Below are 72,089 nucleotides of genomic sequence, written 5' to 3' on the forward strand. Positions count from 1 at the left end.
GTAGGCAATTATAACACAATGTTAAATATTTGTGTTTTTAAACATAGCTGAATATTGAAAAGGTTCAGTAAAAATATGGTATAGACGATTTAAAAATAGTATACCTGTATAGGACACTCAACATGAAAGCAGCTTACAGGACTGGAAGTTGAGTGGAAGGTGAATATGAAGGTCTAGAACAATACTCTACACCACAGTGTTGTTCCATGAACACTGTACACTTAGTATTCATGAAATATATATATTTTTACTATATTTACTAATAAATTTACCTTAGCTTACTCTACCTTTTTAAACTTCTAAACTTTTGAATTCTTTAACTTTTTAAATCTTTTATAATAACACTGAGATTAAAACACACAGACATCGTACAGCTACACATAAATATTTTCTTTATATCCTTATTCTACTATCTTTAATTACTTTATTTTTTTTTTTAACTTTTTAAACGTTTTTGTTAAAAACTAAGAAACATACACATACATTAGCCTAGGCCCACACAAAACTAGAATTAACAATGTCTCTCTTTTCCATCTTTATATCTTGTCCCACCAGAAAGTCTTCAGAGATAATAACACACATGGCTTTGTCATCTTCTACAATAATGTCTTCTCCTGGAATACTTCCTGAAGGACCTACCTGAGGCTATTATACTGCTAACTTATTTTTTTAAGTATGTCAAAGGAATACAGTTTAAAATAACAATAAAAGGTATAGTATGGTAAATACATAAACCAGTAACATAGTCATTTATGGTTATTGCCAAGTATTTTTGTACAACTTGCAGCACAGTAGATTTATTTCCATCAGCATGATCACAAACAAATGAGTAATAATGCCTGGTACTTATAATGTCATGATGGCTACAATGTCACTAGGCAACACGGATTTTTCTTTAGCTCTATGATATTCTTAAGGGACTACTATCATATATGGTCATGAAGAAAGTGGTAAGCAACACAATATTGTATTTTTATTAGTATATGGCATATCTATACGTAGAGAACCCTGAAGCCCTCATAAAATCTTTTAGAACTAATAAATAAATTCAGTAAAGTTATAAGATACAAAATCAACACACAAAAAGCAGTAGCATTTCTATACAAGTAATGACTCAGATGAAAAGGAAATCAACAAAACAAGCTCACTTATGATAGTGTAAAAATAACTAGTAATAAATTTTACCATGGAGGTGAAAGATTTGTACACTGAAAACTATAAAATATCAATGAAAGAAATTAAGACACAATTAATTAAGTTATTTCTTCATTAAAACTTTTTATTGCATGCACATCTATTTTCTATGCATGATAGTAGGCTCTGATAGCATAATATTATCAAAGAAAATCTTCATGTGTATGCAGTATACATGTATTCTCCCTTTAGAAAAAAAAAAAAAATGCTTGTTCTTTACGTCCCTTATATTCTCTAGAGTTCCCTCATTTAAATGTTAAAGTTTTGGAGAATGCCAAAATTTTTTATCTGGTTATAGAGTACCACACAATCCTATTATATTATTTACACAAATATATGCGTGTATATATGTATAAACAGCCTTGATCTTTAGAGAATAAGACATTATTAATAAACTCATTTCTAATTTTCATGATGCTCACCTCTCTAGAATCTAAATATTGTCTTTAATTCATTAGTCCCAGAAATTGCAAGTCAATGTATATAGTGTAGTACAAATCCAGTTTAACTGAATCTTTGTTTGGAAGCATCATTTCTTATTGTGTACTGTTATATGTAATTACTATAATACTTTTAGATTTAGATTGTATATACAAAATTAAATTACACCAGGGAATTTTTGAGGTTTTGTCAAATGTTTTTTTAAATTATTATGTTATTAGTTTTAGAAGGATTTCAGCATGTCTCTTTAACTGTGGTTTCCACCTTTTTTTTTTTTTTTTTTTAGACAGAGTTTCACTTTTGTTGCCCAATCTGGAGTGCAATGGAGCGATCTAGACTCACTGCAACCTCTGCCTCTTGGGTTCAATCAATTCTCTTGACTCAGCCTCCAGAATAGCTGGGATTACAGGTCTTCACCACCACGCTAGACTAATTTTTTGTATTTTTAGTAGAAATTGGGTTTCACCATGTTAGCCTGGCTGGTCTTGAACTCCTGACCTCAGGTGATTTTCCCGCCTCAGTCTCCCAAAGTGCTGGGATTACAAGTGTGGGCCACTGCGCCCGGCCCACCCTTTATTTTTATATGACTTTTAAAAATATTTGTATAAAGAAATCTGATCTTTTATCTATCTTAAAACAAATACCAGTATTTTCCCCTGAATTTTTAGGAAACTATTTTAGTTGCTTAAGGGCTAGCTTTTATTATTTCTAAATTTTTACTTATATTTGGAAATGACAAAATGTGTCTACTTATTCTTCAAAGCTCAAATGTTGTTACAACTTTTCTAATGATGCTGCTTTTTTATTACACAACTCACCCCAACTTTATATATTTATATGTAGATATATATGTACACACACATATATAGTTTCAAATATGTCATAAAAATATCTAGCAAAATATGTATATACATTATATTTTGTTTAACACTAAACATATCACAAATAGCTCTAGTTTGAAGCCATTAGGAATGGTGGTACTATTAACATTTTTGTATGTTCTTGATGCATATGCTTTTTACTTACAGAGTTATTCACATCACTAGATGTAAATATATGAGTAAGTTCAGCTTTAACATCTAATGCCAAACACAGAGAATTGGAAAACACCAAGAGAAAAGTGATTCACCTTGTTTAAGAACTCCTCAGTAAAATTAATAGCTGACTTATCACCAGAAACTATACAGATAAGAGGCAATGGGATAATATATTTAATGTACTAAAATAAAAAGACTCTTCCAAGAGTTTTATATCTGTCAAAATTATTCTTCAAACGTAAAGTAGAAATTAAGATAGTGCTAGATAAACAAAGCTAGTAGAATTGGTACCAAGCCAAATTTCCCTAAAAGAAATATTAAAGGCTATTCTTCATGCTAAAATAAAAAGACACAAGATAGTAACTTGAAACCAGATAAAAAGATAAAGGATACTGGGAAAAGTAACTATGTATTTAACATTAAAATACAGTTTAGATTTTTATTTGTAATATTTTTCTCCTGATAACGCAGCTTAATAGACAATGCATATAGCAATAATTATAAAGCTGTTGATGGGTTTATAATATATAAAGATGTAATCTATATGGTAATAATAGCTAAAAAGATGGGGGATGAAGATATATTGGAGCAAAGTTTTCGTGTAATTTAAAATTGAGTTAATTCAATAGAAAAGAAAACTCCATTTTATGGTGAGAAATTCAAACCTGCTGCAGAAATTTTTATAAGTAACAAATAAGACAAATGTTAATCACCAAGACAATGGGAAAAATGTCTCTAGGGCATGTCTGAGACCTTCATGGCAGCCCTCCCCTCACAGGTCCAGAGGCCTAGCAGGAAAAAGTGGTTTCATGAGTTGTTCCCATGGCCTTTCGGCTGTGTGCAGCCTCAGGCATTAATACCCTGCATCCCAGCCACTCCAGCTGTGTCTAAAAGGGGCCAAGGTATAGCTTGGGCCATGGCTTCAGTAAGTGCAAGCCCCAAGCCTTGGCAGCTTCCATGTGATGTTGAGCCTGCAGGTGCACAAAAGTCAAACATGGAGGTTTAGGAACCTCTGCCTAGATTTCAGAGGATGTATAGAAACACCTGGATGCCCAGGCCAAAGTTTGCTGCAGGGGTGCAGCCCTCATGGAGAAGTTTTGCCAGGGTAGTGCAGAAGGAAAATGTGGGGTCAGAGTCTCCACACAGAGTCCGCATTGGGGCACTACCTAGTGGAGCTGTGATAAGAGGTCCATGATCCTCCAGATCCCAGAATAGTAGATCCACCAATGGCTTGCACAGTGCACCTGGAAAAGTTGCAGACACTCAACAACAGCCTGTGACAACAGCCAGGAGGTGGGACTGTACCCTGCAAAGCCACAGGTATGACACTGCCTGAGGCCTTGGGAGCCCACCTCTTGCATCAACGTTGCCTCAATGTGAGACGTGGAGTCAAAGGAGATTATTTCAGAGCTTTAAGATTTAATTACTGTCTCATTGGATTTCAGACCTGAATAGAGCCTGTAACCCCTTTGTTTTGGCCAATTTATCTTATTTGGAATGGGTGTATTTACCAAATTCCTGTACTTCCATTGTGTCTAGGAAGTAACTAACTTGCTTTTGATTTTACAGACTCATAGGCAGAAGGGACTTGTCTTGTCTCACATGAGACTTTTGACTTTTGAGTTTACGCTGAAATGAGTTGAGACTTTGGGAAACTCTTGGAAAGACATAATTGTGTTTTGAAATGTGAGGATGTGAGTTTTGGGAGGGACTAAGGGCAGAATAATGTGTCAGGCCTTGTGACCCCCCCACCAAATCTCATCTTGTAGTTATTCTAATCCCTACCTGTAATGGGAGAGGTCTGGTGGGAGGTAATTGAATCATGGAGACGGTTTCCACCATGCTTTTCTCATGATAGTGAGTGAGTTCTCATGAAATCTGATGAGGGGCCTTTTCCCTTTTCGCTCTGCACTTTTCTCTCCTGCTGTTATGTGAAAAAGGATGCGTTTTCTTCCCCTTCCACCATAATTGTAAGTGTCCCGAGGCTTTCCCAGTCATACAAAACTGTGAGTCAATAAACCTCTTTCCTTTATAAATTACCCAGTCTTGGGTATGTCCTTATAGCAGCATGAGATCGGACTAATACATATATGTACTCAGTAATGGGATTTCTTTATCATATGGTAGTTCTTTGTTTCATTTTTTGAGGAACCTGCATAATGTTTTCTATAATGGCTATAATAATTTGCATTTCCATAAATAGGGTGTAAAAGAAAATTGATCAATTAATGAATAGAAAAAAGTAGAGATAACATCAATGAAATCTGAAATTGATTCTTTGAAACCATTCAAAAATTTGAAACCCCCACCTAGACTAAACAAGAAAATAAAGACAGAATCTGAAATTACTATAATCAGGAATGCAAGAAGTTTGCTAATGACATAATTAAAAAACATTCAGAAATCAAATGAACTATAAGGACATACTCTGAATAAGTGTATGCTAATAAATTAGATGATCTACATAAAATAAATGCATTTTGTGAAAGACAAAAACTACTGGGACAGACTCAAGAAGAAAAAGAAAACCTAAGTAGGCCTATAATAAATAGAGATTGAATTAGAAACCAAAATACATTCCCTGGATGAGAAGTCTATGCTCATATGGTTTCATTAACAAAATCTACAGAGTGTTTAGAAAAAAGTTAACACTGATCCTTCAAAAACTCTTCCAAAATTATGAGAATTAGATATTATCAGTGTCATCCCATGAGTCCAGTCAATCCTTAATATCAAAATGGCACTTCCTGCAATAACATTACAGGATGAGAAAATTGCAGATGAAAAAATTCTTATGAGTATTAATTCAAAAGTCCTATAAAATACTAGAAAACCAAATATAGAAACATATGAAAGGATAATACACTATGGCAAAGTGGAATTGGTCAAGGAATGCAAGGGTAGTTCATTGTATGAAAATCAATCACTGTATTATGCCATCAAAATAAATTAAAATATATGGCCAGGCACGGTGGCTCATGCATGTAATCCCAGCACTTTGGGAGGCCGAGGCAGCTGGATCACGAAGTCAGGAGATCAAGACCACCCTGGCTAACATGTTGAAGCCCTGTCTCTACTAAAAATACAAAAATTAGCTGGGTGTGGTGGCGGGTGCCTGTAGTCCTGGCTACTCAGGAGACTGAGGCAGGAGAGTGGTGTGAACCCAGGATGCAGAGCTTGCAGTGAGCTGAAATCATGCCACTGCACTCTAGCCTGGGTAACAGAGCAAGACTCAATCTCAAAAAAAAAAAAAAAAAATTGTGTATATATATATATATTGTGTGTGTATGTGTATGTATATATGTATATATATGTATATATGTGTATGTATGTGTATGTATATATGTTGTATATATAGATCACATCATAGCAAATAACACATAATATTTCTAAGATATGCAAAAGGAAAACATATGACAAAATCCAATACTCTTTTGTGATTAAAAAACATTGAAATTACAAATAGAAAGAAATTTTCTTAACCTGAAAAATCATCAAAATCTAAATGTTTTTCTGCTAAGTTCAGGAACAATACAAGGATGTCTACTTTTCACCACTTCTATTTAACACTGTATTGGAGGTTTTATCCAAGCCTACTATGCAAGAAAAATAAATTAAGACATTCCAATTGAAATACAAGAAGTAAAACTCTCTCTAATCACAGATGACATGATCTTGTATGTATAAAATCCTAATGAACCTACAAAAAATATAAGACTACAAGTTATCTACAAGTTCAATAAGACTGTAGAATGCAATGTGAATGTAATAGAGCAAGTGCATTTTTTAAACTAGCAATATACAATCCAAAAATTAAATTTTGGAAATATTATTTTCATATAATCAAAGTTAAAAAGCAATACTTAGAAATAAATTTAACAAAAAAAGGAGCAAGACTGCATACTACAAAAGAAAGAAATTAAAAATGACTTAGAAAAATAAACATATATTCCACAGGCATGGATAAGAAGACATAGCAGAGGATGTTGATAAGATCTAAATTTACCTGCAGTTTCAACACATTTTTTTTTCAAAATTCCAGTTGTTATTTTTGTAGACATTGACAAGTTGATGCTAAATCTATATGAAAATTCAAAAAAGTGAGAATTTTGCCAGCAAAAATCTTGAACTAAACAAAGATTGATGACTTACACTTTTCAATATCAGAAATTTCTAGAAGTCCTCAGTTATCAAATTAGGCTTCATACAGGTATCATAGTGGAAACATTGATAAATGAAATAGAAGAGAGTACAGAAATAATTGGCTATATTTGAAATATATTTACTTTGAAATCTATCTAAATGAATGTAAGAGCAATTCACTTTGTCAAAGCCAGAAATATGACATTTTGGAGCGTTTTCTCTTGCTCACCACCCCCACATCCACTTAATCTCCAAGTTCTGAAATTCTGAAATTCAAAATTCCTCACTAATCTTTTTTTATTCCTCCTGCCCTTCTCATTGTCTTTGTTTACTCTGTAATAGACTGCATGGATTACAGGGAAAGTGCCTTATTTGTTATTTCTTTGTTTACCATACCATACTCCACTCTACATGTACAATGTGATATTAAGTCAAATTTGATCGTGCAGCTATCGTTAAGAATTAACTACAAAGACCTCTTATTGTTTTCAAAATAAAAATCTAAACACACTATTGTGACTTTTGAAGCCCTACATTAATTGAGCCACTACCTCCTCAGTATCATAAATGGAGTCATCAACTTGCAACTATCCCCTTCAGCTTCATTTTCCACACAAATGAATTACTCAGTTTTCTCAGTGTATGTACTGCTCTTTCCCACCTTTAGGCCTTCTAATTTTCTATGCACTCTTCTTAAAATAGTTTTTCTTTGACTTCTTATTTAGTTAAATACTGTTTCCAACTCAGGTATCACTTTATAAATTATTTCTACTTTATAGAATTAACTGAATTCCCAAGTCTCTTTTTTTCCTCTTAAAGAAAGCTAAGCTTCCCTCTTTTAATGAGCAAATCACAATTTATCTATCCATTACACTAGTAATGTGAACCCTACCAGTACAACAATTAAAGATCCTATGAACAGTTGTTATTCATTGTTACAAGTGCCTACTACACAGCAATAATTTTTTAAAAACCTATAAAATAGCTCTATAGCATGAATAAAATGTTACTTTAGGAATTATCTTTTAAAACATTCAATATATGAATTAAATGATGCACAGATTTACATTTTGCCTCTGCCTGGGACATTTACTTTTCAAACATTAAATAATTAACTTTAGTTTTTAAAAGTGAGACATCAGAAAGACTAGAATATTCTAAATTTTCCACAAAGTTTCAACAGGTGGTTTGTTTTATATTTATTTAGTTTGTCTAGTTTGACATGATACCTTGTTGCAAGAAATCCAAGTGAAATAATAGTGGTCATCCATGTTTGGCATGCCTAAAAAAGGCTTAAAATAAATAAACATATAAAAGTACAAATATAGATATGATGATCACATTTTGTTGCTATATACTATAATGTCTTTTTAATAAAGATGTTTTTTAATTTGGATGGTTTTGTTTTTATTTAACTAAATATTAAATACATACAAAGGATATTTAACAATTAATATTGTATAAAATAAAATAATAAAATCAATATAGATGAATACACCTCCCCCCCACCAACACACACCCATAGAGAAAAAACTGAAGATTTCATACCATCTGTGTACATGATCCTATCTCACTCTCTGTGTACTCATGAAGCAATAATTTTTTTTTTTTTTTTTTTTTTTTTGTGGCGGAGTCTCGCTCTGTCGCCCAGGCTGGAGTGCAGTGGCCAGATCTCAGCTCACTGCAAGCTCCGCCTCCTGGGTTTACGCCATTCTCCTGCCTCAGCCTCCCGAGTAACTGGGACTACAGGCGCCCGCCACTTCGCCCGGCTAGTTTTTTGTATTTTTTTAGTAGAGACGGGGTTTCACTGTGTTAGCCAGGATGGTCTTGATCTCCTGACCTCGTGATCCGCCCGTCTCGGCCTCCCAAAGTGCTGGGATTACAGGCTTGAGCCACCGCGCCCGGCCGAAGCAATAATTTTTATTTTACGTAAATTTTTTAATTGCTTTTAGATATATTGCACATAAATATGTAACTTTAAACAAAATGCTATTGTGATTTATATGTCTTTGAATATTATTTAAAGGGAGTTATGTATATATAATTAATAAGTAACACAATTTTTTCATTTCTTGTTGGAAACACTTACTTTGATTCCATTTATTGCTGTAAAAAACATTTCTGTTGTGAACTTTATTACTGAACTACCATTACATTCATGTACTAGGTTGCTTCTTATTCATATGTCTATTAAAAGAAAATTAAATCACTTTTAATGGGTTTATAAAACTTACATTTTTTTCCAGCAATGTGTGAGATTTCCACTACATTAATCTTTACCAACCTGTGAAGTAACCAGAACTAAAACATTTTGTTTGATCGAAGTGTGTAATTTATTGATTTTTGATTTTTTATTTTCCACCTTGTTGATGTTTTTAGTAGAGTTTCCAGACAGTTGTTGGCTATTCAAATTTCCTCTTCCATAACATCACTATTTAAAAATTTTGCCCACCTTTTTTTCTATTTGATTGGTTGATTATTTAAGAGTTCTTTATATTTTTTATTAAAACCTTTAACACTGTAAAATACATATAATTTTTTCTAGTTGGTAGTCCATCATTTTGTTTACTGTATTTGCAGTATAGTAAATACTGATGAATTCTTAGTGAAACATATCAATCTTTTATTTAAAACTTTATGATTTTTGACTCCTAGGATTTCCTTTCTCATACTAATCATAAATATATAACATGCAATGTTTGATAATTTTGTTTTGTTTTTACCAGTTTTTAATACATTTAGAATTGCTTTCTCAATTTGAAATGAAATAGAGATAAAATTATATATATATATATATATTTTTGTTTGTTTGTTTGTTTGTTTGCTTTTTGAGACGGAGTCTCGCTCTGTTGCCCAGGCTGGAGTGCAGTGGCGTGAAAATTATATTTTTATATGAATTAAAAGTTGTCAGGGCCAGGTGCGGTGGCTCAGGCCTGTAATCCCAGCACTTTGGGAGGCTGAAGTGGGCGGATCACGAGGTCAGGAGATAAAGACCAGCCTGACCAACATAGTTAAACCCTGTCTCTACTGAAAATACAAAAAATATCTGGACGTGGTGGTGTGCTCCTGTAATCCCAGCTACTCAGGAGGCTGAGGCAGGAAAATCGCTTGAACACGGGAGGTGGAGGTCGCAGTGAGCCGAGACCGCGCCGCTGTACTCCAGCCTGGGCAACAGAGTGAAACTGTCTCAAAAAAAAAAAAAAAAAAAAAAAAGTTCCCCTAGGATCAATCCGTAAATATTTCTTTCCAAGCCCTGTTACTCCTGTTGTTAAAGACTGGTGGTGCTTTTCAAAGTCTGAGAAAATTATAGCCTTTTGGCTTTGACTGCAGCACAAAAGTAAATGTGAAGCTAAGAAATCACTCAGCAAATTTATTGCTTTGACAATTAATATAATGTATTTTTAAATGAAAAATAAAACCTGTCCATTAAACATTTTTATTTGTGCCTGAAATATATTGAACTTGCCACATTGATCCATTAAATTATGCTATACAGTTAGAATAAATTTTAACAGGCCGGGCGCGGTGGCTCACGCCTGTAATCCCAGCACTTTGGGAGGCCGAGGCGGGCGGATCACGAGGTCAGGAGATCGAGACCATCCTGGCTAACACGGTGAAACCCCGTCTCTACTAAAAATGCAAAAAATTAGCCGGGCGAGGCGGCGGGCGCCTGTAGTCCCAGCTACTCGGGAGGCTGAGGCAGGAGAATGGCGTGAACCCGGGAGGCGGAGCTTGCAGTGAGCCGAGATCGCGCCACTGCACTCCAGCCTGGGCGACTAAGCGAGACTCTGTCTCAAAAAAAAGAATAAATTTTAACAATTTTTAATACTATAGGATACAAGTTTTTTAAGAAAACAAATTAATACAGAAGTATACGAGTGATTATTCAATATGACATTTGTATCTTAGTTGAGCATTTAAGCATAATTTTCTACTCGAATAACTTGTAAGTGGAAGATTAATCACACTCTAACTTACCTGATTTTTAATAATTTTGCTAACTTCATATATTAGAAAAATAATCACAAAATTTAGCTTTGTATTTTACCTAACATATATCCAATATAAAATAATAACACTTTTTGTTTATTTTATACTACTGTTTTTGCCTGTGATAAGCTAGATGATATCTCAACCACTTAGGGAAATTCATGCTAACTTTTACATGTATTTTGTGTCAATATAAATTCTTGTCATGAATCAAAAGTACCTTCAAGAGAAAATGATTTGAACTAAACAACTCATATGATTTGGAAACACTTTTATCCTAAATCTTTAATCTACACTTCTTAACTCAAACAGAAAGGGATTTTTAACAGTCCACTCTTCTATTATTTCTACTGGGTCCCTATCTTAAAATTGAGAATATGTATTCCCCAAAGTAAAATCTACACATGTATGTTTTTTAAAAGCATATATTTATCTTTGGAAATCATTTTTCCTTGATACTTTTCTAGTGCTGCTTTTAGACTAAATGCAGGGAGCGATTTGTTTCTAATTTGGTAACAATATCTATTAAACCAATATCTAAAGTATTTGAAAATACATTTTCTTTGTATTAAAATATCTACCTCTATTTTGAGTGTTCTACTAAAACTATTAAGTCAATTAGAATGGATTATTATTTCACAGTAAAAATTTGCATTTAGGAAAGGAAGGAAAACTAAAAGTATTAACATTTGACTCTGTATTTTTTTCTTGGGGAGGGGAGTTATTTTTGTTGTTTATTGAGCCAGCATCTTGCTCTTGCTCTGCTGCCCAGATTGGAGTGCAGTGGTGAATCATCACTCAACACAGTCTCTACCTCCTGGGCTCAAGCAGTCTTCCCACCTCAGCCTCCTATAGAGCTGTGACTACAGGCAGGTGCTCACCACTCAGCCCAACTAATTATTTTGTATTTTCTGTAGAGACAGGATTTTGCTATGTTGCCCAGGCTGGTCTCCAACTTCTGGGCTCAAGTGATCCACCTGCCTTAGCCTCACAAAGTGCTGGGAATACAGGTGTGTCCGGCAGGCTTTTTTATTGTTTCTTAAATTATTTGTCTTGGAAAGTAGGTGATACCATTTGACCCAGCAATCCCATCACTGGGGTTATACTCAAAGGATTTTAAATCATTCTACTATAAAGACACATGCACATGTATGCACTCTTCACAATAGCAAAGACTTGGAACCAACCCAAATGTCCATCAATGATAGACTGGATAAAGAAAATGTGACACATATACGCCATGGAATACTATGCAGCCATAAAAAAGGATGAGTTCATGACCTTTGCCAGGGACATGGATGAAGCTGGAAACCATCATTCTCACCAAACTAACACAGGAACAGAAAACCAAACACCGCATGTTCTCACTCATAAGTGGGCATTGAACAATGAGAACACATGGACACAGGGAGGGGAACATCACACACTGGGGCCTATGAGCGAGTGAGGGGCTAGGAGAAGGATAGCATTAGGAGAAACACCTAAAGTAGATGATGGGTTGATAGGTGCAGCAAACCACCATGGCACATGTGTACCTATGTAACAAACCTGCAGGTTCTACACATGTATCTCAGAACTTAAAGTATTAAAAAAAAAAAAAAAAAAAGGACCAAAAAAAAAAAAAAAGTGCTACAGTAGGGAAAAAAAATCTGAGTAGAATCTGCCTCTGTTTCCAGGACATTTCACTTTGTATGAGTGGTGACGTTCTACTGATTGAGTCAGGGCCTTGTTTCAACCTTCACACAGCAGGGCCTGCGCGCAGTAGCAGGAAAGAAGGAGCTGTCACCTTATCTGCTCTGCAATATTGTCACATCCCCATGAAAAGAACCTTACATTTGTTTATTAAAATGTGCTTCTCTGTGCATGAAAAAGAAAACATTAAAATCTAACATATATGTGCATATGGGAAGAGGTTTCACATTAGTTACTACTGCTTAGAAACTATTTTTCTTTAAACTTTCATCACTTTTATTCCTTTGAAAATTTGCCTTCAATTAAAAAATTAATTATTTATAAAATTTTTGTTGGTACATAATAGGTGTATATTCTTATGAGATACATGAGATATTTTAATACAATATGAAATAGGCACATAATGGAGAATGAGGTATCCATCCCCTCAATCATTTATTCTTCGAAACACAATCTAATTACATTCTTTAAATTATTTTAAAATATGCAATTAAGTTATTATTGACTATAGTCACCTATTGTGCTTTCAAAACATAGGTCTTATTCGTTCCTTCTGTTTCTTTTCTTTTTTTTTTTTTAATCCATTAACCATCTCAATTTCCCCACAAACCTCCCATTACCATTGCCATCCTCTGGTAACCATGCATCTACTCCCTATGTCCATGGTTTCAACTGATTTGATATTTAGATCACACAAATAAGTGAGAACATGAGATGTTTGTCTTTCTGTATGTAACTTATTTCGGTTAACATAATGATCTCCGGTTTCATCCATGGCCTTCAAGTTTTAGCTTGTGCTTTCACTATCTTCTTAAGTCTGTCATTCTACTCTATTTTGTCAATCATACTTTTCTACTCTTTACTATTGCTCTCACTTTTTTCTACTGTACTTGAAGAAAGCCCACATTTCTTTCACGTTAGATTAGGCTTTCATTAATTTGGCTTCCCCTAAGTTCATACTTTCACTTTACTGCCAACTATATCCAACAGGCTTCTGTCAAACAAAAATACCTACTTTTGTCAAACACAATGTATGTTTTCCTTTAAAAAAAAAAAACAAAAAACTGTCTTCGTTTATGCTGTTTCGTCGACTTCCCTGTTAGGAGATTAAGTCTGTACTACAACAAGGCAGATACAGCTTCATGTCGTCAGATTCTGCACTTAACCTTTCAAAATGTGTCTGCCTTTAATCTGTGTAATGAATGAGGATGTTTAATCACTCAGATGATAACTAAACGGTGTATTTCTCCAAGGAATATCTGTTATAGATGTTAATTATAGATAAAAGAGATATACCATAGTGAGAAATATGTCATTCTTGTTGACTTCATTAGTATCATTGTCATTTCTGAAAATAGCTTACCATTTATTCCTGATTACCTTGAAATGGAGAAACTGTTATAGCTGCATAATTAAATGTTTCAGTTTAATTTGACTAGAAACTGCTCAGCAGTAAATTTTAGTTGCATATCCTTGGTTTTGATTGTTTTAGGCTCGTGCCATTGAACTGTAGGGAGACTGAATCGTAATAGAGAAAGCTCCTGGATATAAAAAGCCAGTAACCTCTACTGTTATTTCCACTCTGAGCAGAAATTTTGAAATTATATAATTTAAAAATTATGACTTCTAGTTTAACCAGTTTTCTATATGGAATCTATACAGACAGAGAGGAAACGGGGGAAAAAAAAAGGAAAACAATTCTGGTAAATCATCTAAGCTGTCTTGGGAGCTGGGTTTAGAGCTCTCTTTGGGAAAACTTAGTGAGGTAAGCATCATTACTTAACTGAGCAGCAAGGAGATAATACAAGTTTATACAAAGGCACAAAAGTCTAGTTTTGAATTGTAGAAAAAATCAATCCAGTAGGTAGAAATTAGTTATGAACAGGAATGATTTCGGTGTGAGACTTCCATTGCACCCCATAGGATTACTGTTTAGAGTGAAGAGTCTTCCTGCACCTGAAGTGAGAGATTCGTGTTACGATGCTAAAAAGACCCCTGGGAGTTGAAGACAGCATTGAAAACATCTTGCCACCTCATCTAGCCACCTTTTGGGAAGGAAGAATTTGTATTAAAACAACATGCTCATCTACTCATAATTTTAAAATATCAGAGCTTGCATCCGATTTTTATAACCTAGGAGATTCTGGGAGAGCAAAGAATGATTTAACATTTTTATAGAGGGAAAGATTACTTTTCATTGGTCTTATATTTTACGTATCTACTTATTCGACATACATGTACTAGAAAACTGCTATGTTTTGTTGTTAAAAGAGTGAATAAAAAGAACATGTGTATGCTCACTCTCATGAAGCTTTGAGTCAAGTAAGTGGTATATGGGATAAAGCATGCTAAGGATACATGAAAGAGTTTCAGTTGCATTTGGGAAGTTATCTTGGCAATATAGAAAGATCCCACGTCAACCAAAAATAAATAAATCCATAAATTAGCTGGGTGTGGTGGTAGGTACCTGTAGTCCCAGCTACTTGGGAGACTGAGGCGAGATGATCGCTTGAGCTCAGGAGCTGGAGGCTGCAGTGAGACATGATCATGCCACTACACACCAGCCTGGGTGATAGCTATGTCAAAAAAGTAAAAAATAAAAATAAAAAAGAAACTACATTTAATATATATAACCTATAGAACATCATAGCTTACACTAGGCTACCTTAAACATGCTCAAAACATATATAATAGCCTAAAATTGGACAAAATAATCTAACACAAAGAGTATTTTATAATAAAGCATTGAATATTTCATGTGATTTACTAAATGCTATAGTGAAAAATGAAAAACAGAATGGTTGTATGCTTGCTTACAGAGCAGTTTCTCTGAATATACCTTCTGCATCATGATAAAGTCAAAAAATCATTAAGCAAACCATGGCAAGTCAGGAACAGTCTGTACTTGAAAATACCTTCTATGCTTAACATCTCCAATCTCTCTCTTTCCAGTCTCTGTTGAATGCCCTCAATCATCCCCTCGGCTTCACCATGCCAATAAACTTATATTTTCTTCTTCTTCTTCTTTTTTTTTTTTTTTTTTTGAGACGGAGTCTCGCTGTGTCGCCCAGGCCGGAGTGCAGTGGCCGGATCTCAGCTCACTGCAAGCTCCGCCTCCCGGGTTTACGCCATTCTCCTGCCTCAGTCTCCCGAGTAGCTGGAACTACAGGGGCCCGCCACCTCGCCCGGCTAGTTTTTTTGTATTTTTTTTTTAGAAGAGACGTGGTTTCACCGTGTTAGCCAGGATGGTTTCCATCTCCTGACCTCGTGATCCGCCTGTCTCGGCCTCCCAAAGTGCTGGGATTACAGGCTTGAGCCACCGCGCCCGCCCAACTTATATTTTCAATGTCACTCGTGGCTAATCCTCAGTCCTCAATTCGCTTGACCTAAGAAAAATGTTTAGTCTTTCTAATTGATATCCAAGCCACTAATTTTTCTTGGGCTTTCCTTTTCAGTCTTCTTTGCTGAATCCCACCCTTCTTCCTGATCATTTAATATTAAGGCCAATCATTGTATGATTTCTGATATTTTTGTATAGTTACTCCTTTGTGGATCTCATTCCTTCAAAGGTGTTTGATGACATTGATACATTGACCACTTGTTCATATTTCCCGACTGATTCTCTTTCCTACTCTCTCATTTTTTCTGTTCAACTGTGTACACAATATCACCACATCACCTCTCAAACTTAATATCTCAAAAACCATACTCCAGATATCCACAACAAGCCTGCTCAATCTATACCCTTTCCCATCTCCTTTGATGGCAACTTCATATTTCCTGTTGTTCAGACCAACAAATCTGGATTCTTCCTCGATTATTTCTCCTAGCACACCACTACTTTACCAGGGAATATTGATTTTCTTATAAAAATATAGAAGGAGCACTACCTATGAAATTTTTCTCACAACAAAAAACAAACTTGAATTTAATCCTACCTATAAGTTAAGTTACAGAGTATATGATGTAAAGAAGAACAGTTAGACAATGCTATAGGAAGGCAATAAGATGAACAAAAATGTGGAACATTCTGTGTGGCAATTGACAGTGCTTCTATAATAAGAAAATGACATGGGATTAAAAAGTGGGGGGATTCTGTATATGTAGAGGCTCAAGGCACACAATGAAGTGAAATGATCATGACTGGAAACTTCATAAAATGACATTTTTGATAAAGTAGGGAAGTTTGATATATACCAGATATTAGATATTATTGTTATGGTTAATGTTGTTAGATGTTTAATATTATATAATATAAGGAGAATATTCTTATATTTTCAATATTCAACTGTCATGGGCTGGGCTGAGGATGTTATGATATATCAGATTTATCTCAAGAAACTTCGACAAGAAAAGGACAACAAAGAAGGTGATAGATGAAACAAGTATGATGAAGCTAGGTAATTGTATCATCAGGGTGAGTCCGATGGGGCCTGGCTGCCATTCTCTCCTCTTGTTGTATGATGAAAAATATTTTAAGCAAAAAAGTTAAAATAGAATCTAGAATCCAACTAAATCTCACCTTATTTATTGTTACTATACTGCTCCATGTTAGTCACTCCAATTTTGATATTTAAATTTCATGAAATTTCATGCTTTATATTTCTCCCAAGTCTTTCTGGCTCTATTTTCACAACACTTACATCATGCACGAACTGCTTCTACCCTAGGCCTACCAACCAAACATTACCTATCTTTTCCTTCCAGTTGCAATGGAATAAATTCACTCCTTTTCCAGTGTGTGGTGGACCATATCTCACCACCTCAGTAAATTTTTCTGATTACATTATTTTTCTTTTTAACACTAATTTCCTTACTTGAGTTACAGTATTTTCAGTGGTTGTAGCACAATAAAGGCATATAAAACGATCAGTGAAGCCTGAGAAGGAATTGGGAAACAATCAAAGATGAAAGGGCCAGAGACAATGTCCATGACCAAACCTTAACCTAAAACTTATTTGAGAAACAGGTCATAGTTAAGAAATGAAACTTACCACAGAAGATACCGTGAAACTGATTTCTGGAGTTTTTCGCTCTGTTTATTCTCTCAGAATTAAACATTTAAGGTAGTGAGGCAATTTTAGTATTTTTGCTCTACCAAATATCTTCTTATTTCTCTGAGTGACTACATTTTTAATGAGCAAATATTATAAGATTATAGAGTGAAGGAAAACTTTATAAAATGATTATTAAAGAAAGTAATTGACTTAAAATTGAGATCAATGTTGTGGTTTTTGTTGTTGTTGTTGTTGTTGTTGTTGTTGTTTGAGACGGAGTCTCGCTCTGTCGCCCAGGCTGGAGTGCAGTGGCCGGATCTCAGCTCACTGCAAGCTCTGCCTCCCGGGTTTACGCCATTCTCCTGCCTCAGCCTCCCGAGTAGCTGGGACCACAGACGCCACCTCGCCCGGCTGGTTTTTCGTATTTTTTTTAGTAGAGACGGGGTTTCACCATGTTAGCCAGGATGGTCTCGATGTCCTGACCTCGTGATTTGCCCGTCTCGGCCTTCCAAAGTGCTGGGATTACAGGCTTGAGCCACCGCGCCCGGCCAATGTTGTGGTTTTTAAAACAGTAAATTGTTCTGTTAACATTAGGAAAAACAATAATACTTTTATTTTTCTAAATAGTATCATTTTTCTTAAAATTTAAATAAATTACATTAAACTTACATCCTTAGATGTTTTATGTTTTATTTTAAAAATATTAATATAGAATATAATTTCAAAAGAATTGGAAGATTTCAGGTAAAGTACTTCTAGCACAGTCTGTAGGCTATATTCTTGGGGAAAAAGTAGACTTTGTTTAAAACCGCTTTCTGTGTGCTACATACAAAAGTGATTATGTTCACTCCATGAAATATCCTTGAGTTAATTAAGTTACAAGAAGACTAACTGAATAGCCCTGTTTGTTTGAATTTTTGGCATTGGTACTGTGAATAAGTGAAATTGATTTTCTACAGAGTTATTTTCATTCAGTATTACCAACTAGGCTCTGGCTCTCTAGGTATGACAAACATGTTTTTAAAATGGATTATTTATAAAGCATAAGGAAGAACATTTTGGAAGACCATAACAATACCTATGAATAATGCTTACATGAATTAGAAGTTTGATTTCAGAGTACACTATCTCTATGTTTTCAATAAGCTGTTGAGCAAGCCAAGGATTCTTAATTCAAAGCACATTCAGCATTTATACAGACCCAGCTTTTTATTCTCTTGCTGTTTTCAAAGATGTATACAAAATTAATATAAGCTCTCTAATCAATTACACAATCCAGGAGCATAGAATATAAAAAATAAATGGTCCAAACCATTTTAACTGTCTTTATTAGAGTTAAATATGCTAAAAAAAATTGTCAAGGTGGCAAGTAATTATTTGTTGTATATGATTACACAGAGAGTTTTAAACAGCTTTTTATAATAAATTGGTGTAAAAAAAATCTCACCATCGTGACCAAAGATGGTATTTTGCTAAATGGCCCTGAAGTGTCTTAGTTACAATTTCTAACATTCCCTGGCAAATTCCTAAAAATGATTTACACAATTAGAGACTATTTATAGAGGGTAGGTTCACTGTTATACTTAATCTGAATCCTGGAAGGGGTGGAGCGTGGAGGGAGTTATTCTTAACAGAAAACAGTAGCCTGTGGAGTAAGGATGGGGGGAAAGTAATCCTTTATTTACCTCCCTACATTTTAGTCAATATATTAGCATTTCTGTTTTGGAGTTCTCATTCTGTAACCACTTGTGGCTCTAAAATGAATTGCTTAACCCACATAAACAAAATGAGGAAAACCCCACAAATCATATAGAACAGGGGTCTTCATTTTATGACGCCTGTACCTATGGCATTACGCAAAAGGTTTCTAAAAACTAATGCACACATTATTTTAAGGGAATGCTTTTCTAGATACTTAACTTTTATATACACTCTTTCCTGGTTGATCTGCTTGACAACTAGTGTTCCTATTTCAATCTTCTCCTTCACTGGTATGCTTCTGTCATTTTTACAAGTACAAGCACATTTTGTATCTCAATAAGGTATATTCCCCTATACTGTAAAATTTTCAGAACAATTAAGAAGAGAGATAGTTCTAAGTGTAATACTTAAAGTCTTCCTTACAAAAACATCATAACCCTGCCATACACCTTAATTAAATACATTTCCAGTAAAATTTATTTTATAATTAAACATTTCCAAAAGTTGTAATATATCATGTTAATGTGGTCAATGGTGAACTACTGAAAAATGAAATGCTGTCTTAAATCAGGAAAACACTTTATTGGCAAAGGAAATATTTTAAAGTGTATGTAAATTATAAATAATGTAAATATAACGCACACAATATGTTTTCTGTTTTTAAATATATATAAACGTATAAAAATATTGAAGAAATATTTTTGAGAAGATAAATTTAAAGCAAAGTTCAATGATAAAAAATACAAAAAAAAAATTACTGTTTAAGAGGAGCTTATTTGCTCTTTATATGGATACTTGAAAATCACTCTATAAGAGTAAATGTAATACATCTGAAAGTAATGTAAATTTTAAACAACTTAAAATTTGGTGGGGAATACACCCTTTATTACTGTTTACTTTAATAATAAAAATTTAAAAGATCAATTAAAATGTGACAAGAATATAAAAAAAATTATAGGTTCAAGAGAAAAAAATAATTGAAAATAACGAATCCAGAAGCCATTCTATTTGTCTATTCTGCCTAGTATCTGCTCTATAACGTATTTATTGCTTTAATTTCCATAAATACTGTGGTTTTGTGTCAGCTTCTGTTTCTTTTTGGGTACACTGATAAGCAAACGGAGTTAGATTCATTTTGCGAGGACTGACATCAATTTTAATTCTCTCAAAATGTATACCACGGAAGGCAACAACTCTGATCCCAAGTCTGTGGTGTTGTTTTTCCAGGTTTATCAATAACTTGTCTCTGACTGTCAGGACAGATAACCCGAACAATGAACACCATTGGGTCATTTATTAATTACTTTATTTATTTGTATTTTTAATTGACATACGACGTTGCATGTTTTTGTAACGTAAAATGTGATGTTTCAAAGTATGTATACATCGTGAAGAAGTCAAATCTAGCTAATTAACAAATACATCAGCTCACATAGTTATTTTTCTGGTGAATACACATAACATTAACTTTTATTTCTCAAGAATTCAATATATCATCATCAACTACAATCATCTTGCTTTACATCTCCTGAAATTTATTCCTTCTATCTAATTGTAAGCATGTATCCTCTGATTAACATCACTGCAACTCCCCTTGACCCCTAGCTCTGATACCAACTATTGCACTTTCTACTTCTATGAGATCAATTTTTTTACATACCAGTAGGAGTCATATCATGATATATTTGTCTTTCTGTGCCTGGCTTATTTCACTTAACACAATGTCCTCCAGGTTCTTCCATGTTGCTCACAAATGACAGGGTTTTCTTTTTCTTTTTTTTTTTTTTTTTTAACTGCCAAATAGTATACCACATTTTCTTTCTTTATTCATCTATTGGTGAACATTTAGGTTCATTTTCTATTTTGATTATTGTGAATAGTACTGCAGTGAACAACGATATGCAGATGTCTATTCAAGATAATGATTTTATTTACTTTGGATGTATACCCATATGGGATTGATTAATCACATGTTAGTTTTACTGTTAATTTTGTGAAGAACCACCTTACTGTTTTCCATTATGACTGTATTAATTTGCATTCCCAGTAATAGTGTTTTGATAATAGCCATCCTAACCAGGTAAAGTGATATCTCATTGTGTCTTTGACTTGCATTTCCCTGATGTTTAGTGATGTCGAGTATTTTTCATGTACCTATTAGTCAACTATATGTCTTATTTTGAGAAATGTCTGTTAAGGTCTTTTGTGCATTTTTTAATTAGGCTATCATTGTTATGCTTTTGAGTTATTTGAGTTTCATATATATTTTGGGTATTAATCCCTTTTCAGATATATAGTTTGCAAAAATTTTCTACCGTTTTGTAGATTACCTATTTCCTCTGCTGATTGTTTCCTTTGCTGTGAAAAAGCTTTTTATGGCTGGGCTTGGTGGCTCATGCCTGTAATCCCAGCATTTTGGGAGGTCGAGGTGGCTGGATCACCTGAGGTCAGGAGTTCGAGACCAGCCTGACCAACATAGAGAAATCCCATCTCTATTAAAAATACAAAATTAGTCGGGCCTGGTGCTGCGTGCCTGTAATACCAGCTACTCAGAAGGCTGAGGCAGGAGAATTGCTTGAACCTGGGAGGCAAAGGTTGTGGTGAGCTGAGACCAGAAACTCCGTCTCCCAAAAAAAAAAAAAAAAAAAAAAAAAAGCTTTTTATTCACATGTAATCCCAATTACCTAATTTTGTTTTTGTTGCTTTTTTTTTTTTTTTCTGATGTCGTTACAAAACACTACTTGCTTACACCAACATCATGAAGCATTTTCCCTGTTATCTTCTAATAGTTCCTAGTTCCAGGTCTTAAATTTAAGTCTTTAATTCATTTTGAGTTGATTTTTGTGTCTGGTGAGAGATAAGGGTCTACTTCAATTCTTTTGCATTTGTATATCCTGTCTTCTCAACACAATTTTTTGAGAAGATGATCCTTTCTCCAATGTGTGTTCTTTGCACATTTGTTGAGAATCAGTTGGCTGCAAGTGCATGGATTTATTTCTGGCTCTCTATTCTCTTCCATTGGTTTACATAACCATTTTTTTTTTTTTAATTATACTTTAAGTTGTAGGGTACATGTGCACAACATGCAGGTTTGATACATTGGTATTCATGTGCCATGTTGGTTTGCTGCATCCATCAACTTGTCATTTACATTAGGTATTTCTCCTAATGCTATCCTTCCCCTAGCTCCTCACCCCCCGACAGTCCCTGGGGTGTGATGTTCGCCACCGTGTGTCCAAGTGTTGTCATTGTTCAATTCCCACCTATGAGTGAGAACATGTGGTGTTTGGTTTTCTATCCTTGTGATAGCTTGCTGAGAATGATGGTTTCCAGCTTCATCCATGTCCCTGCAAAGGACATGAACTCATTCCTTTTTTATGACTGCATAGTATTCCATGGTGTATATGTGCCACATGTTCTTAATCCAGTCTATCATTGCCGGATATTTGGGTTGGTTCCAAGTCTTTGCTATTGTGAATAGTGCTGCAATAAACATACAGGTTCATGTGTCTTTATAGTAGCATGATTTATAAACCTTTGGTTATACACCCAGTAATGGGATTGCTGGGTCAAATGGTATTTCTGGTTCTAGATCCTTGAAGCCACACTGTCTTCCACAATGGTTGAACTAGTTTACACTGCCACCAACATTGTAAAAGCATTCCTATTTCTCCATATGCTCTCCAGCATCTGTTGTTTCCTGACATTTTAATGACTGCCATTCTAACTGGCGTGAGATGGTATCTCATTGTGGTTTTGAATTGCATTCTTCTGTGGAAACCAGTGATGATGAGCATTTTTCATGTGTCCGTTGGCAGCACAGATGGTTACATAACAGTTTTTATGCCAGGACCATGCTGTTTTTGTTACTGTAGATTTATAGTATATTTCAGTCATGTAGTGTGATGCCTCTTGCTTTATTACTTTTGCTTGAGTTTGCTTGTGGTTTTTGCTTATGTTTTTGTAATGTAAAATGTGATGTTTCAAAGTATGAATACATTGTGGGAAGGTCAAATCTAGCTAATTAACAAATACATCACCTCACATAGTCATCATTTTTCTGGTGAATCCACATAACATTTATGATTTTCATTCAAATTTTAGAGGCTGGCATGAGTTTGTGTTACTAAGGTGAATATGGTTCCATAGTCATTTACATCAAAGAGAAAGAGAGGCTACAAAAAATATATATATATATGTTTTATGAGGATGTGAAACACAGGACATTTTGTTGTCTTTTTTCCCACTGTATTAAGTATTTTTTAAAAAAATCTCTTCTTTTTCTTTGTATTAGTTTTTAAGGGTCCAAAGTTTTGTGTAATTAAAATGTGAAATTCAGTGAATGAGATGTATTACTTGCCAACAGTACCTATTAAAAACCTAAATATTGGCAGAAGTTTGATCACTGGAAAGATTTAGATGAAGCTTGTGATTATATAAGTTTTAAACTAATATAATGTCATTTTTAAAACATATTAGTTGATGAGCTATTTTGGAAGTAAAATTATGTAAGGGGAAAGTACCAAAAATATATGTCTAACATACAAGCTGTTGAACTACGAGCAGATTCTGACCTTAGAAATATGGTAATCTTCTATTATCTATCTCAGGATTTTATCCTTTGCAACCAGGAATTTAGGAAGCCACAATATCAAATTACTCAGTACTGATACCTCACCATCTCCTGTTGTAAGATTATTCTCCTACCCAGTTTATCAAGATTTTCAAAAAAATTCTTCATCATAAATCTACAGTGAAATGTCTCAATTAAGGATTTCAGTATAAATACAAACACATACTTAACAGAAAGCATAAATAAGAATTATTCAAATTATGTAAAATGTGATACCAGATGGAAAGTGACTTTACTCCTAATTGTTGATTTCCTCTACAATGAGCAATTTAACATGCTGTGAAATTCCTGGACTCAATTCCACATCAGACCTAAAATTCAGACCGTGGTAGCTTAGTGAGTCTCACCGTATCCAGGATACACTTTGGTTTCAACAAAAGAGGCATGAGGCAGGGTTACTCTTAGCTTGAGAGTGAGAAGAAAGTCTTTCACAGAACTCTAAGGGAGTCAGCTTCTTGATGCAGATACATACACTGTTACTTACTTAATTCAAATATGCAGAAACAGTTACTGATCATGTAAAAGTTGTACCGTCCATTGAAAGTCATATGCAACAAGTTGAGGGTGTGTAAGCAAGTACTGAGTCATATAGGGTACAGGTTACTTCTTGGTTATTGAGGGGAATCTTTTTCACTATTGTTACCGAAAAAGAATGAGAAATTTCATAAAATGCAAGCTCACTGGAGAGAAAGGAAGACAAGCATTGACACAGGATTGCACTGCTCTTATATCTGAATATTCTTTGTGAGATTTTTTGAAACTACACTTTTGTATTTCCTTATTTTAGACACCTCTGTGTGTGTATTTGAACTTATCTGCTACTTCTTCACCTATGTATATCTGCTCGGGCTTTCTGTGAACATGATCAGTGGTGCACAGGGTCAAATCCTATATGGTTTCTAATGCACTAAACCCACCAAAGGGTGCCAAAGACGTGAGGAATGTCTCAGAGGGACCCAGTCAATAATAAGCTAGAGAGTTTTTTCCAGGAGGGAGGAAAGAGGTGACTCACAAAAGACGTCTTATTGATGTGAGATAGTAAATCAAAAATAGCTATTAGCATTGATTGCCAATAGTATAACTAGAGAATTTTGAAGCAGGACACAAAAGTCTCAGAGAAGATAAATTACTTTCAAAATGGCAACAGAATGGTAATTGATAGAGTGAATTTATTTATTATTTTTCATTCAAACCTGATATGTTTGATAGTAAAAAGGGAAATGCTAAAATAATTACAGGGTCAACTTATCTATGGCATGCCTAACACAGGTCTATTCTGGAAAAATTAGGGTTTTGTTTTTTGTTTTTTGTTTTTTCCCAGGTTGAAATGTGTGACTTTCTAGACCAAAAGTTCCTCTCAAGTTCGGAAAGTTTCTTTCAAGACTCCCAGGCTAGAAAAGTTCTCAAGGATAGTCATGAAAACTAATATATCACTCATTTCTGAGCAAACTTAAAAAACTTTAAGACTCCCAAATACAGACAGGATCATATACATCCCATGGAATTGAAGGCACATCTGTCATCTCAAGAGTATCCCAGGTTAGGATACAGGTGATAAACTTAACTATCCTCCAACATTTTATAGGAGCTTAAATATGCACTGTGACCAAAGCTTAGCTCGAGACTTTTAAAATACATTTACACCTAAAAATTAACCTTTAGATTTTTATCAAATCTAATATTTACTGGCTCATATCTTAAAGATAAATTTATATCAGTAAACATATTGCTCTTTCCCTTCACTAGGAAATCATTCAATATAGAACTTGGTGGAATTACCATTTAAATCATTTTATAAATCCTCACACAAACTGATATTGCCATTAGTGTGAGGATTTAGCAATGAAATGAAAAGTTACGTGCAAAATTGGTATATACAGCCTGTGCTTAAATTTGTCATGTTTGTGAAAGTCCAAAGAGATTACTTATTACCCTTGATATTATTATTTGTTTCTCAAATTTTTAATGATAAATACCAATCATGCAATACTCTTACAGCACTGATATAAATGCTGTTTAACTCAATCTTTGCATCCTTATTCTTCTTAGACAATATTTTGAGGAGGGCCTTTATTGGTTTAAAGGATACAACTATTTCAAGAATTGTGGTACTCTTAGCCAATGAAGTAGACACACATTAATGTAAGATTTAGTATTAAATTATGTACAACTTTTTATACATTGTGATTTTGATATATTTACAGAGTCTATCCACATCTCAACAGTATGATTTTATAATATTTTCTTCACTCCCCAAATAAATTCTGCACCCGATGGCAATTACTTCCCCTTTATTTCTCTCCCCAGGCCCTGGAAATATAAACTTCATTCTGACTCTATGGATTTGTCTATTCTGAACATTTTCTATAAATGGCCTTTCTATTATTCTTAAACTTTATTTTCTTAACATTGGTTATTGTTGAAAGATTATTTCAGTAGAATTCACAGAAAAATACGGCACTCAATCAAATTAGCACCATTTTACCATTCTGCAATTACATATATAGATGAAAAAGTGTGCTATTTTCTCTACTTTACAAAGAAAAGTAGGTAAATGTAATTACTATAAAAATAAAATAACAAGCAGTAAAATATAATGTTACAAAAGGAGAAAGAACAATTTGAGTGTGCTTACTTAATCTTATTTAAATCTCCCTAAAAGAACAGCTATTGTTTCTTTCCTAGGATAATCCTTCTTTGCTCACTCACATAGCTCCTTATGTAAACTCCTAGCACTTTAATTCTGAACTACGCATTTCATGTCAATCCTTTTACTTAACACAGCAGGAAAGATTTAATTTACACATTTCAATAGTATGCAGTACTTTATTCCACTTTTCCCCAACTTAAGCTGCCTTCCCTAAATATTGCATAAGTCTGTGGTAATTTGGTTTCATGTTTTTTATTTAAATTATATACAGTAATACTACTGAAATTAATCTCAATGCAGCCTTTAAAAATAATCAAAAGAGAAGCAGACTGAAAGTAATTTAAATTAAAACACATAACAAAATGATATGGCTTCCTAAGGAAGAACAGTATTATAATTATAATTTAGGAAATAATTACAATTTAGGAAGGAAAAGAAACCTAATGTGTATTCCATTTCAGTATTGGACTATAGGTCACCATGCTACATACAAAAAGAAAATACAAGAGGAAAGATAAAATGATTACTCAGACAGTGTATTTTTTATATATATATGTGTGTGTGTGTGTGTATATATATGTATATACAAAACTGATTTATTTAAACTGTGAATTTAGTAATAATAAATTCTTTTTTATGTCTTATACAAAACTGATTTATTTAAACTGTGAATGTCATGATAATAATTTTTGTGTGTGTCTTATGGAGGCATTTTATAGATTTGATATTTCTGGAATAATGTACACAACTGTGGCCCAGTTACTCCTTAATGATTAAACTCCCAATGCTGTAGTAAAACTAAATTGATCAGGTCAATGTAATTGACTTTCAGTCCTGACTCTGGTACAACCGGCTTAATGATGTAGCTTGATCTTTCCCAAACTCAGTTTCATTTCTGAAATATTAGGACTGTAAAGCACTTCAGCATTTCTCAAACATTTATACATATTACTTCTTATGTAAACGAGAAGACACATTTGAAAATACTAGGTAGATAACTTCTAAGTTCCTTTTGACTTCATTTTTTTTATTTATTTACCAGACATAACATGTGTTAGAAAATATAGTCTTAGAACAATTTCTGATTACATACACCACTAATGAAAAATTTACTTTTTCAGTGAAATTTCAGGGATTTTTTTATTGCTTCCAGCATTTTCACATGCAAAATACACTATTATACATTTTCCTTTGAGATCTGTGTCAAATATGACCAAAGGTGAAAAGTGTTTTAATTATATTTGTGATTTATAAAGTAACCACATAAGTTATTGTCCAAATCAGGGCTCTTTTGAGAGTAAAATGAGGTGTTAATAAAAAATACACCAAGAAGACAATGGTTAAAATGAAAATGTCCTGAGTAGTGAGACACATTTTCATCATATTTGTAAATAGATAGGTAATCAAATTGCAAAATAACCTTACAGGAGAAATTATAGCTTTAAATGTTGTCTACTAGATACATCAATATACACACCAATTTTACTTGTTGTTAGCTTATCAAGAAAGAATGCTCTCTTTTGGACACTGTTTTCTGTTGTTATTTGGCATTTTGTCTATTTCCACAAATCACTTGCAAATGGTCTTCAATGTAAATATCAAATCAATCTGGATAATGTCAGAGCAGCAATTTGGTGGTCCCTTCTCTGATATAAAGACACTAGACATTATCCATAATACTTCACACTCTCTACTCACACATATACATTGCCATGACTGAAGATTTGTATCCCCCCAAATTCCTATGTTGAAATCCTGACCCCCAAAGTGATGTGGAGGTGGGGTCTTTTGGAGATTATTCGGTCATGAGGATGGAGCCCTAATGCATGAGATTAGTGCCCTTATAAAAGAGAATCCAGAGGGATCTTTTACACCTTTCAGTCATGTGAGGACACAGAAGAAGAACTAGAAAGCACAGCCTCACAAGACACCAGATTTGCTGGTGCCTTGATCTGGGACTCCCTAGTCTCCAGAACTGTGATATGTAAACATTTGCTGTATAAACCACCCAGTTTATGGTGTTTCTGTTGTAGCAGCCCAAGTGAACTAGAACAACATTTATAACTTCATTTACTCAAGTAAATAAGATTAATTAAAAAATAAAACTAGGTAAAACTTTAATTAAACATATATCACAAATGTTAGAGCAATGGAATTTGAATCAAGTTTTCAATATGACATGAGGGTTCTGGTATCTACTTTGTTCCTTGGTATCAAGTTTATTTCTCGAAATAGTTTATGTTTTTAAGTTTGGTTACCTGTCCAAAGGGGAAAGGAAAATCCTACTTGTAAGTATTGTTATAAAGCAGAAATCCTGTAATTATGTATGTAACGATCTTATAAAACATAATCAGACTGTTGTGATTGTTTTATATATCAGTGGATATATATTTATAGTAATACATTTTTACATGTAAACTTTAAATTGTAACTATTTGTAGTTCTATATACAGGTATTTCACTGACCCTGTGGGCATAATAATAACAATGCAGTTACTAAGTTATTCTTCCAGTTCTTTTCCATATGGGTTAGTTGCATTTTCTATGTGATATATATGTATATATTCAATAGAGAATATCTGAGTCACCAACAGTCTAAATACAATAAAATTGTGCCCACATTTAATGCACCACTTTCTTCAAGCCCGGTGCCATTTTGTACCTATTCGATTTTGACTAAACATTTTATTAAAAACGTGGTAAATTAGTATGGTGTGATGTCTACAATAGAAACTTAGCTATGGCTCCTTCATATAATTTAAGGCAAGTTTTTACCCTGTTAAATTTTATGTTTATAAATATACTTTGCTAATATTATGTTCCTGTTGGAAATTGAGCAGGAAAACTACATGCTACATTTTCAGCAATTGCTTGGACTATTTTACATAAACATATCTACATATCACTATGTATATTACTATAGAGATATATCACTAGTTATCTGTTACTAAGTCTCTTATAACACTGTAGGAGGAATTATTGCTTATTTTCTGCCTTTTGTTTGCTGGCATAGTCACAGAAAGGTAGCGATGGAGAAGGAGGTATGTTACACATCAAGAACTATATGTCCTAGTTTTTTTTAATCCATGATATTACCCAGTGTTCTCTAAACATGCTATTGTCTCTGCATTATAATAATTCATATTAAAATAGAAATAAGTACAGCAAAATCTATGATGAAAATGATAAACAATTAAAAATACATTAGTCTAATTGATGCATGCATTTGGGAATAATCCTGCCTCTTAATAAAGATGTACTGATTTATGTAGTTCATGCATCCCACATTTATAAAACTTTTATGTGTTTTTAACAGCATTTAATTGTATTATTTTAAAAAATAATAATTTCAATATATTTAGTTGTGCAAATACATTGTTTTTAATTTTTATGTTATAAATGCCATTTATGATGGTTATTCTCTCACATAGGAACTTTGAAAGAAAAGTAAAAAATGTTACTTGCTTGCAGATAATGGATCAAGTCAGATCATTACTTTCCTGGAAATTAATCCTTGCATTCTCAATCATGATGCCATGTTGTCAGCATATTGCCAAGGAGATGACACACACATAATGTAAATGACAAGAACTATGAATGCATCTCAAAATGTACAGCTAAGTGGTAAGGCATAAACCAGTATTTCTCATTGCTACATACGCTATTCATTGGAAGACAAGTAGAGTGTAATTAAGAAGGACTAGGGTTAATAATATTTCCAGTGATCTCATTGGAATTATGTAACCTAAATCTCCAAATAAATACAAAATAACTTTGTTACTTCAAATATTAATTTGGACTGAAAGAACAAACTTGTTATTCTTGGGATTTTTTAAATAAAAACTCAAAAATAATTTTCATTTATTATCATATCTAAGTTCATTATATGTCTATTTGATACATAAGAAACCTTAGAGACCTACAGAGAGACTCAGACTCCCACACAATAATAATGGGAGACTTTAACACTGCAATGTCAATATTAGACAGATCAACAAGACAGAAGGTTAACAAAAATATCCATGACTTGAACTCAGCTCTGGACCAAGCGGACCTAATAGACACCCATAGAACTCTCCACCCCAAATCAACAGAATATGCATTCTTCTCAGAACCACTTCACACTTATTCTAAAATTGAACACATAATTGGTAGTAAAACACTCCTCAGCAAATGTAAAAGAACAGAAATCACAGCAAACTGTCTCTCAGACCACAGTGCAATCAAATTAGAACTCAGGACTAATAAACTCATTCAAAACTGCAAAACTACGTAGAAACTGAACAATTTGCTCCCAAATGACTACTGGGTAAATAACGAAATGAAGGCAGAAATAAAGATGTTCTTTGAAACCAATGAGAACAAAGACACAATGTACCAGAATCTCTGGGACACATTTAAAGCAGTGTGTAGAGGGAAATTTATAGCACTAAATTGTCTCAAGAGAAAGCAGGAAAGATCTAAAATTGACACTCTAACATCACAATTAAAAGAACTAAGAAGCAAGAGCAAACAAATTCAAAAGCTAACACAAGGCAAGAAACAACTAAGATCAGAGCAGAACGGAAGGAGATAGAGACACAAAAAAACTTTCAGAAAATCAATGAATCCAGAAGCTGGTTTTTTGAAAAGATCGACAAAACAGATAGACTACTAGCAAGACTAATAAAGAAGAAAAGAGAGAAAAATCATATAGATGCAATAATAAAGTGATGAAGGGAATATCACCACCGATCCCACAGAAATACAAACTATCATCAGAAAAATACTATAAACACCTCTACACAAATAAACTAGAAAATCTAGAAGAAATGGATAAATTCCTGCCCACAAACACTCTCCCAAGACTAAACCAGAAAGAAGTTGAATTTCTGAACAGACCAATAACAGGCTCTGAAATTGAGGCAATAATTAATAGCCTACCAACCAAAAAAAAGTCCAGGACGAGACAGATTCACAGTCAAATTCTACCAGAAGTAAAGAGAAGAGCTGGTACCATTCCTTCTGAAACTATTTCAATCAATAGAAAAAGAGGAAATCCTCCCTAACTCATTTTATGAGGCTCGCATCATTCTGATACCAAAGCCTGGTAGAGACACAGCAAAAAAAAAAAAAATAATAATAATAATAAAAAAAGGAATTTTAGGCCAATATCCCTGATGAACATCTATATGAAAATCCTCGATAAAATACTGGCAAACTGAATACAGCAGCACATCAAAAAGCTTATCTACCACGATCAAGTCAGCTTCATCCCTGACAAGCAAGGCTGTTTCAACATACGCAAATCAGTAAATGTAATCCATCACATAAACAGAACCAACGACAAAAAAACACATGATTATCTCAATAGATGCAAAAAAGACCTGTGACAAAATTCAACAGCACTTCATGCTAAAAACTCTCAATAAACTAGGTATTGACGGAACACATCTCAAAATAGTAAGAGTTATTTATGACAAATCCACAGCCAATATCATACTGAATGGGCAAAAACAGGAAGCATTCCCTTTGAAAACCAGCACAAGACAAGGATGCCCTCTCTCACCACTCCTATTCAACATAGTGTTGGAAATTCTGGCTAGGGCAATTAGGCAAGAGAAAGAAATAAAGGGTATTCAGTTAGGGAAAGAGGAAGTCAAACTGTCTCTGTTTGCATATGACATGATTGTATATTTAGAAAACTCCATTGTCTCAGTCCAAAATCTCCTTAAGCTGATAAGCAACTTTACCAAAATCTCAGGATACAAAATCAATGTGAAAAAATCACAAGCATTCCTATACACCAATACTAGACAAATAGAGAGCCAAATCATGAGTGAACTTCCATTCACAATTGCTTCGAAGAGAATAAAATACCTAGGAATCCAACTTAAGAGATGTGAAGGGACCTCTTCAAGGAGAACTACAAATCACTGCTCAACAAAATAAAAGAGGACACAAACAAATGGAAGAACATCCCATGCTCATGGATAGGAAGAATCAATATCATGAAAATGGTCATACTGCCCAAAGTAATTTATAGATTCAATGCTATCCCCATCAAGCTACCACGGATTTTCTTCACAGAACTGGAAAAAAAAAAAAAAAAAAAACTACTTTAAAATTCATATGGAACCAAAAAAGAACCTACATTACCAAGACAATCTTATGCAAAAAGAACAAATCTGGAGGCATCATGCTACCTGACTTCAAATTATATGACAAAGCTACAGTAACCAAAACAGCTTGGTACTGGTACAAAAACAGATATATAGACCAATGGAACAGAACAGAGGCCTCAGAAACAACATCACACATCTAAAATCACCTGATCTTTGACAAATCTGACAAAAGCAAACAATGGGGAAAGGATTCCCTATTTAATAAATGGTGCTAGGAAAACTGGCTAGCCATATATAGAAAGCTGAAACTGGATCCCTTTCTTACACTGTATACAAAAATTGACTCAAGGTGGATTAAAAACTTAAATGTAAGACCTAACACCATAAAAACCCTAGAAGAAAACCTAGGACATACCATTCAGAACATAGACATGGGCAAAGACTTCATGACTGAAACACCAAAAACTATGGCAACAAAAGCCCAAATATACAAATGGGATCTAATTAAACTAAAGAGCTTCTGCAGAGCAAAATAAACTATCATCAGAGTGAACAGGCAACCTACAGAGTGGGAGAAAATCTTTGCAATCTACCCATCTGACACAGGGTTAATATCCAGAATCTAAAAAGAACTTAAACAAATTTATAAGAAAAAAATAAACCACCCCATCAAAAAGTGAGCGAAGGATATGAACAGACACTTCTCAAAAGAAGACATTTATGCAGCCAACAGACATATGCAAAAATGCTCATCATCACTGGTCATCAGAGAAATGCAAATCAAAACCACAATGAGATACCATCTCATGCTAATTAGAATGGTAATCATTACAAAGTCAGGAAACAACAGATACTGGAGAGGATGTGGAGAAATAGGAAGGTTTTTACAATTTTGGTGGGAGTGCAAATTAGTTCAACCATTGTGGAAGACAATGTGGTGATCCCTCAATGATCTAGAACTAGAAATACCATTTGACCCAACAATCCCATTACTGGGCATATACCCAAAGGATTACATATCATTCTGCAACAAAGACACATGCACATGTATGTTTATATAGGTACTATTCACAATATCAAAGACTTGGAACCAACCCAAATGTCCATCAATGATAGACTAGATCAAGAAAATGTGACCCATATACACCATGGAATACTATGCAGCCATAAAATATAATGAGTTCATGTTCTTTACAGGGACATGGATGAAGCTAGAAGCCATCATTCTAAGCAAACTATCACAAGGACAGAAAACCTAACACTGCATGTTCTCACTCAAAAGTGGGAGTTGAACAATGAGAACACATGGACACAGGATGGGGAACATCATACACCAGGCCAGTTGGAGGGTGGGGAGCTAGGGGAGGGATAGCATTAGGAGAAATACCTAATGTAAATGACGAGTTGATGGGTGCAGCAAACCAACATGGCACATGTATACCTATTTAACAAACTTGCTTGTTGTGCACATGTACCCTAGAACTTAAAGTATAATAATTAACAAATATATATATATGTATATTTATATAATAATGTGTACACATCTAGAAAACAAAACAAAAACGAAGAAGAAAGTAAACTGAACTGTAATTTTGAAGATTATGAAAATGCCTTTTTGATCAGAATACACGTGCAAAGTTTTTCTGAAATCAGAATACCACAGGCTTTTGGTGAGTTCATATTCCTATATTTGTTGCCTCAATATTTTTTCTTCATTTTGCAACATATTTGGACACAGACTGGACAATCTAAGAAAGAAAATACATCCTGGCTGCATGTATTGGTCCATTTTCTTGCAGCTGATAAAGACATGCCAGAGACTGAGCAATTTACAAATGAAAGAGGATTAATGGACTCACAGTTCCACAGGTCTGGGAAGGCCTCACAATCATGGTGGAAGGTGAAAGGCACATCCCACATAGCGGCAGACAAGAGAAGAGAACTTGTGCAGGGAAACTCCCCTTTATAAAACCATCGGTTCTCATGAGACTTATTTACAGTCATGAGAACAGCACAGGAGAGACCCACCATGATTCAATTACTTCCCACAGAGTCCTTCCCACAACACATGAGAATTGTGGGAGCTACAATTCAAGATGAGATTTTGCAGAGGACATAGGCAAACCATATCATTTCACCCCTCACCCCTTTCAAATCTCATGTCCTTACATTTCAAAAGCAATCATGCCTTTCCAGTAGTCCCTCAAAGTCTTAACTCATTTCAGCCTTAACTCAAAAGTCCACATTCCAAAGTTGCATCTGAGACAATGCAAGTTCCATCTACCTATGAGCCTGTAAAATAAAAGCAAGTCAGTTACTTCCTAGATGCAGTGGGAACACAGGCATTGGATGAATACACCTATTTCAAAGGGGAGAAATTAGTCAAAATAAAGGGGCTACAGGCGTCATGCAAGTTCATAATTCAGCAAGGCAGTTATCTTAAAGCATCAAAATAATCTCCTTTGATTCCACGTCTAACATCCACATCATGCTGATGTAAAAAGGAGGCTCCCAGGTCCTTGAGCAGCTTTGACCCTGTGGTTTTGCAGAGTACAGTCTCCCTCCTGGCTGCTTTCATGGGCTGACACTGAGTGTCTGTGGCTTTTCCAAGTGCACAGTGCAAGCCGTCAGTGGATCTACCATTCTGGGGTCTGAAGGACGATGGCCCTCTTCTAGCTCTAGGTGGTGACCCAATAGGGACTTTGTGTGGGGGCTCCAACCCACATTGCCCTATGCAGTGTCCTAGCAGAGGTTCTCCATGAGGACCCTGCCCCTGCAGCAAACTTCTTTGTGGGCGTCTAGGCATTTCCATACATCTTCTGAAATCTAGGCAGAGGCTTCTAAACCTCCATTCTTGATTTCTATGCACTCGCAGGCTCAACATCATGTGAAAGCTTACAAGATTTGGCAACTTGCACCCTCTGAAACAATGGTCCAAGCTGTACCTTGGTCCCCTTTAACCATGGCTGGAGCACCTAGGACTCAGGGCACCAAGTCCGTAGGCTGCATAGAGAAGGAAGGCCATGGGCCTAGGCCAGGAAACCATTTTCCTCCACTAGGCCACTGGGCCTATGATGGGAGGGGCTACCACAAAGCCTTCTGACATATCCTGGAGACATTTTCCCTATTGTCTACATGATTAATGTTTGGCTCCTCGTTACTTATGCAAATTTCTGCAGCTGACTTGAATTTCTCCTCAAAAAATGAGTTTTTCTCTTTTATTACATGATCAGGCTGCACATTTTTTGAACTTTTATGTTCTATTTCCCTTTTAGAACTGAATGCTTTTCACAGCACTCAAGTCACTTCTTGAATGCTTTGGTGCTTAGAAATTTCTTCTGCCAGATACCCTAAATCATCTCCCTCAAGTTCAAAGTTTCACAAATCTCTAGGGCAGGGGCAAAATGCTGCCACCGTCTTTGCTAAAACATAGCAAGAGTTACCTTTACTCCAGTTCCCAATAAGGTCCTCATCTCCATCTGAGGCCACCTCAGCCTGGATTTCTTTGTCCATATCACTATCAGCATTTTGTTCAAAGCCATTCAATACATCTCTAGGAAGTTCTGAACTTTTCCACATTTTTCTGTATTCTTCTGAGCCCTTCAAACTATTCCAACCTCTGCCTGTTACCCAATTTCAAAGTAGCTTCCACATTTCTGGGAATTTTTACAGCAGTGCCCCACTCTACTGGTACCAATTTACTGTACTAGTCCCTTTTCACACTGCTGATAAAGACATAGCTGAGATTGGACAATTTACAAAAGGAAGAGGATTAATGGACTCACAGTTCCACGTGGGTGGGGACGCCTCATAATCATGGCATAAGGTGAAAGACACATTTCACATGGAGGCAGACAAGAGAAGAGAACCTGTGCAAAACTCCTGTTTATGAAATCATCAGATATCATGAGACTTATTCACTGTCAGAACAGCTCATGAAAGACCCACCCCCATGATTCATTTACCTCCCACCAGGTCCCTCCCACAACACATGGTAATTGTGGGAGCCACAATTCAAGATGAGATTTTGCGGGGGTACCCAGCCAAACCATATTACTGCATTTTTGTGTCAAATGTTGAGGGACATAAAGGACTGAGAAATCTAGTCTGCCAGTTCTTAACTATAATACTTTTACCACAAATAAAAGGCTTATTTTGTGCACAATATTCTCTAACTTTTACCAGAAATGATTATCCAGTACTCCCTGGTAATGTGTTTAATAGCCCCTTAAGACTAAAATCATTTTTCAAATCACTTCATGTCTGTTGTTATATGGTCTTATGTGTGTGTCTTCGGCTAGAGAGGGGAAGAATATCACTGGCCCTGTTCTCAGAGAACTCACAATTTCACAGGAAATCAAGGAAGCAATCAAGTAACAAACATTGTGATATTTACAACAGTAAAGGTAGCACAGAGAAGAGAAAGAATAATTTTGCCTGTAGTAAATATTTATTGAGTTGCATATGAGCCTCAATCTAGATAAATATATTTATATTATGTAAGACCAACAAAGAATTGTGATCCAAAATTTTAAAACCTTATTATATATTGTTGTGGGAAATATGAATAAATCAACATAAAGCCACAATAAGCTATGACTGAGTTATCCATAGTAAAGAATATCTGACTTCCCCAATGAACATATGATTTTATAAACTTCACTAGTAATCAGAGAACTGCCAATTAAAATAAGGAGAAAAAATAACCCTACACTAAGTTCAACAGCAAAACCACCAATCATTCAAAAAAAAATTGACAACAGTAATGTTGTTCTAGTAGCACTAACCTTAGCAGTAACATGGTGCCAAGGGGCTTCTTATACATTCTTGATAGAGTTAAATATTAGTATAGAAAATTTGGGGAGCCAGTTAGCAATACTACATACATTTGAAAATCTGCATTACCTACTCATTTATATGCATATATGTATAAAAAGACAAATATAAGCTGTATCTGTATTAGTCATCAATTGTTAACAATTTAAGAATCCATTAATAAGTAACAAATACACATATTGTAGTTTATACACTTATATATTTATTTATAAATGGAATAGTATTCCACAGTTAAACCAAAACAGGGAACGATAGCAAAAAGATAGTGAGAATATAAGTCCATTTATTTAAAGTATTAACATATAAAAATGATAGACTATATATTCTATGTCATCAGTATATACATGCTTTAAGCTATACAGATATTTGTGGGCATAACCATTGTGCTAGTTTCTCAGTATTGCCATAACAAAGTATCACAAAATGGATTGTCTAAAACAATAGAAATGTATTCTCTCACAACACTGGTAGCTAGAAGCCAAAAAATCAAGGAATCATCAGAGCCATGCTCACTCTGAAAGCTCTAGAGAAAAATATTTCTTCGTCTTTTCTTAGTTCCTGGTTATTGCTGGAAATACTTGACATTCCTTGGCTTGCAGTGCTATGGCTCTAATTTCTGCCTTTATTATTGCTTAGTCATCTTTGCTTTGAGTGTCTGCATGTCTCTGTCTTTCTCTATTTTTAAAAGAACACCGGCCATTGTATACTTAATCCAGTATCATCTAGTCTTGACTTGTTTATATCTCAAATACCTTATTTCCAGATAAGGTCATATTCATAGGTTAACAGAGTTTCAACATACATTTCTGGAGGAGAAAATTCAATTCAAAACAGTCATGTATGTCTAGAGCTTTAGAATTCAATAATGTAGAAAAGAGAAAAAGGTGAGATTGCTAATGGCCATTGCTAATGCATGTTGTTAAGCTGAATGGATCCACGTATACTTTTTCTTATTTAAAGTGATCAAATAATTATCATCCAAAGCAGCCCACTTAAAGGAGTTAAATAGGAGGCAATTAACAATCACTTCATAATAATTGACTCTGCACTTTAGACTCGAAAGACTCGTGTGAGGATCCAGCAATATGTTGTGAAGGGTTATAAGAATTGGAGAGAAAGCTGGGTTCACTTCAGAAGACGCAAACTTTGATTCAAGACTGCTTTTTTGTCTCACCAGAGGCAAACAAATAACCATGTTGTCTTTGGGAGGAGACTGCTAACAACCATGGAGCAGACATAATCTGGAGATTTATTTTGCAATGTGTTGTATAACAATGTTGACTTAACTGCCTACATTTACATATCAGGCGATTTCACATGAAAATCCAGGTAGAAAGTGGAAAATATAGCAACAGTGGGATAGGAGGTGAATAGCTGCCTCTACCTGTGGATGAGGCATGTCCTCTCTGTTATCAAACTCTCATCACCTCTCTTATGATATCCTGTCTGCTTCATTCATTTATATCATCTGCTTGCCTCTGTTGGTATGGCAGTTAGCAACACCCATTTTCTGGTTTGGGGAGGATGGTGCTGCACTTACTTTCACCTACAAAGGACTAGGGGACCTTTTACACTCATTGTTTGATAGCAGGAATACTTGCAGGATGATGAACATCAGACTGGAATGGCAGGTTCCTCAATGCTACTCAAAACTTCTCTGCTGCAATTCCAACTTTACCTTTTGGGACCCTCTTTGGAATCCTTTGATTATCCTTCTCCAGGGATTGAGATCACATGATAAACAGTCTTGGATTGGGTCAGGTTAAGCTATATACAGGTATGATAAATTCATAATTTTTAAACTGAGGTATGTGTACCTAAAGGTATGTGATGGCTTTTCATGGATTGCATGCTCAGGACAGTTTTCAGGAAATTAATTTCCAGATCCTCTATATATACTATAGTCTTTCCTTAAATTGATCTGCTGAGAATGAGTCTTTGTTCATACTGTTTCTTTTCCCACATAAAAAAAAAAAAAAAAAAAAAAAAAAAAAGATATCGGGCTACCCATCCCAAATCTTAATATAATCCATTGCTCTTAATATGACACCAAAAACCTCAGCAAACACAGGAAAGGTTTCTTTGATGATTAATCATAGATCCATACAGCCTTGGGTTTTCACGTCTTATACACATGTTAAAGCTGATTATGATGTTAGATAACATAGAAATTGGGTGTTTGGACTCACAAATAGATTTCAGAATTCAGAATTCAGATATACGATAAAGTGGAGTGATGGTAATAATGACAATTTTTTTAATGACTTTTTCTTTTTCTCTTCTTGACTCTTGTCAAAGAATTTCTTGCTCTTGAGGGAGAGCCATGGGAGACTAAAACAAAGAAAATTAGTAGAAAGCACTGAATGCCAAAAATGTCTACTTCATATAATTGTAATCAATTATTTTCCACTATTGTCAATATCCTTCTCTAGGACGTACCTTGACTGAGAAAAAAGTGACTTGGAAGAGCTAAAGCAGTACAGATTTGCCATGCTGATTATTTTAAATGTAACCAGAATGCCTTCTGGGAATGCCAAATTTTTATAAGATGCAGTAAATAGACCCCAAGGATAAAAACTTTCACATGGGTTCTTTCAGATTCAATGTGTGTTCATTAATAAAGTTGTCAGAACCCATTGTATCAAACCATAACATGAAACATTTATTCAATTACATTCAATTCTTGTCTTAGTCTGTTTTCTGTTGCTATAACAAAATACCAGACTGGATAATTTATTAAAAAAAAGAAATTCAGCTCATGGTTCTGGAGACTGGGAAGTCCAAGGGCCTGGCACTGGAATTTGCTCAACATCTGGTGAGGGCCTTCTTGCTGACTCAAATTTTGATAGAAGTGTGGAAGGGCAAAAAGTACATTTCCACTTAGGTCTCTCCTCTTCTTTTAAAGCCATGAGTCATATAATGGGGTCTACCCCATCAACATATGAATTTGAGGACTAATTTTTAAACATATGAAACTCAGGGGACACATTCAAACCATAGTTGTTTCTACCATTTTATCTTATAACATATTTCTTGTTTAATCATTCTCCAAAGCCAGTCAGCAGTATTCAATACCTGTACATAATTTTACTAGAGATATACCATGCCTTTTATCATTTTCCTGCTTTATATGAGAAATAGTGTATTAGTCATCTGTTTTTATAATTTAAAAATGGAAAAATTAATTATATTAGAACTTTATCTTGTTTTTAGTGATCAGTTTCACGAGATATACTTTTAGTTCTCATTGATTTTTATAATATTCCTCAAAATAGCTATTTGAATTGAAAAATGAAAAAACTTTTTCTGACAGAAAGTGTATCTGATTTAGCTGAGTGGTTTGACAGTAAAGATTGGCCCTGCAAATGAGGTTTTATGATAGATATTTTTCATAAATGAGCTAAATCTGTAACTCCAAATTAGTGGCAATACATTTAAAACAAGAAATAAGATCAAAGCATTTTATCAAAAAGCATTGTTTTGGTAAACATGTAATAAAAGTAAAAATCTGAAAAAAACAATTACTTCAAAACTAGAGGCTTAAATTTGGATTGTGCCAGCAACTCAGGATATATGGATATACTAGTTTTTATATATTCATGTTCATAAAGTCTCAAAACAGGAAGATGATTTTACTTCAGATTAATTCACAGTAGTGTTCATGGCCTTTTTAAAAATGAGAAAAAAATTCAGATAATGCTATTTGACATATAGTCATACTTTTTTGTTGAACCATAAGCTGTTGAATTTCATAGGAAATCAAGAAAGAAGAAATATCTCAAAAATTGTATTGCCTTATAAAATCCCAGCATTTGGGTTTATTAAGATACATTAACCTTCAACACTAAGCAGGTAATATAATATAGGGAAGATCCTTTGATACACGTGTCACTAGCTCTTTAAGTAAAATAAAAAAAAGTAAAGTAAAAGATTTATTTGCACTCAGAGCAAAAGTCTCCATAACAGTTGACTGTCAACCTTTAAACCAGTGCCTTGAAATGAAGTAGCTCATCTTTAAACCTACTTATGTAGGATAAATGCGTAAAGATAGGCTATACCTTTTCTTTCTTACTTATAGACTTAAGTTGATATTTCATTATGTATCTAAAATTAACCTTCCTCTAACATTAAACATGACCATCCAGGATAAAAGCAAATTCAGTTTTTCCAAAGTCTTCCCTGACAATTACAGACCAAAGGTTTGCTCCCTCCTTTGTGCTCTCAAAGGGTATTTGCTTCACACTTAATGCATTCTCTTCAATAAAATAGTTGTATAATAATCTAATTCCATATTAATTTTTGAGTTTATTTAGTTTAGAATAGTAATTTATTCATTTTTCTATTCCCTGGAAAAACAGACAAAATATTCTGCATAGAGAAGAAGGTCATTAAATATTTTTTAAACACCGATTGTTGAATGAATACAGTTGAAAGACCACAGTTAACACAAATGGGAACCTTGGGCATCATCTTTCTCCTCTTTAGTAAAATACTATCTTCATTCTTTAGACACAGGGAATAAGGACTTGTATGTTATTTTAAAATGTACTGATGTCTTGTTTTAAAAAATGTCGTCATGTTGACTGTTCCACTAAGTATATCCCTATTTTAATTATTACTCTGTCTTCTCAAATGTTCCTTCCATTGGTTATTATATTAAATAAAATCCCCCATTGAAGGCAAAAAAAAAAAAAATCCCCAAAACTTTTCTACCATTTGACAATGGATACATAAAGGTGTTGAAAATTCAAACCTTATATTCTTACAGATGTTTTAATTCAGCATAATTTTTATTCAACCCATCGTAGTGGCATCATCTACATCTTTTGATGTCATTCATGTCTTAGAAATACCTTGTTGAGTGAGTAGGCAAGACAATTCTAGATATTGTTCTACATATTTGCAATTAACCAGAGCAGAGATATGATCAGGGCTAGGGCATAGGTCCACGAGGGAAAGAGTTGACAGGATATACATTTACAGGGTATACACACTCTCGAAACGTATTTTTAATACATTTTTAAAAGGTCATACACTGACATGACTTTTAAGGCTCATGAAAACATATTAGATTAATAAAACTGTAAACAAGACCATAAAAACTATACAGAAGGTAATGAAAAACATGGCACATTTATTTTCACTTGTTTCCTCCATGACCTATGGAGGAAGACCCATATCCTTAACCTCGTTGGGTCATATTCAGAGTTTTCTATAATATTAAAGCCTGGCTATACTCTGGCAAATAGGTATGAGGAATCTTATCATCTACAGAGGAAACCAGATTTCTTCACACGTAATCTGATTCTATTAAGAAAGCTGTTCTCTTTCATCTGAATAACACTGTGAAGGTAATTTACAAACAGTCCTATTTGAAATTGGAGAAATGTTTTCTTAATGATTTCTATCTGAAAGCATTGTGATTTTCCTAGTATATAGAAGGAAGCAATGACAGTCATTTATTTATTCTACCCATTTACCTTCAAGCACATGCCCAAATGCCTTTTCAGATTTGCAGAGCAGGCATTTGACTATTGCTGTCTGTCAGGAGCAAATAGCAAAGAAAAATGTCTCATTTTCTTCTCCTCTGCTCTGAGACTGCTCATTAGCAGTTTAACACTTTATGTATTCACACTTGTATCTGTAAAGAGGTAAGCATCCCTGTTTTCAACTGAAAGCAATTACATAGATTTTTGTTTGATTTTGCTAAGTGCACTTTACTGCTAAAACCTTCTCCTATATTTAGAACTTCAAAAGCTAGTCGACCTAAACTTCTAAGGAACACTGTTTATATGTCTAACCGAGCAGTAAATGTAGAGGTGCATTACACTAATTACGTTGACAAGTGCATTTGCAATCAATAAATTAATTCAATTCCGGTAACTAGCATAATAAGTATGGATTTGCATAAAATAAAAGCTCAAGGGGAAATATATGAAATATTAAGAGTAGCTGGAATAACTAATTGGCTATTACAATTTTTACTTTATTTTCAATAGTAATGCATATTTATCAGCATTATCTCAGTTATGCTATTTTTACATAACCATAGCTCCAACTTTATGGCAAATCACAAAATCAAGTTTGAAGAGATTTTTCTATAAAATGTAAAATTAGTGTGACTTAAATATTCTCTATATGTACAGTAAAGTTATTTTTATCTTCTCTTTTTTTCAGGTTTGCAGACAACTTAAAATAGGCCAAATTACATAAAAGAGTATTCAGTCAGACTTTTTTTAGTGCTGGGGAAGTACCAGTATTTAAAGTCTTTTAAACATTTCTCTGACCACAACAGTATTGAACGTAAGTTCAATAGAATTTTAAGACTAACCTAATAACAAGATGTTCATAATTTTCTGAGCAGAACTATTTTCTGCATTATTTATATAATGGTCTGTGTATGTCTATAAATCTACCTAGACTAAGGGTGCTTCAGTGATGAGCATTTTTAAGAAAGATATCCCTCTTGATTCTCATCTTCTTCTGACCATAGAAACACACAAGAAGTTATAGCAAGTTTAATTTAACAGAAAACAGCTCATATTCTGGAATTCTTTGACTCATAATCTGTAGTTTCTGTAGTTCTTTTCACTGACAAGACAATATTAAAAACATATGCGACTCTAGCCAACCAAGTGACTATAACAATTCTTACATATCATTGTGAAAAGACCCTTAGGTGATCTTTAATTTCTCACCTCCTGTTATCTACCCCTCTGTGTAATTTCATCTTGGACGCAGGCAAGACCTGTCCCTTGCTTCTAATGAATCACTTGATTTGGTTATACTATATGGTAAAGAAAATGAGATGTCACTTCTATGATTTTATTATCCTATATAAGATTTTATCCCAGTAGACTGTAGTGAAAGAGTCTTCTGGCTGACTAAATAAAGTAAACAGCCATGTTAAGGAAGCCTCTGGGGCAAGGAAGTGGGGGCGGGCCCTGGGAACTCTGACCAGGGCCTAAAATGGGAAGTTTGCCTCCAGCCAAAAGGCCAGAAAAGCAGAGGCTCTCAGTCATGCAGCCTCCAATAACTGAATTCTGACAAAATTTGAATAAGCTTAAAATCAGATTCTTTCCTAGTCAAGCCTCCAGACGACATAGTCTAGCTGACACCTTGACTGTAGCCTTGTGAAACCCCAAACAGGGCACCCAACAAAGCTGTGCCCCGATTACTGAACTCCTGAATGGCCATGAGATAATAAATGTGTGTTATTTCAAGATATTAAGTTTGTGTTGTGATAATTATCTATGCAGCAATAGAAAACCAACATGCCTACGGCATTATTATTATTATACTGCTGTGGCCTGAATCTTTGTGCCTCCCTAAAATTCACATGTAGAAATCTAATCACGAATGTGCCGGTATCTGAGTCTGTTCAGACTCTGCTATAACAGAATATCATAAACTGGGTGGATTATAAAGAGAATTTTTTTTCCTTACAGTTCTGCAGGCCAGAAAGTCCAAAATCAGGGTGCAAGAATGGCTGGGTTCTGGTGAGAGCCTACTTCCTAGTTCATAGATGGTTGACTTCTTGCTGTGTCCTCACATGGTGAAAGACAGCAAGAAAGTTCTCTGGGATCTCTTTTATAAGGGCACCAATTCCATTTATGAAGACCCTAGCCTCATGACCTAATCACCTCCCCAAAGCTCAAACTCTTAATACTATCACATTGGGAATTAGGTTTTAACTTATAAACGTGGGGTGGAGACAGACATTCAGACCCTAAGAGTTGGGTTATTGCCATGATATTAGGAAATTGGTCTTTTGGAAGTTAATTAAATCATGAGGCAGAACCAGCATTAATGGAATTATTATCCTTTTAAAAGGAATGCCAGAGACTTTCCTTGTTTCCTCCACCATCTGAGGACACAGGGAGAAAACTCTATGAACCAGAAAGCAGTCCCTCACCAGACACAGAATGTGCCAGTGACTTGATCTTGGACTTACCAGCCTCTAGAACTATATGAAATAAATTTCTATTATTTAAAAGCCACCAAGGGATTGCATAAAGAAAATGTGGCACATATATACCATGGAATATTATGCAGCCATAAAAAAGAACAAAATCTTGTCCTCTGCAGCAACATGGATGCTGCTGGAGGCCATTATCCTAAGAGAACTAATTCAGAACAGAAAACCAAATACCACATGTTCTCTTTTATAAGTAGTAGCTAAACATTGGGTACATGTGGACATAAAAGTAAGAACAATATACACCAGGAAGTACAAGAGCAGGAAAAGCAGGAGGGGGACAAGCATTAAAAATCTACCTATTGGGAACTATGCTCACCATCTGGCGGACAGATTAATCTATACTCCAAACCTCAACATCATGCAACTTATCTTTCTAATAAACCTCCATGTGTAGCCTTGGAATCTAAAAATAAGCATTAACAAATTAAAATTTTAAAAAACATCAAATTTATGGTATTTTGTTATAACATTCCAGAAATAATAAGATATATTTTTATATCTCTCTAAATTAAAGTATAATGCCTGAAACATATCAAATAGAAAGATCCAACTGTATAATATGTAATAGTTTTCTTATGTTTCTTAATAGTGAGTGTCACAAAAATGAGTTTGATAAAAATGCTGATTTGTTTTAGCCATCTTAGATACACACTTGACCAAACCACAAAAACATCAGATCATGAAGTCATCTTTCTGCAATATCCTGAGTTCAAATAAATCTTATAAGTCTGTCTGGTGGGAAAATAAAATGGTGGAGTAGAGAAGGTAACATATGTGGAGCAAATTTACAAAGAAGTACCAGGAATACAAGTGGAAGATTCAGCAGCTGCTTCTTCTAACTGCAACTCCCATCTCCATCCAATGCAACACAGACTTGCTAAATTGGAAATTTTTTCTATTTGGAAAATGCTCTGGAACTTCAAATTTCAAAGGAAAGTGTTCATTCTCTAATAATAACTAGATCCATATTAGTAAGAATTAACTATTTTTTTTAAACACCAAAAGTATTTTGGACTCCCAATAATTTGAAAAACCTACATAAAAAGATTTACATTTTTGAAACAGAAGACTATATTGATTTTGTTATGACATGTTGAGATACTCAGAGATATATTTTATAAAAACTAGTCTAGTGAAGACCAATACATTTTGAATGTATTCATCTCAGAAAAAGATTGTGAAATAAACATGGATTGCCTATCAAAACAACATATGTTTTATGTTAAACTAGGTTATTTGATGAGGAGGTGTATACTAAATCTTTCAGCTTCTATACACACCACATATATGTTAAAATAATATATGATTTAAAAATGCTCTAAATAACAATTAAATGACCTTTGACAAATAATGCACTTAAAGGTTTATAACGTAGCTGACATCTGTTAATCAGGCAATGGAATGTACTCAGCAGTTTCCTTGTAAAGTTTGCACTGTAATTATTTTATGGAGGACAAAACAAACGAAAAATGTAAAACTGATGCTACTTATTTTTCCCCATTGAGGGAATTTCTGCCATATGTTCCGTGTTCAGTACATGCAAACAAATTGGTTATTTCTATGTCTGTCTCACTGCTCTGCTCACAGAGCCATAGCAAAGCAAATCCATACATGGGGCCTCTTATTCAGGCATTAGATTTTAATACATTCATCTAATATTTTCTAAAAGGCCTCCACTCTTGGCCAACTTCTTTTTAATATACGTATTTTTTAAATTTTCGAGTTGAATGAATACATTTTGATAAGCAAATTAATACTTACTTAAATAAGTAAAACACATGGGAGGCTGGACACAGTGGCTCATGCCTGTAATCCCAGTACTTTGGGAGGCCAAAGAGGGTGGATCATTTGAGGTCAGCAGTTTGAGACCAGCCTGGCCAATATGGCAAAAACCCATTTGTAATAAAAATACAAAAATTAGCCAGGTGTGGTGGCACACGGCTGTGATCACAGCTACTCAGGAAGCTGAGGCAGGAGAATTGCTTGAACCTGGGAGGCAGAGGTTGCAGTGAGCTGAGATCGCACTATTGTACTCCAGCCTGGGTAAGAGAGTGAGAGTCTATCTCAAAAAATAAACAAACAAATAAATAAAATAAAAATAAAATGTATGGGAAATATTCACTTGAAATACTCAGAATACTAAAAAATCTTAATGATAGGTTGAATACATAAAACATATTAATGAAAGTCCTCCATTTTGTTATTTAACCGTAAAATAAAGAAAAATTTTGACAAATCTCAATGCAAGAAAACAATTTAGGCCAGATGTGGTGGCTCATGTCTGTAATCCCAACAATTTGGGAAGCCAAGTCAGAGGATTGCTTGAGGTCAGGAGTTCAAGGCCAGCTTGGGCAGCATAGTGAGGCCTCTTCTGTACTAAAAATTTGAAATGTACAAAATATTAGCTAACCAAATCAAACAACATTACAAAAAGAAAATTCACCATGATCAAGTGGGTTTCATACCAGGGATGCAGGGATGGTTTAACAAATGCAAGCCAATAAATATAATAAACGATGTAAACAGAATTAAGAACAAAAATCACATGATCGTCTCAATAAATGCAGAAAAAGCATTGGACAAAATCCAGCATCACTTTATGATTAAAACTTTCAGCAAAATCGGCATGCAAAGGACATGGCTTGATGTAATAAAAGCCTTCTATGACAAACCCATAGGCAACATAATACTAAATGGGGAAAAGTTGAAAGCATTCCCTCTGAGAAGTGGAAGAAGACAAGGATGCCGACTCTCACCACTCCTCTTCAACATAGCACTGGAAGTCCTAGCCAGAGCAATGAGACCAAGAGAAAGAAATAAAGGGCATCCAAATCAGTAAAGAGGAAGTCAAACTGTCCCTGTTTGCTGACCATACGATCATTTACCTTGAAAACACTAGAACCGGTAAAAGAATTCAGCACAGTTTCTGGATACAAGATTAATGTACACAAATCCATAGCTCTTGTATACACCAACAGCAACCAACTGAAGAATCAAATCAAGAACTCAACCCCCTTTTACAATAGCTGAAAAAGAAATACTTAGAAATATACCCAACAAAGGAGTCAAATGAATTCTACCAGGAAAAGTACAAAACACTGCTGAAAGAAACCATAGATGACACAAACAAATGGAAACACATTCTGTGATCATGGATGGGTAGAATCAATATTGTGAAAATGACCATACTGCCAAAAACAATCTACAAATTCAGTGCAATCCCCATCAAAATACCACCATCATTCTTCATAGAACTAGAAAAAAATAAATAAAACAAAACCAAAACAAAACAACAACAAAAAAAACACTTCTAAAATTCATATGTAACCAAAAAAGAGCCTGCCTTGCTTAGCAAGACTAAGCAAGAAGAACAAATCTGGAGACATCACACTAACTGATATCAAACTACCCTATAAGGCCATAGTCACCAAAACAGCAAGGTATTTGTATAAAAATAGGCACATAGACCAGTAGAACAGAATAGAGAACCCAGAAATAAACCCAAATACTTATAGCCAACTGGTCTTCAACAAAGCAAAAAAAAACATGAAGTCGGAAAGGACACCCTTTTCAACAAATGGTGCTGGGATAATTGGCTAGCCACATGTAGGAGAATAAAACTGGTTCCTCATCTCTCACCTTATAAAAAATTCAACCAAGATAAATTAAGGGCTTAAATCTAATACCTCAAACCATACAAATTCTAGAAGATTCCATTGGAAAAATTCTTCTGGACATTGACTTAGGCAAGGATTTCATGACCAATAACCCAAAAGCAAATGCAATGAGATCAAAGATAAATAGCTGGGACCTAATTAAACTAAACAACTTTTGCAAAGCCAAAAGAACAGTAAGCAGAGTACACAGACAACCCACAGAGTGGGAGAAAAGCTTCACAATCTATACATCTCATGAATGACTAATAACCAGAATCTAGAACAAACTCAAACAAATCAATAAGGAAAAAAAACAACAACAACAACAAAAAAACGTCTCATCAAAAAGTGGGCTAAGGACATGAAATTGTCTTTTAAGAACAGACAATTCTCAAAAGAAGATATTGGCCAATAAACATATGAAAAAATGCTCAACATCATTAATGATCAGGATAATGCAAATCAAAACCACAATGTGATGCCACCTTACTCCTGCTAGAATGGCCATAATCAAAATATTTTTTAAAAAAGTAGATATTGGCATGGATGTGGTGATCACATTCTACACTGCTGGTGGGAATGTAAACTAGTACAGCCACTATGGAAAACAGTGTGGAGATTCCTTAAAGAACTAAAAGTAGAACTACCATTGGATTCAGCAATTTCACTACTGGGTATCTACCGAGAGGAAAAGAAGTCATTATTTGAAAATGATACTTGCACACACATTTATAGCAGCACAACTCATAATTGCAAAATCGTGGAACCAACCCAAATGCCCATCAATCAATGAGGGGATAGATAAATTGTGGTGGGTGTGTATACATATATATATGTATGTGTATATATTTATATATACATATATGTGTGTATACATATATATGTAAATATATATATTTATATTTTTATATTTTTATATATATATATAATGAAATACTACTTAGCCATACAAAGGAATGAGTTAACAGCATTTGCAATGACCTAAATGAGAATGGAGACTATTATTCTAAGTGAAGTAACTCAGGAATGGGAAACCAAATATTTATGTTCTCATTGGTATGTGGGAGCTAAGCTATGAGGACACAAAGGCATAAGAATGATACAATGGACTTTGGGGACTTGAGAGGAAGAATGGAAGGGGGTGAGGGATAAAAGGCAACGTATATTGTGCAGGGTATACTGCTTGGGTGATGGGTGCACCCGGATCTCACAAATCACCACTAAATAACTTACTCATGTAACCTAATACCACCTGTACCCCAATAACTATGGAAAAATTATATAGATTATATATATATATACACACACACACACATATATACACAAAATAAAATAAATAATAAAATAAAATAAATAGCAAGGCAAGGTGGCGTTTAACTGTGGTCCCGGCTTTTCAAGATGCTGAGGCAAGAGGACAGTTTGAGTCTAGTAGGCCGAGACTGAAATGAGCTATGATTATACCACTGCATTTCAGCCTGGGTGACAGAGTGTGACCCTGTCTCTAGAAGAGAGGGAGAAAAAGGAGGGAGGGATAAGAGAGAAAGGGGTTGGGGATGAAAACAGCAATTTAAACCAGCAATTTTAGGTGGCTGTAAATTTATTATGGATTATCACTGTAAAGCAAATAATATTTATTTACATTTTTTTGCTAAGGAATTTAGGCAAGCAAATAACATTTATTTGCTTTACAGTTATTCTAATCTGCATTAAGGTTTGCTCTTCTTTTAATATGTCCATTTCAAAACTCAGGTGTTAAAACTTAGTGGCCAAGGAGGTGGGGCCTTTAAGATGTGATTAGGTCATGAGGGGTCGTCCCTCATGAGTGGGATTTGGAAGCTTCAGGCAGCAGCAGTGTTGGGCTTGCTTGCCTTGTGCCTCTGCAATGTGAGAACACATCGCTCCTCCCCTCCAGGGGATGCAGCAACAAGGCGCCATCTTGTAATCATAGAGCAGTCTTCAGCAGACAACTGAAGGTGCTGTCCTCTTGACCTTGCACTTCTCAGTTTCGAAAACTGTGAGAAATAAATGTATTTTCTTTAAAAATTACCCAGTCTACAGTATTTTGTTATAGCAGCACAAGTACAGTAAGACAAAGACAGAGTCTCACATTAATTTGTGGTAAATTAGAGTAAAATTCCACAAGAATTCAAATTGCAATAACATGTCATTAGCACACTAGTCCGGTTCTCAAGAGATCAGGCTAATGCTCTTTTCTTGGAGAAATATTGAGAGAAACACAGGATGAGAAAACAATACCAGGACATTTGTTTATGAGAACCTCATCTTGCCTGATCATAAGGCAGTCGGTTGCCCCCAGATTCCTGAGAGGTACATTTTGAAGTGAGAAGACTATTGATTTTGTTGTTTCAATGCAATCTCTCTGGAAACTTACAATTGGCTCCAAATAACTGTAAATTTCCTGAGTCATTCCCTGTTGGTGTCCTGGAAGCTTCACCTAGCCACAGTAATCAGAATCATTTGGATCTCCCAGTGGGACTTCTGGAACACTTTGGACTGCCTGAGTTGTCTCTAGTTATGTTTTTATTCTCAATAAGTCACAAAGAATAATTCTAAGGAAATTTCTTTTTTTTGGATCTCACTTATTTAAATAGGGCCCAATACATTAAGAAGAAAGCTGAGAGGAAAGACACTATTTAGAACAGTTACCTAAGTTATCTTTGTTTCTAAGAAATGCAGCATGAAAATTATATACACATAGAGTTTGATTTAAAATAACCATTCCAATATTGAGGCTATGTTGAAGTATACCTAGATGTAATTACTGCTGTACACTGTTATTAAAATTCTCTGCTGAGAGACTGACAACTTCTGCAAATATTGTATACAAAAGTCAAATACTTTATAGAAATGGATTACTTCCACAAGGTATCTCAGTCCTGATTTTCTATGTTTTTTTATGATCCAAAAATCTTTAAAATGATAACATAGGTGGAAATTGTGAGATTATTTTTGAAAATTTATTTTTCTTGTATATATTGAAAGTGTACAGCTTGATGTTACTTATACATACAAGCAAATTAACACATAATGATCTCTCTTTGTAATATGAACACCTAAAATATACTCTTATTAGCAAGTTTTCAATACATAATAAATGTTATTAACCGTAGTCTTTCTGCTGAACAGTTAGATCTCCAGACTCTTTCATCCTACTTAACTGTAAGTATGTGCTCTTTGACTACATTTCCCTTTTTTTCTCTCTCTCCCTAAGCCTGATAACCAACATTCTAAATTCTCTTTTCACGTATTTGAGTTTTTTTTAAATTCCCCATATGAATGAGATAATAAATTATTTGTATTTCTGTGTCTGGCTTGTTTTATCTAACATATATGAAGTCCTCCAGGTTCATCTATGTTGTAGCAAATGAAACCGAATAGTATTCATATGCAATCACAATTTCTTTATCCATTCATCTCTTGATGAGGGCTTAGGTTAATTCCATATTTGGTGATTATGGGTAATACTGAAATGAGCATACAAGTGCAGACATCTCTGTGAGGTGCTGATTTTATCACCATTGGATATATACCCAGCAGAAAGATTACTAGATTATATGGTAGTCTTATTTTTAGTTTTTTTTAAAGAGTTTCTATACTCTTTTCCATAATGGCTGTGCCAATTTACACTCCCACCAACAGTGTACAACATTTGCGTTTTTGCCACACTCTAGCCAACACGTGTTCTTTTCGGTCTTTTAGATAACCATTCCAACAGGTGTAAAGTAATATTATATCCCATTGTGATTTTGATTTTTCTGATGGTTAGTGATGTCATCACTAATCATTAGTGAGCACTTTTTGTGTATCTGTTGGCCACTTTTCTGTTTTCTTTGCTAATGTGTATATACAGGTCCTTTCCTCATTTTTTAAAAGAGCTACTAGGTTTTTTTCTTTGGGTGTTTTTGTTTTTTCTATTGAGTTGTGTCAGTGTTTTATATACTTTAGATATTAATCTCTTATCAACTACATGGTTAAAAAATATTTTTTCTTAATCTGTATGCTCCTTTTTAATTGAAAAGTAGAATTCTCACTTCTTGGACATAGTAGAAAGAAAAGTGCTTGAAGATTTGAGTCAAACATATTTGATTTAAAACCCAAATTTAGTCATGTTCAAGTTAAGGAATTTAGGCAAGCTACTTAAACTCTTGAGAATTCATCTATAAAACAGGGATAAAATAAAATTACAGAGTTTTTGCTAGGAATTGCAGAGAACATAATTACAGAGTGACAATTGCAAGGCTGTGAACCTTAACAATAGAGAAATGTGGCAAATAACAAAAAATACACAATGCTAAAAACTGAACATCATGTGACTGTCTTGTGTAATGTACCAATAAGACCCAATACAACCATTTTGAATACATAAGATTATAGACTCTGAAAATTCTATTTATAAAGCTGTCTTACATTTATTTACTCTTTAGAGTTTTACATTACAGTGTGTACATATATTATAGCCCTTTATATTTCAGATTTATCTCCATGCCTCTAACCACATGTGAATTCTTGCGTTGAAAATATTTCCTAGGCATCTTACTACCTGTCTCATAATGCTTGCTGTACTTCACTTAAGGTTACAGGCCATTAAAAACTACTATTTGTGTTGATTTGCAGTAGGGATAACTTTTGATTTTATCCTTAATGATATACATGTGTCATAGAATAAACAAAAAGTATCTTTGAATTTTATTGATTAATGTGATATTTTAATGTTTGTGCTCCATCAATTTTATTATTTGTATTAATAAAATATTACTTCTCGAAAATCTAGCAAGCACACATTTTTTGTCCATCTGTTATTAAGAAGAAAAATAGAGTAAATAGGAATCATATTAGCAGGAAAAATTAGTTTCCATATAAATTAGTATTTTAATCTCAGCAGAGAGTAGATGAAAAAGGAATGTTCAATATTGATCAGTTACATTTCTACTAATATTATTTTCTGATGCCACTATAACCCAATTTGTGGCCATTGTAGACCAAAGATAAGATGCTAAAGTGGGCTATTTTAAACAAACACCTTATATAATTTAACGTAACAGTATTTTTCAACTATTTTGTCCAAGGCATGATGTTAGATAATGGTGATAAAAATATAAATAAGCAATAGTCGCTGACCTCAAGGACAGATTGCAAAAGACATTAATTTAAACAGATAGTGGTGATCTAATCAGATAAAGGTTGTTATGAAGGCACATATAAAATTATAAAACTGCATAAGAACACAGCCATTGGAATAATTAACCTGCTTTATCAAAGAGATTCAATAGTAAGAAAGATAAATAATCCTTTAGGATAAAGAATTAACGTAGAATAGAAAAGTACATTAAGATACAGTTATAATAAGAATTTAATTATATTCTATCCAGAAATGTTCCAAAAGAAATTTGAGAAAAACTGTACATTTCCACGTATCAGCTTTGAACTGAAGTTCTGGGCCTAAGTACATTATCAGTACCTAACCAAAGCAGATAATTTTGCCAAATTCCTAAGGGCAATAAATCCTAAGAATCAGATAGTTAAAAACAGATTTTGTGAACTAACCTCAGCAGATCATAAAAATGACAGTAATGTTGAAAAATAACAACTTATAGATAACCCTTTCTGAGTCAGTAAACTTGTTTTAATATATTTCTATCCTTGATCCATGCTCAATTAATAAAATTAAAAAATTTTTAAAATTTTGCATAGTCATTCTTTCTTGAGTGTTTTCTATTATATTAATTTGAATAATTTGCTTATCTTCACCTTTTTCTTTTTTGAGAGTGTTTATATTGAAAGAGTTCAAGAGATCTAGGAGTACTTTAAGAAATAAATAATTCAAAAAAGAACAGATTTATTAAAAAACAGAGTTTATGATAATACTTGGAGAATGTTGCAAAAAATAAAAAAAATTAAATTGTAATTCAAATTATTGAGGAATTTATCTTTTTACATGCAATTTTACTGCTTAATATTTTTTCCTTCAGTGGTTAAAATATGCAAACAGAAATAAATGCCTAAGACAGAAAATTAGTAAACTACCAACAACTAATACCTCTTGCTATATTATGATGGTCAGGCACAAGTGAAATTAAAATATCACAATTTCCTCGTAATTAGATCTCCTGGACCTCACCTGTTTCTCCTCTTCATGCTATTTGTGTTAACCAAATTTCATATATTCTTAGGTCTCCTATACATAGTTAATTGAGGGTGTAGATTCATCATTTTGGGTTTATGTCAATAAGTAATACCTCCGTTATTTTCCCAATTATGTGTTGAAATCATTGAGAATTTACTCAAAAGAGCAGTTGGATGATCAAAATATATTTATTGCGGTGTAAATAATTTAAGAGAATGTGCCTTACATCTTTTTCAGGTAGACTTCCTGAGAATAAGGACTGGAATTAAAAGGAATCACTTCTCTCATCCTACACACCATCCTGAGACCCAGACAGCCTGCTAAGGAAACATCAGGTCCTCTGCTTGATGTGAGCCATTGAAAAATGAAAAGATGGAACTGGAGAATACCTGCAGTTTGATTCCCAAACAGAAAAATGGGGAGGATGGGGTTGTATTTCATGTGCAATTTCTCCTTCCACATCCATGAATGAGAATAGATCATCCCTCCTCTGATGAGATGACTAAACAGGAGGACTGAGGTCAAAGAACATTGTAATACTAAAATTCTTTCTATATGAAAACAAAAAATAGGATTAGAAAGAAGTGGTCCCCTGCTCAATAAGAATTGATAGTGGACTATAGACCTTGAGTTTGAGTCTATGAGTAGGAAAACCCCATTTCTCCAGTAAAAATTGTCTTTGTGAGTTGATTAGCCTCATCAACTGGTGTGATTTGCTGTCTAGTTAATGAGGAAGGAATATGACTATTTCCTCCTAAGACACTCAAATGGGTGTTTCCTTCCTCCTCCTTTCATTGTGGAAACTCAGAGAATAAATCCCTGTTGTGACTGGGGAGAGGTGATCTCATTGCTGAATTCAAATGTTTTAGTCAATTTAGCTAATTTATTTTTTTAAGAGGTGAGGCTTGCTTGTTGCCCAGGCTGAACTTGAACTCTTGGATGGAAGTAATCCTCTCACCTCAGTCCCCAGAGAAACTAGGACTACACTGCCACCATGCTGGGCTAGATCAGAAGTAATTTTTTGTTTGTTTGTTTATTTGTTTGTTTGTTTTTTCTGTACTGCCACATTATGGATTATCATAGACTTAATAACCTGACACCCATTTATTATAGCTCCATTCTTAGCTTAGAAATCTGAGCAAGCTCAATGGGTTCTCTGCTTAGGTCTGGCAGGCTAGATCAAGGTGTCAGCTAGACTGAACTCTTATCTAGAGACGGAGGAATCTGCTTGTAGTTTATTCTGGTTATTGGCCAAATTCAGTTCCTAGAACTTGTGAAAGTGAGGGTGAAAGTGAGGTCTCTTGTTACTTGCTGGCTGGCAGCGGAGGCTGCTCAGCTGTAAAGCCGACGTGCATCACTTGCACATAACCCCTTCCAGCATCAGATACAGATAATGCTTCAAAGCTTTGCTTTCCTTTTCTACTGCCAGCAAGTGAAAACCCTCTGCTTTTAAGAATCTAGTACGATTAGATTAGGTCTACCTGGGTAATGCAGGTTACACTCCCTAGTTTAAGAGGAACTGATTAGTAATCCTAATTACATTGTCAAGATTCATTTGCTGTGAAACACTGCACATTAGGGGGCATGATATCTCACTGTTGTTTTCAAAGTCCCCTGAATTAGGGTGGAAAATCTTGGGGACCTGTACATTTTTAGAATCTTGCCTACCAGAAAAAAATGTTAATCACTTCTCCTGTGTTCAGTCCTATCCATTTCCCCTGCCTACATGTTGATTTCTGCCTTCAGTGGAACTTGCGTACCTCTGGTTTCTGAAATACCAACTTGTTCTTCATTAGCAGCTTCATCTGCAGAGAAGTGTTCTCTTTCTCAGCTCTGCTACATCAGTTACCATGCTCTCACTTGCTTTTCACTCCAGAACATTAAGGACATCGCTGTGTTTGTTGCCTGATTGTCTATTCTCTGTTCTTTTATCTATTCCTGTAATATACTTTACTTGTTTTCTAAATGTATCAGAGATAAATGTGTCATTCAATCCACCGTATTTAAACAGATGTCCAGATTATTTCCTGCAGGTTGTACTGTGTGGTGATTAGGCAGAACTAATAAACAGTTAACACAATTGACGATGTAGTACACATAAAGTCAGATAAATCTGGTATTTTTGGAGTTAGCTTCTGCAAGTGTCGCTTTCAAAGAAATGCAAGTCTGCTGAGAATCTTGAGAAATTTTATAGAGAGAGCGAGAGAAATGCGGGAGGGAGGAAGGAAGGGTAAAAAAAGAAAAAAAGAGTGGAAAGAAACAAGGAACACTAGATGTCTCATTGTCATCCCACATTTCACATTCCTGTGCACAACTTACTCCTACATTTCATCTTATATGTGAGATTTTCTGAAATCAGAAAATCCTGGACATTGAATCAACCCCAACTTTATGTTCTATTTACAATATGGGTTGAGACATTCTCAGGATGAGCTAAATTTTACAGTTTTCTTTCTTTTTCAAAATTCTAGAACAAATTATAGACTATAACTCTTATCTTACCTTTCTGTAAAATTAATTAATTTATTTGTATAAACCACATTTACAGAGCTCTTGAAGTGCCTGAATACTATTTTATTATAGGTGCTGGAGATTTTAGAGTAATTATGGTAATGATAACACTAATAACAGACAAACAATAATTAAGGGAACCATTGCTAGGTATCAAGCGTGGTGCTAAGCATTTCATATGCATCATGAAAGGGCTTGAAGTTTCATATGTTGTTCCTAATTGATGAAACAGAGGTTTAATAAATTCATCAATTTGCTAAAGGCCAGAAATCTAGGGTTAGATTTGAGCCCCTGGCTTAGGTCTATCACAAAAGTCTATGTTCCTGGTTAAAATAGTAGGCTGAATCATGTTAAACCAAGAGAATGCATTATGAGTTTGAGGCAAAAGACTTAGACTTCAACATAAGTATGTAACAGGGGAATACCCAGAAGCTTAGAGGTCAAGAAAAAATTGATATAACTTCTCAATTATTTTCATAATAATATGATTTATCTGAATTGCATTACTTTCTAAGGTAAGTCCTAACATTTTTGAAAAATTAGTATGTTTTCATAATGAATAATAAAAATAAGTAAGGTAGATTTGAGAAATATGAAGCATTTTAGCCAAGAAAAGGCCTGTGTGGTTACATTAGGAAGCACTCGGAAATAAAAAAGCACCATGAAGGCACTGCGGTGCCAGAGGCATAAAAGGTTGGGACAAGGGCAAATAAATAATGTTGGGTTCCAACAAAGACAAATCTCTTGTAGTATATACTGTCTGTATTCTCTCAATCATCCATTCCCTCATTCTTACTTGCTAACAGAACCATATATTTGAAAAGATCAGTTTCAGGGAAAACTATGAATTATTTAAACCAAACAACCTCTTCGCCTCACTAGTGACTGATTTTGCCATATTAGCCAAATCTTGATCTCACAAGAAACCAGGTTTAGTGGTGGAGGAGCTACTGGGAGAGCTCTCCTTCCTCTAAAAGAGACATTCAAAATGGATCCGTCTGTACCTAGGATTATATTGAATGCTTAAGGATGTCAGCTAACCTAAAAATGAAGATCCATACAATAACAAAACAGAGGGAAGGTAATAATTCCCATCCTTAAGACTATCAACTGATATAACCATCTCTAATAGTTATCTTTCTTACTTATTGTATTGTGAAATACAATTTCTTAGTGCAAGCTAGTTTGTAATAGCATTAGCTGAACTTGTAGCCAACTATCCTACATGTTACATATCTCATATTGATATTTGTGGTTTTTCTAACTAGGCTCTGTGTAACTCACAACCTTAAAATACCAAGATGAACTGTATTTCAAACTCTAGTGCAATAACTGATCTGATTTCTCTATATTTGCTACAAAATAAACCAAGAAACAAAGATGGAATGAGTGAGGGGATGAGCTAGCTTGAGTAAGTTAACTCGGCCATAACAACTTGGAATTTATGCTTAGAATTTAGATATATCAAAAAAAAAAAAAAAAAAAAAAGAATTTAGATATATCTGGAATTAGCTGTTTACAGCGCATGGATATGCATAAGGGATTTATGATCTATACTTTACTGATTAATATAACTTGTCTTTAAGGTTTCAGGGATTTTTTTCCTTTTCAAATTGGTTTAAAGCAAATCAAAGAACTGAGGACTAACCCCCATAATTACTTATCAATAGAAAGTAAAGGAGAAAATGAAAAAAACGTTTAAATTCTTCTCCCTTAGTCCCCATGCCCTTTGGTGTCTGTTTTATTGATGTGTTCCATGTTTTCTTTGACTGATAAGGAACTTATTAGATGTTCTACTTTCATGTAATCAAAATAAAATATGAGAGGAATCAAAACTCTTCAGTTCAAAACTGATGTTTTATTCCCTTGATTCCAGTTAAGCAAAGTATAATCTAATGCTCTGTCAACAGATAGACACCCATAAATTTTCAATCAGATTATGCATTCATTCATGCAACAGGTATTTATTAAATATATCTTTCTAGTTCAGGCATTCTCATAAGTGGTATTAAAGTAAAAAGAGAGTGAGAGAGAGAGAAAGAGAACTGTCCCTAACCTCCTCACATTTACATTTTAGAGGTGAACTTTTTTTAGAGTAAATATTTCAAGGAAGTATCTATGCAGAAAAGTAAAGCAGAGAAATGTTATAGCCAAAGCCAGTTATATGAGTGGATATCTGGTATTGGAGAATGACATTTTATACATGATAATGGGAGAAGACCTCACTGTAAAGAAAATATTGAGCAGACACCTACATGAAGGGAGCATGCCAGTCATGTAATTACCTGTTTAAAGTATATTGCAAGCAGAGAGGAAAGAAAATGCAAAAATATGGAAACTGATATGGGAACTTGTTTGAAACTTTTCAAAGAGACCGCTATGGCTGGCGAAGAGTGACACATCAAAAGAGAGGATGAAATCAGAGATGTATTAGAGGACCAGGTATTGTGGGGCATTGTAGGCAATTCACTTCAAAGATGTTTTTATTCAGAGTGAGATGAGAAGTCTATGGAAGGTCTTGCAAAGGGTGTGACATATTTTCAAATCAAATTTCTGTATGTAATTTTTTCAAGATCATTATTTTTTGCAAGGAGCTGCCGTATGCATAATAGGATGTTTAACAGCATCTCTGGCCTGTACCCACTAGCTTTTCCCTAATTTTGACAACAAAAGATACTTCCAGACATTACCAAGTATCCCCCATTAAGGGGTAAAATATCCCCTAGTTAATAACCGATGTTTTAACAGGATTATATTTTTAGAAACTCTCTAATGATCTGAGAAACATGAAGGCAATTTGGTAAAGGCTCTTGCTAATAATCAAAAAACACTCTATGGGAGAGTGGAATCATCATAGTAATAAATATAGTGAGATGTGGCTCGATTCTGGGTAGATTTTAAAGTTACAGCCTACAGTAGTTGCTGATGTGCAATAAAAGAGAAAGAAAGGAACAACAATTATTACACATTTTTGTCTTAGTACCTATAAAATTGGAGTTGCTGTTTATTAAGCTGGGGAAGGCACAACCAAAGCAGTTTGGGGTTTGACACGATATCAATCAGGACATGTGTTCTGGACCTAACAAGCTTAGTATATCTGTTGAACCTCCAAGTAGTGATGCCCAGTAGGGATTTGGGAAAATTAATGTAGAGTTGAGGAGAGATATCTTGATTGGAGTTATACACTTGGGCGCCATCACTGTAGACACTAAACCTTGTAACTGGGTGAGATGAATTATGCAATCAGTATGACTAATACTGAACCTAGTCAAATGGTAGGCAGTTAGGGAGGTATTGAGAAAGCGAAGAAGACTGAAAAAAACAAATTGGGAAAGTAAGAGTGAATCCATTGCAAGTAATGTTAGGAAACATGTAATGAAGCCATGAAAATATAGTTTATAGAAGAAAGAAGAGGCAGAAAATTTCTTAAGAAACATGTGAACTTGGTTGCTTTGTTGGTGGGTTAGTGTGATGTTCATATATTACAGTGTGCTCCAAACAGACTAAAAAGCGAGGAAATAACACATAATTTATGGACAATTCATTTAAAAAGGTCTGCCATAAAAGAGAAGAGGTGGGTGACTGTGGAGAGAAGTAGAATTAAGAAAATCATCTGTGTGTTGGTGTGTGATTTTTGTTTGTTTATTTGTTTTTTCAAAACTAGGAGGCATTGGAATAGGCTTGCATGCTGAAGGGAATGATTCATTTGAAGGGAGAAACCAGTGCAGACTGAAGGAGAGCAATTGCTGAAGCAATATACATGAGTAAGCTGGAAAGGATGCAGTCTAATGCAGTGGAGAAGGGTTAGCTTCCACTGAAGAGTTCATCTGTGATAACAGGAGAGAGAACTAAGCATGTGCTTAGCAATAAAGGTAAGTTGGTGTGGAGATTGGAGCACATGAAAGCTCTCTTCTGATTACTTGCATTTTCTTGAGGTTGAGAGTAAGGTCTTCAGCTGAGAGACATGTTAGGAAAAAAGCTGGTTGCAGTTTAAGGTGAAAAATGAACTGAAATAGTCATTTAAAGAGTAGGGGATTGTTCTAAAAATAGAGAATAGGCTTCTTGAGACCAATCAGGACTAAGTTTCTGGTTTTGATATGACTATATGAATGTGTGTAAATATATTCTTTAATATAAAATATGTTTAGCAAGTATTTTTATATTTAATCTATGTTATTTGGATTTTTAATTAATCTCCCTGCACATTCATCTATACCTGTTTATAAATGTTTAGATGATCCTCAAATATAGCTCAGTTAGAACCTTTACTATATTAATCCTAGGCCTAAATATACTTTAATCTGAAATAATATGAATATCACTTGAAGTAATTAATGAGATCACAAAATCTACATGCAAAATACATCTTGAAAGTAAGATGGCTTATAGAAGAAAGGATTATAAAATATGGTAAAATTTAGTCATACATTATATGAGCCTCTATCAATCTTCTACAACGCTGTGTCCTAAAGGCATAAGCAAGTCATTCAATAACATAAAATAGGTTATTTGTCTCATTAAAAGAGCTCTAACTAGATTTTTTAAAAGTATGAATAACTTTTTTGGGATTAGTTAAATTAATTAATGGAGGGTTTTTATAAGAGCTTCATTTGGTAGGTGATATTTGTTCTGGACCTTAAAGAATGAATACAGTAAGAGTCACAGACATAAGACACTGGAAAGACATTTTGGGGAGGGTGTGAGGGAAGAACAATTGATTCTAGTTAAAATCACTTCCAAGGCAGGGCAAATAAACAGAACTATAACTACTATAGAGTTTATATTTAAGACATTGCTGAGGTATGTGGAAGTTGCCTTTAGACTATGAGCGGTTGACCTTGTTCAAGGTAACCTGGCCAGGAAGAATTCCATAAGCTTTCTACCTTAGAAAGTTAATTGCATGGAGGATGGACTGAAACATGGATGACTGGGTACGAGAAGGTCAGTTGGCTGATTCATGCAGTCTGATAGTTCCTGAGGAGTGACTGACTCAGTGAGGTTGGTAAAAAAGCAACCAGTTTAAAGGAAACATTTAAAGACTTTGGTCACCCGCTGAATGGGGAGGAGGGAGTGATAAGTGAGAGAAAGGATCAGTTATAGCTCAATAGTTGTCCTTTGAAACTGCTGTCTTATGACTCTCAGTGAACTAGAATTAGAAGATTTAATTAACATATTCAAATGACTCATATTCACATGTGAATGTGATTAATAAAATAAATATTTTGATAAAAATGAAGATACTTTCTCTCTACTTATCTCAAAGCAGATAAAACCTAGATAAAAATTTTTGACTTCCTTAATTAATATGTTTAATCAGATTTTTAAGGATTTTCTCATAGTTGCTTGTGAAATGGAGTTGGTTTTGGTTGATCATTGGAGAAAAAAAAAAGGTCTGCATTTCTTTCGTTCCGTATGATTCTATGATTTATACTTGTACGTGAATACCCTGATGCTTCTTTATTTCTAGTTCCTACAGTGCCATAGACTTCAGAAAGCGGCAGTTAATAACATAAAAGCCTAGAGCATACAAATTTTTTTTTCATTAGCTCTGCAGTTGAGATAGCCAAACTTTCAAAGTAGTAAATCCCTTATCTTTAAAGGGTAAGAGGCTGATCAGGCAGTTCATATACTAAATCCAAGGGCAGCAAATTAAACAGTCTCTGAAAATTAAAAATCACTTTACAATGAACATTCTTATCACAAAGCAAACCATAATAAATAACAGGTCATCTCTTTTCTATTGTAAAGAACTACACATAGTAATTGGGTAAAATTAATTTTGATGAGACTCATGATTTTCTTTTCCCTGATGAAATTAGTATAAACTAACAAGATCTGTGAACTGTTAAATTTTTTAAACTACTGGACTAAAATCATCAGATTATTAATTCTATTTACATCCTCAGTTGTAGCTATTTTTTTTTTAAACACTAAAAATAGTAATGCTGCCAGAAATAAGTATGCTATATGCTGCTGAGGATTTATCTCCTTATAGATTTGCATTTAAACAGTCAGACATCCACATTTTTCACGTTCCTGAATATAAAACTAAGCTAAACAATTGACTTAATTATAATCAAGATATTCTGACACATTTACCACAAAGAATCCTTTTACATTAATAATAAAATAAAAGAAATACTTTTGTATGGAACATTCATTCGTGATTTGCAATTTCTTCATATTTTACAGTCATTGTTTAAAATGTGCTAGTGCATGAAATATAATACTTTTGAAAACCAATATAAAATAGAATGGACTTAGAAGAAAACAGGAATTTCCCAAAGAGCAAAATTGTTCTTTGAAAAATAGATTAATTCATAAGAAACTTGTCTTTCTGAACACCAAAAATGAACAAACAAAGACCAAGAGAATGGTCAAAACTCCACAGAAAATAAATGATGCTGATTTTGATTAATTTATTTTATGGCCTTTGCAGGTTTACTATTACAAACTGGAAATTATGCATGCATAACTATACTTATACACTGATAATTATGTGAGTATACCTGTAAACCTTCTATAATTTTTATTTTGAACAAATATTTTTTCATCTATTTTTCATGAATGGTCACAATTGGATTTTTGATGCCAAAACACAGCCATTGAGTTTAGAAAGGAGCCTATATTCTCTTGGACCTTGAATTATTTTTTCCTACTTGAGAAGTAATTTTCAACATTAATGTATGTTGCTATGAACTGATCAGAAGTGTTTAGTCACAGAAATCAGCACAAAAAATGCTTTAAACAGCACCAAAAATGCCTCAAAAGGCTTTTGCTACTAAATGAAATGTTAATCATGGAGTAGTGTATTGAGATGGCTTTGTAATATACAGGCATGTATCATCTGATTGTGCTTTGCTTTTGTGTGCTCCACTTTTTTAGCACTTTGCATATACTGTGCTTTTTTACAAATTGAAGGTTTGTGGCAACCCTAGGTTCAGCAAGTCTTTTGGCAATGGTTTTCCAATAGCATGTGCTTATGTCATATTTGCGTGTTAAATTTTAATCAGTCTGGCAACATTTGAACCTTTTCCATTATTATTATATCTGTTATGATAATCTGTAATCAGTGATCTTTGATGTTACTACAGTTATTGTTTTGGCATTCCATGAACCATGACCATGTAAGACAGCAAACTTAATTGATAAATTGTTGGTGTTCTGACTGCTCCACCAACTAACAGCTCCCACATCTCTCTCCTTACCCTCAGGCCTCTCTATTTCTTAAGACACAATAATATTAACATTAGACTAATTGATAAGTCCACAATAATCCCTAAGTGTTCAAGCAAAAGGAAGAGTGGCACATTTCTCATAATCTCATTTGAAGTAGTTTGAACTTTCACGTCTCTTTATTTAAAAAATACATTTTGTAAGGTGATAGTTCCCATAGTGATTCCTCTAATGGATGAGGGCAAAGTTAATTGAAATCCTTCCGTTCTATGATTTATACTTCAATAAGAAAGGATTCACCATTGTAGAGGCTATTAAAAACATTTGTGATTCATGGGAGGAAATCGAATATCAACATTTGCAACAATTTGGAAGAAGTTGATTGCTACCCTTATAGATAACTTTGAGAATTTCAGGACTTCAGTAGAGGAAGTATCTGCAGATGTGGTGGAAACAATGAGAGAACTAGAATTAAAAACGGAGTCTAAACATGTGACTGAATTGCTACATTTATCTCATGATAAAACTTGAACAGATGAGGAGTTGATTCTTATGAATAAGCAAAGAAAATGGTTTCACAACATGGATTCTACTCCTGATGATGATTCTATGATCATTGTTGAAAGGACTACAAAGAATTTAGAATATTACATAAACTTAGTTGATAAGGCATTGACAGAATTTGAACAGACTGACTCAAATTTTGAAAGAGTGTCTAATGCAAGTAAAATGTTATCAAAGAGCTCTGCATTCTTTAGAGAAATCTTTGATGAAAGGAGGAGTCTGTTGACATGGCAAACTTCATTGTTGTCTTATTTTTAGAAATTGCCATAGCCACTCCAACCTTCAGCAATCACCACCCCAACTAGATAGCAGCCATTATCATCAAGGCAAGGCCCTCCACCAGCAAAGATTACAACTCACTGAAGGCTCGGGTGATTGTTAGTATTCTTGAGCAATAAAGTCCTTTTTGATTAAAGTGTGTACATTTTTTAGACATAATGCTATTGTATACTTAATAGACTACAGTATAGTGTAAAGATAACTTTTATATACGCTAGGAAACCAAATATTTGTGTGACTCACATTATTATGATATTTATTGTATTGGTCTAAAACTGGTATCACAATATCTATGGAAAATGCCTGTAATATACAGTAGCTATGCATTGTGACCTTGAGTGCATATGTGGGCATAAATGTGATTTTTTAAAGCAGTGAAGTATGAAAGCAATGCACATGAGTTAGAAACCTCACTCTAACCTATGTTCTACTGCTTTTATTTTTTAATGGCTGAATTCCTTGTCCTTATGAAATTTCTAAAGTAAAGATAATATAGTGAAGTAAATTGGGTAGAACTTAGGCACTCTCAGGTTTTCTTAGCGCTTAACAATCCCATGAAACTCCAAATATGAAATCTGGCAACTTGGGACTCTGGAACGAAAGCGTATTTCCAAGTTATATTTGTGGCAGGACCACTTAATAAAATATTAAATTATTATTTGCCTTTCCTGGTTTTTTTCTTCCTGAGGTTACATATATTTGAGATTTGTAATTCTTTGTCCTCCAAGAGTTTGGAGAACCTTCAATTAAACGAACATTTTGTTTTCATAAATGTCCAATGCAGAGAGGGAAGAATACAGGCTGTTCTGGAGCGACTGAAAGGAAGCAGAGAATGTGGGGGAAGTAACTATAAAGCGAGAAATTCCCAATAATAAAGAAAGGACTAACACCTGTGACTCCTACCAGTACTGATGGCACTGATTCCTAGCTGTGCCCTAGAAAGGCAGTAAAACCTCAGCGGGGAATGGTTAAATGATAAACCCAGAGGTGTTGGACTCAAGCTCGTAAGTTTCCAGCCTTGTGTGAAAGTTTCAAGTCTTTTTTATGACATTGAAACAGCCGAGAAATATACAGGTTCCCCCCCCCCCATTACTTGATGTAAAGATGGAGAAAGCTTCCCATAATACAGTACAATAATAGACAAGATAGAAATTCTCAACAGTTCCATGTCAGGATTTTAGAATTGTACTTGTCTTGACAAAGGACAGGCAGACAGATCACAAGGTACAGAGTGACAGAATCAAAATTTCAAATATGTCTTGCATAATGCAGTCTTAGAACAAGGTGCACACTCACAACTCGTTTAACCTTTTAACAATCAAAAGCGCTTAAACATCTGACCCTAAATTACTGTTTAACTTCGTTCTCTTAAAGAACAGTTTAGTTATTGAACTTGTTCCAAAATGCTTGAAATAAGTATTTTAATATTATGAAATAGATCTTGTGGTATCGTTTCCTTTCTTCAACCATTAGGTTTCAAGTATGAACCATAATTCCAAATGTCCATGAATTATCATATTTGCAAGCCTTAAACCAATAGTAGAATAAATTATTTCCCTTCCGCAAATCCTGTCTGGAGTTTTTTTCTTTTTCTTTCTTGGCGTACTATTTTCCACCTTTCCAAATATCCTCATGTTATTATGTGCTCACACTTCCAATAGGGCAAGCAATGATCATTTCTGTCTGGAAGGCGTAACTGGTCCATGTAAAATGGAGGAGACTAAAGGAGATCGGTGAAGTGTGTGCCTATAAGAGCCACTCATTTTAGTTTTATGAGTTAGGAGTCAGAACTATGGTTTTCTCTCTATTTTTTTTTTCTTCGCCTTTTAAAACCAAGCATTTTATAAGTATTAAATAAGGCCATTACAATTCAACTTTGTCAGTGTTGCACCAAACACAGGCTTTTAAATCAGATGTGTTCTCAATTAGGATATCTTCTAAAATTCAGGTAGTTTACAATTTTTAGTTGCTAATATTGTAAAGCAAAGAAGTGACTTCTACACTGTGTGTATGTGTGTCTGTAACCATAGATACATCTCCTCATCTGTAGTGTGCATAATCACACTCAAAATTCCATGCTTTGCTCTTTTTATGGTTTTGGTCATTGGCAGCAGCAAATATATTTTTATCTTGAAGTAATTGTTCTTTTGACTTCAAATGACACACATCAGGATTAATTAAAAGTTAATTGGCAAGTCTTTCAAATGTTACCTCTATACTTTTAAAAATTATATATGTCAGCTTCAAAATCTTGTAAAGGCAATACAGATAGGTTCTTCTCCTGCCAAATGAATAAGTAAAAATTTCTTCTGTATCTCAAGAGGTTTTTTTTTTCAGCGTGAGAGCTCATTTTTGAAAGAAGTCTCTTTCTCATTTGCAGATCAGAGGACTATTTTCGCTTCTTGTCCATTCTCACATTTGGATAAAACAACTTTGTTTTTGAATGCATGCATAAGCCACCTGGCTTGCTTTTCATCGTCAGCCTAATGGGTGAATGGAATGAGACTGCCAGCAGCTTGAAGCAAATCTAGAAAGGGCTGTTCTGACAATTTCTAAGTCCTGAAAATAGCACACTGCCTTTCTGATAGTGTATTCAATTTATTTAAATGGTTGTGCTGAGGCAAAATCATTTTTCCTTCTGTTGCTCTTTCCATTATTTTCAGCTTCTTTTGCCATTTGACTTGGTTCACTGACTCTAAGATCTCCGTCACCTTCCTAAACACAACTTGAAAAAAATTACTTTGTCAAGGATGAGGCCTTTTATATTTTTTCACTGATCAAATTCAATTGCATATTTAATTATTTATGAAAATACACATATACAATATAGATAATTTTGCAACTTGAGATATGTTGATAAAAGCAGCACGTTGGCCAGTGTAAATTACCCAGATAGGGCGGAATTCAAGCAAAATCCACAGTAATGCTTACAGGCAGGCTAATTTGGGGGAAGAAAGAATAAAAAAAAGGATGGGACATTAGTTTCCTCAACCTTTGTAAAGCATTTATCATTTTGAGGTAGAAACAGTAATATATTTCAGTTTAAGATTGTTAGTTTATACTCTGTACTTCTGAGATTTTTTTCTTGTTCTTGTTTATTTATAGGTGTCTTAGTTTCAGGAAACATTGAAAGTGACTTAAATAGATACAGTACAAAAGGAGACATTGAAAAATCACTTGGAAAATAAATGGCATGAAAAAAATGGCAAGGGGAAAGACCATGTAAATCCAGCAGGGAACACACAGAACATGTTTTGGTCAAAATTATTTACCATATCTATTACTAATAGATGGCTACAAATTATCTCAAACCAATCCCACAGTTAATGCAAAGAAGATGGCACAGTTAACTAATTTATGATAGTAATAAAATCAAATTAGTTACTTAGGAGAGAAAAAAAATTACACCTCTATTAAAACTAATTTCCAGTTAAATGTCAGTAAAATCACTGTTTAAGGGGTTGGTATAATGTGGGCCACACATTCTTTTCTGGTACTGTCAAGAATGTTAATTATATTAGTTAAATAGTTTTATTGCATATCCTAACGTAAGCCAGATAAATATTGGAGTACAGTAATAATAACAAAGGAAACACTATATACCATAACCTTGACTCAGTAATTTTTTTTAATATGAAGCCCTTCAGTTGATTTTGATTTACAGAAGCGAGAGAAAATATAGCATTCTCTAGTGAAGACTGCTATTTGATTAACCAAAAAATAATTCCCACTAACTCTGATTCTTCTGAATATTATTTTCTATAAGCATCAGTATCCAGAGGACTCTTTTCAACTCAAATCCTTCAGCTTATTATAACTTGCTTACTTCAAAACCAATGTATGAGAAAACATACATCCTAACGGAAATCTCCACAAGTTTATCATTTCTATATTGTACTGGAGGTTCTAGCTAAAACAAGTAGGCAATTAAAAGATTAAAAAAAAGCCCAGGCCGGGAGCAGTGGCTCATGACGGTAATACCAGCACTTTGGGAGGCCCAGGCGGGCGGATCACGAGGTCAGGAGATCGAGACCATCCTGGCTAACATGGTGAAACCCCGTCTGTACTAAAAATATAAACAAACAAACAAACAAAAAAATTAGCTGGAGGTGGTGGCGGGCGCCTGTAGCGATAGCTACCCGGGAGGCTGAGGCAGCAGAATGGCGTGAACCTGGGGGGCGGGGCTTGCAGTGAGCCAAGATCGCGCCTCTGGGCGAGAGAGCGAGACTTCGTCTCAAAATAAATAAATAAATAAAATAAATAAATAAAATGAAAATAATAAAAGACAAAAGAACCCAGACAGATTAAAAAGGAAGAAATCAGACTATATTATTTTGCAGATTACATGATCTTATATGTAGAAATTATAAGAACTAAATTATTGCAAAAACCACAATTTCTTTTGCACCAACCCGATAATAATATTGTCGAATACAAGGTCAACACACAAAAATCAATTTCTATCCATTAGTAATGAAAATTTGAAAATAAAATTAAGAAATTATTTTTATTTTTATAAAAAAATTATAAATACGTTTTACAAAGAAGTACAAGACTTGTATACTGAAAGCTATGAAACAGTATTAAAAGTAATCAATATAAAGACATGTCATGTTCACTGCATTATTTTAAAACTGATTTGCAGATTCAACACAATCCCTATCAAAATCCCAGCTTCCTTTATTGCACAAATGGGCAAATTGATTGAAGAATTTATCTGAAAATGCAAGAGACCCAACATAGCCAAAAATTCTTGAAAATAAAGAAAAATTTGGAGGACTCACATTTCCCAATTTCAAAACTCACTACATAGCTTCAGTAATCAAGATATCATGTTAGTAGCACACTGTACATGGACATTAGCAAAACAGAATTCTGAGTCCAGAAACAACCTCTACATTAATGGTCAGCTGATTTTCAACAATTAATCAAGAAAATTCAATGAAGGAAAGAATAGTCTTTCCAACAAAAGGTGCTAGGGGAAATGGAAACTCACGTACAAATGAATAAATATGGAATGGTACTTCAAAGCATATAAAACATTAACTGAAATAGATTAAATACACAAATTTAAGAGCTAAAATTAGAAAGCTATTAGAAAATATGGACATAATTATTTTTCTTTTTTGTATTTATTTCCTCCGTTGTACATACATTTCTTGGACCTTGGATTAGGCAATGGTTTTTAGATATAATATGAAACCACAAGCAATAAACAGTAAAATAAAATAGTATTCACTAAAATAACATTTGTGTTAAACCTGTACCTATATTAAAACTCTTACTACTACAACTAAACAGTAAAAAGACAAATAGCACATTCTTTTTTTTGTTGTTTTTTTGAGATGGAGTCTTGCTGTGTCACCCAGCTGGAGTGCAGTGGCACAATCTCAGCTCACTGCAACCTCTGTCTCCCAGGTTCAAATCATTCTGCCACCTCGGACTCCTCAGTAGCTGGGATTACAGGCACGGACCACCAGGCTTGGCTAATTTTTGTAGTTTTAGTAGAGTTGAGGTTTCACCACGTTGGTCAGGCTGGTTTTGAACTTCTAACTTCAAGAGATCCTCCCACCTCAACCTCCCAAACTGCTGGGATTACAAATGTGAGCCACCATGCCTGGACACGAATAGCACAATCTTAAAAAATGGACAAAAGATTTGAATTGACGTTTCTCCAAAGAATGCATATAAGTGAGCAATAAGCATGGGAAAAAAAGGATCCACATAACTGGTCAAACCATGAGATAGCACTTCCTATGCAATAGGTTACCTAATCAAAAAGATGGAAAGTAAGTGTTGGAGAAGATATGGACAAATTGGAACTCTCATGCATTACTGTGGGACTGCAAAATGGTACAGTCACCTTGGAAAACTGTTTTGAATTACTTCACAAAGTTAACATGTAGTGTTAACATGTGATCCATCAATCCTGCTGTTAGGTATAAACTCAAGACAGAAAACATATGTACACACACAAACACACAAGAAGATTCAAAACATCATTAGTCATTATAATCATAAGGTGAAAACAACCCCAAATTTCCATCAATGAATAAATGAAATGTGACTTATTTATGCAACAAAATTGTATTCACCACAAAAAGGAATGGGTTACTGATACATACTACAAAATTAACGAATCTTAAAGACATTAGCTAAGTTGGCTTTTCGTATTGGCTGTTGTTTATTTTTTGTGCTTTTTTCCTTTTCTTTTTACTTTTTCTTTTTTTTTTATTTATTTTTGTACTTTTGAATGCTCTTCCCAGGTTTACGGTTGCAATGAAACCGAGACTATCCTCATAAGCTCAAAATGTTTGAATCCGAAGCATCTTTAAGATATTACTCATTCGGCCGTGCAC

This window comes from Theropithecus gelada, chromosome 6 (assembly GCF_003255815.1).
Source record: "Theropithecus gelada isolate Dixy chromosome 6, Tgel_1.0, whole genome shotgun sequence".
In the NCBI taxonomy this organism is placed as follows: Eukaryota; Metazoa; Chordata; class Mammalia; order Primates; family Cercopithecidae; genus Theropithecus; species Theropithecus gelada.